We start from the raw sequence: 72,089 nt of genomic DNA, 5'->3' as shown, positions 1-72,089 counted from the left end.
CTCACACCTGTAATCCCAGCGCTTCAGGAGGCCAAGGTGGGTGGATCACCTGAGGTCAGGAGTTTGAGACTGGCCTGGCCAACATGGTGAAACTCTGTCTCTATTAAAAATACAAAAATTAGCCGGGTGTGGTGGTGGGTGCTTGTAATCCCAGCTACTTGGGAGGCTGAGGCAGGAGGATCTCTTGAACCCAGGAGGGGAAGGTTGCAGTGAGCTGAGACCATGCCATTGCACTCCAGCCTGGGCAACGAGAGCAAAACTCTGTCTCAAAAAAAAAAGAAAAGAAAAAAGAAAAGAAAAGTACAGAAATCGAGAATAGACATTGAGAAAATTGTATAGCACTTTGACATTACTGTGACATCCAAGCTCATAAGCAGTGACTGATCTTATTGAAGTCAGTAAAAAGTCTCCATTATACACCAGTTCGGGTGTGTTGAACTTGTATGGTGAACCACGTGCAGCACGTCCCACAAACTAGTCATCCATAATTTTTCAATGGCAGAAATGGAATCTAGATACAATTTTGGATCAAAGCTGACAAACTAACTTTAAAATATCACCCATTTTAAAGTTGCCTGTCAGCTTTGATCCAAAAGTGTATCAAATCCAGATCCTATTTCTGCCATTGAAAAAAATTGTTTAAATGCAATTATAGCTTTTCAGGATAAATGATGACTGATGAAGGATTAAAGACAAATTCTGAAATTACAGCATTACTTCCTTCATCTTAGTTAAAATGAGTATCCCAAGTTTGTATTCTGTGTCCTCTGCAATGTATACCCTGACTCTCAAGGTTTAGGTCAAGACTTCTTTCTTTTCAGATAATGAGGTGGCATGACTCTTATGTAAGAGAGTCATGGGGCTGGGCACAGTGGCTCATTCCTGTAATCCCAGGACTTTGGGAGGTCGAGATAGGCAGATCACCTGAGGTCAGGAGTTTGAGATCAGCCTGGCAAACATGGTGAAACCTCATCTCTACTAAAAATACAAAAATCAGTCAGTTGTGATGGCACGTGCCTGTAATCCCAGCTACTCTGGAGGCTGAGGCAGGCGAATCGCTTGAACCCAGGAGGCAGAGGTTGCAGTGAGCTGATGTCATGCCATTGCACTCTAGTCTGGGCGGCACAGTGAGACCCTGTCAAAAAAAAAAGAAAAGCCAGAGAGCCCAGAATTCAAAGCTCAAATTTCAGTATTGTGCCAGAATAAATCATGTGCCATCAAAAGAGATTTTGAGGTGTTCTCTGGACTATAGTATTTGGGTGCAAAATTGTATTTTCTCAAGCAGCTATCTAAAACGAGATCCCACTGGACGTATGTAATGTTTTAAACAGAAATTTAAGTATTTTTGAAGCTGCCAAAGAGTGCACTCTTTATACTGTAATTGTTCATTTTTATTGAATTTCTACCTTAGAAATTCCAGAAGTCATCATTAATGTGAAACGAGCTATTTATGGTGGCTCCTGCCTGAAGTTCACAAAGCAGTGAACGGATTGTTCGTTCACATTCTCCGCTGCTGCCTTTCTTTCCTTATGGGTGCTGAATGCTCTGCTTCTTGCTTCTCTATTCCTATTCAGAGCCTCAAATAACCTGAGCGCTGTCTCCGTTAGGGTCGTAGCCCAGATCAGATCCTGGAGTCCAGCTCAGATCCTGTAGTCCAGCTCAGATCCCGGAGTCCAGCTCAGATCTTGGAGTCCAGCTCAGATCCCGGAGTCCAGCTCAGATCCCGGAGTCCAGCTCAGATCCTGGGGTTCAGCTCAGATCCCGGAGGCCAGCTCAGATCCCGGAGTCCAGCTCAGATCCTGGGCTTTTAATTTCCGCAAGTTTTCACAGCAAATTTTCTAGCAAACAAAACCTCACTGAAGCTTTGAAGAAGAAAGTGAATTAGCTTGGAGAGTTCTGTTGAAGGAAGCTGGGATTGAGGAAGAGATGACAGTCCCTGTGTGCTTTTGAAGATGGAAACCATTTGGAGGGCAAGTGGTGGGGGGTACAAACCCATGTCTCTGAAGGAATTCTGTATACCCGATCAGGCACAGGGTTCAGATCACTCACACTACACATAAATTCTGGCTTCCCTCCAGTCACGACAAAGTGATCCTGGAAGTCTTAAAGGACCCGGGACTTTCTCTCCAGCAGATCTTTGCTTTCCATATCAAGGTGTCTGAAAGATGCATTCGATGTGATAAGATATTTTCATTTCAACAACCACAGGGGATTGGTGCTTTAAGCATATTACCTCTTTACTGAATGCCGAGAACCTTCTTGATTCAATTTAAAAAACACCAGCTCCTCTTCCCCCATGCTCATTCCCACTCCATGCCCAGGATGCTCCGTCCCCATGAGGGACAGCCTCCAGGCAGAAGTGATGGGAACGATTCCCTTGGACCTTGGAAACATACGCCAGCAAAGGTATGAAACAGAAATGCCCTCAAATGTGATTTGCACAGGGGTTTAACTCTCTCCTCAGCATCGAGATCTTAACAAGCAAAAGTTTGTTATCGAGAGGGGTCTGTAAGATTGGTTCCATGCCTAAATCCACAGATGCAAAGGGACACATAGCTGGTGTGATGCGAGGTTCATTTACTGAGTGGGCTCTGCTGCAGCTGGAGGGCAGCCCAAGGCTGTGATTTAGATCCTTGCTGCTACCAGCACCCGCTCTGATGGTTCCCCATCCCCCAGCTGCGTGTCCCCTCTTCATCTTGTTGCCGACCGTGGAAGTCCTTCATGAACCGCAGATGGATTCCCAAGGTGGGCTGGGATTAGCTGGAGCTGATTTCAGAGCTCGGATTACGGCGCATGGCCTGACCCCTGAGTGGGCTGCCTGGTGGCAAAGCTGTTCCCCCATGAACAGTCATGCTCTGGTGCAAAGCACTGGGGAACAGGAAGAGCAGGCTCCATCAGAGGCTTGAATGTGATGCTAAGACGGTTGCATTTGGAGGGTCTTCTGTGGGCTGGATTGGAGCTGTTCAAAGATAGAGCTCCTCTCTCCCCCACCCAGTTTTGCATTAATGGATGATCTTTGCAAGAGGATTGAAGGGCATCTGCCTACAGTACTAGTTTCCTGAGGTGCCATAACAAGGTACCACAAGTGCAGTGGCCTGACACAACAGAAATCTAATCTCTCATGGCTCTGGAGACCAGAAGTCTGAAATGAAGCTGTGCACTGCCTCTGGAGACTCTAGCAAATAATCCGTTCCTGCCTGTCCCAGCTTCTGGTGGCTGCTGGTCATTACTTGGCTTGTGGCAGCATCACTTTAGTCTCTGCCTCCATGGTCACACGGCCCCCTCCTCTTTCGCTTGTGTCTTGTCCTTAGAAGGACACTTGTCTTTAGATTTATGGCCTACCTAGGTAATCCAGGATGATCTCCCCACCTCAAGGTCCTTGACTTAATTACATCCACAAAGACCCTTTTTCCAAATAAAGTCAGTCACATTTAAGGGGTCTAGGGACTTGGAGGTGGACATAGCTTTTGGGGTGGCCACCGTGGAACCCATTATAGCCAGACACATTCTCTTCTATGCTCTGAGTCCAAGAATATTAGGGAGCAGAATGTGGGGAAAACAAATCTAATTGCTATCTATCCTGCCAGATAGGGTTTTCCAGAAAGGGGCTCTGTTCTGGCTGTGTTTATGTTGGTGAGTGGTTGGCTGGCCCTAAGGATATTGACACGCAATTGCCATCATCCCTCAGCCTACCACCCTTTCACGCTTCTGTGATTAGGTTCTGCTGTTTTCAGGAAGTCCCTCCACTGGACAAAGGCAATTCCATCCATTCTGAAGGCTCAGCTCAAATATCCCTCTTTCATGTCATAACGCCCATGGCACTCCTACATCTGCAGCGGTGGTCTCCAGCATGGAGGGCACACACCATGGTTCTTTGGAATACAAGAAGATATGAGAATTTTTTTTTTTTTTTTTTTTTGAGACAGGGTCTTGCTGTGTCACCCAGGCTGGAGTGCAGTTTCACAATCATAGCTCACTGCAGCCTTGGCTTCCCTGGCTCAAGCAATCCTCCCACCTCAGCTTCTCTAGTAGCTGGGACTACAGGTGTGTGCCAACATTCCTGGCTAACAGTTTTTAATTTTTTGTAGAGATGCGGTTTCACTATATTGTCCAGGTTGGTCTCAAACTCCTGGCCTCAAGTGATTCTCCCGCCTTGGTCCCCCAAAGTGTTGAGATTACAGGTGTGAGCCACCATGCACAGACAAGAATTCTTGATATTTAGTTTGTATCTTTAAGAAAGAAAGAAATTACGCCTTTCTAATATTCAACAGGAAAATTAGCAGTGGTCCATGTATTTACAATTTAGAAACATATATTGGATTGGACAATATGGAATTGACATTGTTGGACTTTTTTTTTCACCCCACAAAAATGGCAATTTCATATGGTTCAACCTAACAGCATATTAGGAGCGAGTGCTCACAGAGCTTTTACTCGTAGGGACATGTGGTCAAAAGTTTGTTTGTTTGTTTGTTTGTTTTATCAGAGCCTGGGCAACATGGAAAAACTCCATCCCTACAAAAAATAGAAATATTAGCTGGGCATGGTGGTGCATGCCTGCAGTCCCAGCTACTCAGGAGACTGAGGTTGCAGGATCATCTAAGCCTGGGATGCAGTGGTGGCATTGAGCTGAGATTGTGCCACTGCACTCCAGCCTGAGCCACAAAGTGAGACCCTGTCTCAATTTTTTAAAAAAGTTTTTGATTAGTATAATCAAATTTAAATTTTTTTTAGAGATGGGGTCTTGCTCTGTTGCCGAGGCTGGGGTGCAGTGGCACCATCATAGCTCACTGTAGCCCAGAACTCCTGGGCTCAAGTGATCTTCCCAGCTCTGCCTCCTGAGTAGCTGGGACTACAGGCTTGAGCCACCATGCTTGGCTAATCAAACTTGACACTCATACCTAGTTTAGCCCAGGGCACATGTCAAAGCTCAATAAGTTTGTGTTTTGCTTCTTGCAAGTCTCTTGGAGACTTGGAAAATATGGATTATCATGATTTTGGGCACTGAGCTGGGAATGGATGATTTGGGGAATAGAATCTGACCCCAAACCTAACAAAGTGAGCCCTCCTCCCCCAGAATTTCTCTTGTCCCCTCCTTACCACCTGCCATGCTCTTTGTCAGACCCTTCCCTGGAAGAACCATGCCACACCCACTAAATAAGAAAAATTGGAACATTCTAAAGGCACTCTAAAAGCTCCACCCGACTTTAAGAGACCAAGTGTGCATGGTATGCTACAGATATATGCTCTGGATAGCTGCTGTGTGCTGGGGTGTGAGTGATGAGCAGGGACACTCCTCTGTGTGTCCTGCTGTGGTACCCGCCTGAAGCTTTATGGCTGCACAATACACATTCACTATAGCAATGACTTAACTTTCATAAATGGGAGAGATGGCAGCGGTGGACTGGGCTGCAATAAAAAGTAAGACTGCATTAAACCGTATCCCAGCTCTGACATAGACATCAAGTGTATACAGAGGGCAGGTGGCCACTTCCATGCCATAAAATCGGTGACTCTGGCAAGGCCTCTTTTATTTTTTTTCTTTTCTTTCCTTTTTTTTTTTTTTTTTTGTGAGACAGAGTCTTGCTCTGTCACTAGGCTGGAGTGCAGTGAGCACATCTGGCCTCACTGCAACTTCTGCCTCCCGGGTTCAAGCAGTTCTCCTGTGTCAGCCTCCTGAGTAGCTGGGACTACAGGCATGCTACACCACACCTGGCTAATTTTTGCATTTTTAGTAGAGACAGGGTTTCACCACGTTGGTCAGGCTAATCTTGAACTCCTGACCTCGGCCTCCCAAATTGCTGGTATTACAGGCATGAGCCACCACATCCGGCAGGGCCTCTTTTTTTTTTTTTCTTTGAGACAGAGTCTCACTCTGTTGCCCAGGCTGGTGTGCAGTGGCACGATCTGGGCTCACTGCAAGCTCCGCCTCCCAGGTTCACGCCATTCTCCTGCCTCAGCCTCCTGAGTAGCTGGGACTACAGGCGTCCGCCACCATGCCCGGCTAATTTTTTGTATTTTTAGTAGAGACGGGGTTTCACCGTGTTAGCCAGGATGGTCTCGATCTCCTGACCTCGTGATCCACCTGCCTCGTCCTCCCAAAGCTGGGATTACAGCAGTGAGTCACCACGTCCAGCAAGACCTCTTTTAAAAAGATATTTTACTACCCGTCCCAGTGCCTGAAATTCCACCATTGGTGATATTCCTTTGATTCTTGGATTTTTAAAACAATTTATTTCTCTAGACTGGACGTAGTATTTCATCTGAGTGAGCCTCTGAGGATATAATACCTTATATTGGGGACACAGCGGCATAGTTGAAGGCCCAGCCCCTCTACCTGCTATTGGGTGGCCTTGGTAATTCAACCATTCCAACTCTTGGTTTCCTCACCTGAAGAAGGACAAAAATGATACCCACATTTCAGGATTGCTATAAGAATCAGAGGCAATGTGTGTAGAGAATGCATGGTGCCTGGACATGATGGTTGCCAAACAGTAGCTCGTGTTGCTGCTGTGTGTTGCTTTATAATACACAAAACATTTACAAGCACTATCTGTTTGCTCCAGATGCAGTCTTCTGAGCTAGACCCGACTGTGTTATTATGTCTGTTTTACAGATAAAGAAACAGGTAATATTCTGTACGTGAACTGCAAATCAGGTCTTCTCACACTTGACTGCTTCTACTGCATGGTTTTTTCTTCTTAGGAGATCAGTTGTCAGCCTGCTGAGGGTAGACCCCATGGGAATAGGGCAGAGACTAGGAGTCTGGGGAGAGGGGAAAAAAAACGGGAGGTGGGCAGGTGGCAAAGAAGCCCTTGATTTTGAAACTATGCTGCTGCGTGGTTGGCTGCCTAAGTGTAATCTGCAAACAGCATCAATAATGTACGTTAGTCCCACTAACGTGCTCCATAATGAACAATACTCCCAGACCAAACAATTTCTCCTTTAGCAACAGACCCAAAGGAATATTTTTACTGGCATGCTTTATGGATTATTATGGTCCTTTTTTTTTTTTTTTTTTTTTTTTTTTGAGATGCAGTCTCACCCTGTTGCCCAGGGCTAGAGTGCAGGGGCATGATCTCAGCTCACTACAACCTCTGCCTCCTGGGTTCAAGTGATTCTCCTGCCTCAGCCTCCCGAGCAGCTGGGATTACAGGTGCCCACCATCTTGCCTGCCTGATTTTTGTATTTCTGGTAGAGACAGGGTTTCACCATGTTAGCCAGGCTGATCTCGAACTCCTGACCTCAGGTGACCGCCCACCTCGGCCTCCCAAAGTGTTGGGATTACAGGCGTGAGCCACCGCGCCTGGCCTAGAGTACTTTCATCTCAATGTTAACATCTACGGCATAGCGCCTAACTTAGAGGAGACACTTAGTGAACATCTGTTGAATGCTCACTAAATGGATATTGGAATTTAATACATTAAAGCGTTTCTGGCCACTGAAGGTGAATGTTGGGTAAGGAAGTTATTCAGGATTAGTCATCATGGAGTGGAGGAATTAACGCAGCGAGGTCTGCCTGTGTGTTCCGCTCGTCATGCGAGGGTGGGCTCTGCCTATTGTTCTCGGCCACATTTCTTTCACCATGGATTCCTCCAGCATGAGTGACAAATTGGAATGACGGTATGGAAGGATCTGGTAACATCTGTCTGCCACAAAGGAAGCACGGTGGCTGCCAATCCATTGTTTGGAAGGATCAAGGGAATGGCGCCGGGTCAGAGTGCAAAGGTCAGTGCTGCTTTCCATCTGGGATGGGCTGGGCTGGATGGGTAGTGGGAAGCTGCCCTCACAGATGGTTGCTTGGAAGCCACATTCATTTCCTAGGGCAGCTGTGACAAATGACCACAAATTGGGTGGCTTAAAACAACAGGAACACATTTTTGCATTGATTTTGAAATCAAGGTGTCAGTAGAGCCATCTCCTTCTGAAGGTTCTAGCGGGGGCTTCTGACCTCCTCCAGCTTCTAGGGGTGCCAGGTGTTCCTTGGCTTGTGGCAGCATCACTCCAGTCTCTGCCTCTGTCTTAGTGTGGCCTTCTCCCTGTGTTTCTCCTCTCCTGTTTGTGTCTCTTCTTCTTATGAGAACACTTGTTATTGGACTTAGAGCCCACCCGGTTAAGCCAGGATGATCTCATCTCAAAATTCTTAACTTAATTGCATTTGTAAAGGCCCTTTTTTCAAATAAAGTCAACTTCCCAGGGACCAGGGGTACGGACTTGGACCTGTCTTTCTGGGCACCACCATTCAACCCATTACAAGTGGGGCTGGCTCCAGTTACTTTCTGAAAGTGATGGTGATCAAATGATACGTGTCAAGGGGATGGATATCCTAGTTACCTTGACTTGATCTTTACACATTATATGAATGTATTCAATGAGGTATTCAAAGATCGATGTATTCAATGTACTGCAAAAACTATGTACACCTACCATTCACCAATAAAAAGTAAGTAAAATAAAATGAATAAAATGTTATGTGGAGAAATTCCCAATCAACATCAAGAATATTCCTTTCCTATTTGAAAAAAGAAAAGGCCGGGCATGGTGACTCATGCCTGTAATCCCAGCACTTTGGGAGGCAGAGGCAGGCGGATCCCTTGAGGTCAGGAGTTTGAGACCAGCCTGGTCAACATGGCAAAACCCTGTCTCTACTAAAAATACAAAAATTAGCCAGGCATGGTGGTGCATGCCTGTAATCCCAGCTATTTGGGAGGCTAAGGCACAAGAATCGCTTGAACCTGGGAGGCAGAGGTTACAGTGAGCAGAGATCTCAACACTGCACTCCAGCCTGGGAAACAGAGCAAGACTGTCAAAAAAAAAAAAGAGAGAGAGAGAAAGAGAAAGACAGAAAGAGAAAGAAGAAAGAAAGAGAAAGAAAGAAAGAAAGAAAGAAAGAAAGAAAGAAAGAAAGAAAGAAAGAAAGAAAGAAAAAAGAAAGAAAGAAAGAAAGAAAGAAAGAAAGAAAGAAAGAAAGAAAGAAAGAAAGAAAGAAAGAAAGAAAGAAAGAAAAGAGAGAGGAAGGGGAAAGAAAGATATTGAATTAATTTTGTGTGCCTAGCAATTCTTTTTCATTTCAGAGAAGGTGCCTATTATGAAATCCCTCCATTTTTGACATATTTCTCATAAATCTTTTTGGACTCTGGTGACCAGAAGGATTTCTCTCAGGGCCAATTTCACATCTTCAAGTTCTTTTTCTTTTACATATTAAGCAAATCTCTTCCAACATCTGATAAATCACCTTGTATTTAACAACAACAAAAAAATCACCTTATACTATAAAAACTGCTGACTTTGCACTAAGTCATGTTCCCATTAGAAATAATTAACTAGCTCCACAAATGTTTTCATGGAATGTAGATGAGACATTTCTATCATTCTGAAAAGAAATAATAAACATTTTATTCACATGCTTTCACATAGAAAAAAGCCAGATCAGGTGGTCATCTGAGGGAAAATAGATGGATAGAGACAAGGATCATTGTGAAGTTATTGACCACTTAAATCCAATTAATTTAAAGCACCTTTCTCTATGAGCGTCACTTTTCTTTTTCTTTCTTTTTTTTCTTTTTTCTTTTTTGTTTTTTGAGACAGGGTTTTGCTTCGTTGCCCAGGCTGAAGTGCAGTGGCACAATCTTGGCTCACTGAAACCTCTGCTTCCTAGATTCAATAGATTCTCATGCCTCAGTCTTGCAAGCAGCTGGAATTACACGCACGAGCCACCACACCTGGCTAACTCTTTGTAGAGACAGGGTTTCGCTATGTTGCCCAGGCTGGTCTCAAACTTCTAGGCTCAAACAATTTGCCTGCCTCAGCCTGAGCATCACTTTTCTAAGAAAAATGCCAGGTAATTCATAGTCATGTCTGAATATTTACTATTCATTTATTTATTTATTTATTAGAGACAGGGCCTCACTCTGTCCCCCAGGCTGGAGTGCAGTGGTGCGATCACAGCTCACTGTAACCTCCATTTCTGAGCCTCAAGCGATTGATCGTCCTGCCTCAGCCTCCCAAAGTGCTGCGATTACAGGCATGAGTCATTTTACCTGAACTGGATATTTAAATATCCAAAAAATTAACTCATTTTTATTTTTATTTTTCCTAGGGGACAAAATCCTGCTCCCTAGGAAAATAAAACTTCTTTCATTATGACTCCCTTTGTCACAACATTGTTTGTAATTCAGAAATCTAGAAACTTTGTAAATATCCATTGACTGGAAAAAACATAAGTAAATGGTGACTTAAAAATGACACCAGCCAGGCAGATGCATCAGAATTCTTTGCATCCATAAGGATAAATCTAAAACAATACTGTGAATAGAGAAAGCAAGCTGCAGAGAATAATTTTGTGTATATAAAAGTTGAAAACATGCACATTCATGATTATCAATATATACATACAAAATAAGAATAGTAGAAAATGTGCATGTTCCATACGAAACGCATCCAGTTCAGGAGAATGGTCCCTCTGGGAAGGAGGGAAGAGAGGAACTGATGTCAGGAGGGTCCCTGAGGGACAACATGAATAAGTTTTTATCTCTAAAACAAAATTATATGGAAAATATATGAAAATGTTAAGATTTGCTAGTGCCAGGTGGTGGGGTATAGGAGGCTTTTTCATTAGTCTCTGTAATTTTCTCTATGTTTAAATTTTTTTTTTTTTTTTTTTGAGACGGAGTCTCGCTCTGTCGCCCAGGCTGGAGTGCAGTGGCCAGATCTCCGCTCACTGCAAGCTCCGCCTTCCGGGTTTACGCCATTCTCCTGCCTCAGCCTCCCGAGTAGCTGGGACTACAGGCGCCCGCCACCTCGCCCGGCTAGTTTTTTGTGTTTTTTAGTAGAGACGGGGTTTCACCGTGCTAGCCAGGATGGTCTCGATCTACTGACCTCGTGATCTGCCCGTCTTGGCCTCCCAAAGTGCTGGGATTACAGGCTTGAGCCACCGCGCCTGGCCTGTTTAAAATATTTTATAATTTAAAAAATAACTTCCCTGGCCGGGCCCAGTGGCTCACGCCTATAATCCCAGCACTTTGGGAGGCCGAGGCAGGCAGAGCACTAGGTCAGGAGATCGAGACCATCCTGGCCAACATGGTGAAACCCTGTCTCTACTAAAAATACAAAAAAATTAGCCGGGTGTGGTGGTGGGCGCCTGTAGTCCCAGCTACTCTGGAGGCTGAGGCAGGAGAATGGCATAAACCTTGGAGGCGGAGCTTGCAGTGAGCTGAGGTCACGCCACTGCACTACAGGCTGGCCACAGAGCGAGACTCCATCTCAAAAACGAACAAACAAACAAACAAAAACAATAAATTGGCCGGGCGTGGTGGCTCACACCTGTAATCCCAGCACTTTGGGAGGCTGAGGCGGGCGGATCACCTGAGGTCAGGAGTTCAAGACCAGCCTGGCCAGCATGATGAAACCCCATCTCTACTAAAAATACAAAATTAGCCGGGCCTGGTGGCATACACCTGTAATCCCAGCTACTCAGGAGACTGAGGCAGGAGAATCGCTTGAACCTGGGAGGCGGAGGTTGCAATAAGCCAAGATTGCGCCACTGCACTCCAGCCTGGGCAAAAAGAGTGAAACTCCGTCTCAAAAAAAAGAAAAGAAAAGAAAAGGAAAGAAAAGAAAAAGACAAGTGGACTAAACAAAAGAGGGATGGAGAACAAATCAAGACACCTGCATTCTGGTTGTACTTCGGGCATTGGGTAACTGTAGTTTTAGGCAACTATTTGAACCTCAATTTCTTCATCTGTAAATTGGAAATAATTTCTGCCCTGTCTGCTTCACAGGGATGATGTAAGAGTAACTGACTATAATAATGGAAGCAAGAAGTGGTTGTTGGAATAATTGTGTTAATTACAGAGTAGTCTCTGTGTTTTCATATAGGCATTAAACGTTCATTATTTACTTTAAAACTGATAAAAACTTTGTGATGTGAGTATTATTTTCCACACCTTTTTGGGCATTCTTCTTTCCATAACTACCACCTGTCAACAAGGAACGGACAATGACTTGCGGGGGCAGCGTGGGTATCTGCAGTAAGCAGTGACCTGAGGCCTGGCACAGGAAGCTCTGGCCAACAGAGGCTGTGGTGATTAGCCAGGCCAACCCGATTTCCTCAGACATCAGAAGTCCTGGAAATGTGGAGTGAATCAGTGTGCTGTTAGCCAGGGCTAATGCTGAGAGAATACACAAAGAGAGACCATGGGAGCAGGGTGGGACCTTACCAGACCACGTGCAGTTTAAGGGGTGAGTCAGTGGACTTTATCAAGAAGCAGAAACCAGGAAATAGAGAATAGATGCTCAGAGCAGGAAATAAATGCATTGGTTGGTAGTGGCAGGAATCACAAAGGGAAGAAAAACGAGGGGCTAGGTCACCCTAATATTGGCCACCAACACTTGCCCATGTGGTTTTATCAGTCAGGGTGCTGGCAGGAAACACATGCCACCCTCAAAAGAGTGATGGCAGAGAGTTGGATGAAGGAACTCTTTACCAGTGGCAACACAGGGTTAAGGAAATTAAAAAGGGATGATGAAGCACCTGAAGGTTAGCGACTGTGAGAAGCCCTTAGCATCCCTAGGTTTAAAGACGCAAAAGGAGGAATTGGTTCCTGGAACCTGGTGAGACGTATGGTAAGAGCAAAGGGCCACCCAACAGGAGCTGGGGTTTTTGGTAGAAAAGCACAATGACTGGACCGGGCGTGGTGGCTCAGGCCTGTAATCCCAGCCCTTCAGGAGGCCAAGGCGGGTGGATCACTTGCGGCCAGGAGTTCGAGTCCAACCTGGCCAACGTGGCGAAACCCCGTCTCTACTAAAATTACAAAAAATTAGCTGGGCATGGTGGCACATGCCTGTAGTCCCAGCTACTCGGGAGGCTGAGGCAGGAGAATTGCTTGAACCCGGAGGTGGACGTTGCAGTGAGCCGAGATCGTGCCACTGTTCTCCAGCCTGGGCGACAAAGCGAGACTCCGTCTCGAAAAAAGAAAAACACAATGACTTTTTTTTCTTTCTTGAAAAAAGAAAAAAGAAAAACACAGTGACTGGCAGCATGTGGCCTTGCAGAGAAGAAGCTGGAAGAATAAATACTTCAGCCTGTCTCTTCTAGTGCCCTTGATCCCCTCTCAGTGCCTTCCATTGGCCAAACCCAGCCAGAACCTTGAGAGCAAGAGAGCTTGGTTGATGTAGTGTATTCAAGTCAGCCTCTCAGGTCACAGAGTCAGGGCAGGAAAAGTGGAGAATAGACTCACAGGGGCACAGGAAAACTGTCCAGAACAGTGGTAGAGGGGTCAAGACAATCCAGAATCCAGTGCTGTGTAGAAAACTCTCAGTTCCTGAAGGCTGAGCTATGCAGCTGCTTTGGGGTTCCCATAGGATTGGTGTCCCATGTTTTCACGTGTATACGTGTAACACACAGCATTGCATAACGATGCTTTCCTTCTGAGTCTTGGTTCCTTTAAATCAAGAGTGTAATGACGTCAAAACGTTAAGCAATTTCCTCCACACTGGCAGTAGGACAGCCTGGAACCAAAGCTGCAACAGCCAGGGTCTAGAACCATGCTCTTTTCACTCTAATACACTGGATGTACAAATGTGGTATCATTCCCATGATAAAGTATAGAAGCTGCCAGTGTCTACGGCCGTACCACCCTGGACGCGCCTCGTGAAGCTAAGCAGGGTCAGACCTGGCTGGTACTTGGATGGGAGTGTATAAGCCACTGGGTGCTGTGGTGCAGGCTTGCGGTCACAGCTGCTCAGGACGCTGAGGTGGGAGGATTGCTTGAGCCCAGGAGTTTGATCAAATCCAGACTGGGGAACATAGCAAGACCCTGTATCTTAAGGAGAAAAAAAAAAAAAAAGCGTAGAAGTCCTTGACCGTTAAGTTATGTTGTAGGAAATCACTGGAGCATGTTAGAATGTGGCGGCATGTGCAAAAAAAAAAAAAAAAAAAAAAGTACATTTTAGAAAGATCCCATTGGTAGAATGCAGATCAGATTGGAGGAGGGGATGTGGGCATTTAAGTTTGCAATTGTGATGAGATTTTGCTTGAGGATCTGAATTAGGAGGCTGGTGGTGCGCATGTAAAGGGGGAGGCACTGTTATGTGCCAGTTACTGCTGCAGGGGCTAAGGATGTAGCCGAGAACCAAACAGATGCCTGCCCTTCTGGAGCTTATGCCATTTGAAGCTATGAGAGTAGATGAGCTTTCCAAGGGAGAGACCACAGAGAAGCGAAAAGTAAGCCTGAAGCATGCCTGTGAGCAAAGCGGGAGATGAAGACAAGAGCCAGTGGAGCAGCTTGCAGAGAACCAGGAAGGGCAACCACTATGGGAGTATGTCATGCAAACCAAGCGAGAGAAGATGACTTCAAGAAGGGAACCAAAAACAGGGCCGATGGCTGCAAAGGATGAATGAAGACAAGACCAAGAAGAGGGCCTGGAATTGACACACAGAAGGTCATTTGGAAGCTTGATCAGAGTAATTCAGGGCTGCAGATAGATGCTAAACTGAGAGGTCACGTAGGAACCATTATAGTTGGGACTTGACAATAAAAGTGTTGTCTAGGGAAGAGTTGGGCGCCCAACATGCAGGAGTATTTTGATGTGGTCATCATTCTGGCCTGCAGATTTATAGTTTTAAAATCCTAATTGCGTAACAGTATCCAGGGTTGAGCAAGTCCTAGGACCTAACTCATGCCAATCAACTCATAAGAAACTGATTATAACACCAAATGCCAAGTTAGTAATTTTCAACTAATAATATTCTTTTCCAATGGTGGGAATATTTGTGCCCATTGCCCAGGGCACCCTCGTTCCAGTATTAAGCTACTTGGGGAGCTGGATTATTAATCAGAAGACTGTTAGATGGTACAGAAGAGAACAGGAATGGCTAATCCTGAAACGTATTTCATCCAATCCATGGTGGAAGACTCCGGTGATCTCTCTGCATACCCCTGACTCTTAACCTTGAGATACACCAGAGCTCAGTTCTTGGACTTGCCTTTTTCTATTTATACTCATGCCCATGGTGAGCTCATCAGCATCATGGTTGTTAGGTTCTAGCAACTCCCAAATTATATCTCCAGTCATCCCTCATTTAAGCTCTAGACTCGTGTGCCCAACTGCCTGCTTCATACCCCTAGCTGGATATCTGTACACAGCTCAAATTCCGCATGTTCAACACAGAACTCCAGCTCTGCTCTCTCAAGCCTGCAGCATCCACAGCCTTGCCCTATTAACCAATAGCAACTCCATTATCCCAGTTGCCCAAGTCAAAATCCTTGGCGTCATCTTGACCCTCCCGTTTTTCTCATATCCCACATCCAATCTATCAGATAATTCTGTTGACTTCATTCAAATTATCACTAGAACCAGACCACTTTACACCACGTCCACTGCTATCATCCTGGTCTGAACCGCCATCATCTCTTGTTTGGATTCTCACACTGGCCAGTTCCCAAAAAAGAGATGAGGATTTTTTCTTTTTAATATAAGTCAGATCACGTCACTCCTCTGCTCAAAAGCTTCCCATGGCTCCCCGTTTCCAAGGGTGCTCCACCTCTGTGACATCATCTCCTACCACGGTCCCCTGTGCTGACTGCTCCAGCCTTCTGAGCTTCCCTGCATTCCCTAAAACATGCTAAGGGTACTCCTGCCTCAGGCCTTTGCTATGCCCTTTGCCAAAAATACTTTTCCCTCAGGTACCCATCAGGATCACTCCTCACTCCGCCACTTCAGGAACATGGCTTAACTCTCGGAGAGGCCTTCTGCCACCCCAGACTCCATGCTGCAGCTCCTCCAAACTTGAACTTCCTCTCCTTGCTGTGTTTTTCTCCATTGTCTCCCGTTTTCACACTCTATGATTTACTTATTTTTTTGTAGTCTCCAGCATTAGAATGTAAGCTCCATGTGGCCAGGAATTTTTGTTGGTTTCATTCACAGGATTCCCAGCACCTGGGACAGGCCCGAACATAAATGTTTGAATCAATAAATAAATGAATGAACACATTACTCCTGTCCCATGAGAGTCCTTCAGCAGTTATACCCAAGGGAGTGTCGTTTGTTTCTGGATCTTGCTGGACAAGCACCCACATTATGTACCCCCTGCCCAGTTAGCCCTGCGCCATCAACAGATCCAGCCTCACCTACAGATGCTCCGTGGCAGGGTGGGAAAGGGAGCAAGAGGAAGGGGTCCACTTCCTGCTATGGTCAGGACACTTGCACACCTTCCTGAGGTTACATGCGGGGAGGACTGTAAGTGCTTTTATTCAAGCACGTATTTCAGACGATTTCTTTGACTACTTCAGCAGCACCCAGAGAGAAGCCATCACTTCAGAAACATTTGCTGATTGCCCTGGTATGTGACCGGCACGTGATTATTTTCTCAAAGATCTGCATCAGTGGAAAGGCAGAGGCAGCAGTAGAGAAGGAGGTAGGAAAGAAAAAATGGGAGGAGGAACAAGGTCTCAGAACCACGCATAGGACTGTCTGTACTATGGCCCGGAGCCCTTGGATGCAGAAATAGAACACGCCGTGCTTTGAGTCAGCGTCTGATAAAATAACCTCAGAGTAAGAAAAACTGCTGAGGAATAGCGTTCAGTGCTTTCAAGCTGGTTTTGCCTGTACCAGGTACGTACCTGTATGCTGGGCCTCTGGGCCAAAAAAAAAAACAACTCCCATTCACGCCAGTGGGTGTGGTCTGAGACTCATTCTGCATTGTTGACCAATAACCACACTTACATCATTTATATTTACTGAGTTGAAAAATCCAGGATCTACTATATGTTCTAACCCAATTTTAAGCTTCAGGAAGAGCAAAGGGAAAGGCAAAGTTTCAGATAACGAGTCCTCCAGTGCACACAAGGGGATGACTCTATTTTTAGTGTTTGTGTTAATATGCAGCTAGTTTGGGGAGAATTTTTTCCACTTTCAATGGACTTTTAATTGGCGCAAGTTTTAAAATCAAAACATGCATCATTCCTCAATCGAAGCATGTCACAAACTGCCCCATGCCCTGAATATTAAATAAATCTGAATTAACATAAAAATAGAGGCCGGGCGCAATGACTCATGTCTGTAATCCCAGCACTTTGGGAGGCCGAGGCGGGCGCATCACGAGGTCAGGAGATCGAGACCATCCTGGCTAACACGGTGAAACCCCGTCTCTACGGAAAATACAAAAAATTAGCCGGGCATGGTGGTGGGCGCCTGTAATCCCAGCTACTTGGGAGGCTGAGGCAGGAGAATGGTGTGAGCCCGGGAGACGGAGCTTGCAGTGAGCTGAGATTGCGCCACTGCACTCCAGCCTGGGAGACAGAGCGAGACTCCATCTCAAAAAATAAAAAACATAAAAAAATAAAAATAGAGACAGCAAGGGATGAACAGTTCCTTGCTCTTTTCTGTTCATGAATGCTGAGCCTTGAAGGTGGCACATGAAGCAGAACTAAGCTCTGCTTTTTCAACTGGTTTTACCAGGTTGAGAGGAAAAAATAAGGGTTAAAAACAAGGCCTTTATACCATGCAAAGAGTTAGCTTCAGCACCCCCTGCTCCCAGATACCTCTGATAAGAGTTGTTTCCCTAAACATCCAGGGCCTTGGCACCTCCACCAGTTTCTAGTCGTCTCCTGGGGGTGGCATGTAATGGAATGTAAATTTACATGTAACATAGTTGAGGGTCCATTCTCTTTCAATCTGTTGAACTAGGTAGACATGGTTAGTTTTCTGCTAGAAAAGGGATGCTTTCTGACAATCTCATGAAAGTTCTTATTAGAAACTGCAGCCCAAAGAAGTTAAATGACTTCCCTGAAGGGTTACAGGTGTAGAGGAGCAGAACGGGACTAGAACTCTGGTCCGTTTTTTAAGAGATGGGGCTCTCACTTTGTTGTCCAGGCTGGCCTTGTACTCCTGGGCTCAAACGATCTCCCACCTCAGCCTACTGAATAGCTGGGACTACAGACATACAATATGGTTCCTCGTTTGGAACTCAAATGGGCACCCAGGATTGCTGACAACGGACAAATTCAACAATCCTGATTTAACAAAAGTGAATATTTATTTTGAGGAAGTCATGGGGCTAACTGCTCTCCTGCTCCTAGCACCTGACCCTTACAAGTGGGGATGGAGTTGGCAGGGAGGGGACACACATCAGAAGGATGAAATCCAAATGGAGTGGTGAGGTGGGGTCAGGAGGAGCAGATCTGCAGCATCCACGCAGGAGCTGGCCAGAGCGATCTCCAGCCAGGGTCAGGGTGAGCAAGGAACTGTGGAGTGTCCCACAGCAACAGGGATTCACCTCTCCTGAGGTCAGGTGTCTAGGGAGGACTAGCAGCGGCAAAATGAAATTGCTCCCTCACCTGCTTTTACTCTCCAGTGCTGAGAAATTAAGAATCAGGCGGCCAGGCTCAGTGGCTCACACCTCTAGTCCCAGCACTTTGGGAGGGCCGAGGCAGGGAGATCAAGACCATCCTGGCCAATGTGGTGAGACCCCATCTCTATTAAAAATACAAAAATTAGGTGGGCATGGTGGATAGTCCCAGCTACTCAGGAGGCAGAGGTTGCAGTAAGCCGAGATCACGCCACTGCACTCCAGCCTGGGAAACAGAGAGACTCCGTCTCAAAAAAAAAAAAAAAAAAAAAAAAAATCAGGCAAAACCTCATTAACCCTTTGGGACCAGAGAGGGCGAAAGCCCCCAGGTGCCATGTGTCTCCCCTGCCCATGCTTCTGCTTGACCTACTTTGGCAGACCTAGCTGAAAGGTGTAGGTGTGTTTTCTTCCTGTGGAATTCTTTCCTCTGGCCATCCATAATCCACTCTCAAGCAAGGCAACAGGCAGGCGTTTACCTAAGTTGTAATCTTATCTGGAGATGTTCCCAAGTGTGGCCCAGACTTGTCTGTTTTCCAACAAAGGTCTGACTCATTGTTGTACACAATCATCTGTTTTATTTGAAAACATGTCTACACTGCATTGAGCACCAACACAGGTGTGACCAAGAAACCCACAGTCCTGTCCCCGCAGGCACTGGGTCCAGTGTATGACTTGGGGTGGACTGTTATTTTTCACAGTGAGGGGGGAAGAAAGGATAGGAAAGAGAAGATGGCCATTATCCCAACTCCTGTTCAGGAATCTGAACAATGAAAGTGAAAGTTATTTAAACTCATCCAGCTCTTCTCATCCCCCTTCTCTCAAACAGCTGATGTTCAAATACGGGATCTGAGGAAGGGCACAGTGGCTCACCCCTGTAATCCCAACACTTCGGGAGGCCGAGGCGGGCAGATCACGAGGTCAAGAGATCGAGACCATCCTCGCCAACATGGTGAAACCCCGACTCTACTAAAAATACAAAAATTAGCCGCGTGTGGTGGCGGGCAACTCTAGTCCCAGCTACTTGGGAGGCTGAGGCAGGAGAATTGCTTTTTGATGCCCTGACACACGTACAATTGCCGGGAGGCGGAGGTTGCAGACTACGTTTCAAAAAATAGATATATATATATGTGGAATCTGAGCCGGTGGGGCCAGCTGGATTTGGGAACACATAGACACACTGTTTAAAATAACATCGACACGTTATTGCAAAAAATGGGAGGAATGGGCTGTGCTTCTGACTGATAGTTTACTTTTTCCTGTTTTACGAATGCTTACAAATTTAGAGGATACCAGAATTGCACAACCGCAATCACGGCAGAACATCTGCTCAGTATAAAAACTTTGTTTAGAAAAAACAAAAAAAATCCAACGGATATATGGGAAGAGAAGTGCCGGGCTGGATGGTGCTGAGACAGAATGACCCCTTGGGCTCCTTTATTTCGTTTTTTTCAATAGGACCCCACAGATATTTGTGGTATGTCATGAGGACCGGGGATATCTTCTATTTTTAAACCAGGTATTTAAGTCCAGCTGCTTTGAAAATTAAGATTGTACAAAATGATTTTTGTTCCCTGTGTCTCTCCTCAGAGGCAGAAAGTGAATGTTGTTATAAAACTGGCAGATTTTGTTTCTCATACGAGAGGCTCACATAGGATTTCTTTCTGCACGGGGGCCAACGTGGCTCTTAGTTTCAAAAACACTTGAGCCACTAGCACCATGAGGCATCCGGCAGCTTCATCGGCATCCAGGCTGAGATATCCATATTCCAGAACAAAGCAGCCAATCCGAAGGATATGCATCATTGGGAAGAGAGAAGGCTGCCCCCTTAGCCCTGGCTCCCCATCATCTGAGGGAAGTGGAGGGGGCAGGTGGGAGCAAGCTTGGAGTCACCAAGTCATGGCTGGAGAAGGATTTGGGTAAAGCAACTCTAGGGGCTGCCTGGTGGCCTACTCGGGAGATACAAAGTGCCTTTGAGACTATAGACTTCCTGCTTGTGATCTAAAATGGACGTCTTTGAAATGATTAATCTGGACCAGCTAAAGGCAGTTGCTCATCACGTGTTATCCAAGTTTAGATTTTCTACTTGATTATTCACACCAGATCAGGCTTTAAAAGATAGAACAAACTAGACCAGAATGTGTGGTACATGTCAGCAGATCAGCAATTGCAAAACGCTGGTGCTATTTACTGACGTGGCACTGGATCCAAGGACTCCGTGGATATAAATATTTCCAGATTCCTCTGCATTTTAACAATAACAAGAACGGTCAGACGGAGACACATGGTTACAGCATCTAACATCGATCCAACGGTCTAGTCTTAGTTACAAATCAGCTTATACAGTTTTGCTCCATTTTCTACGAATTTTGTCTTTCAAATCATCTTTTAGAGAATGTATATTCAAAAACATGTTTGAAAGGCAAATGTTTAGAGGAGCCAAGTCTGGTGAACGGTCTTTCCTTCAGTTACTTTGGCAAGCGGAGAGGTCACCGTGGATTCCGAGTGGGCCGGGCAAGTGTTCCACGGGTCATCTTCTCCCACGAGCTCAGGGACAGGGCGCAGAGTCAGAAACGGTCTCTTTTAAGCATGTTGGCAGCAGGGCGTAACCCTTCAGCTCTTTAGGGCCTGTGAGAATAGAGAAAGGTGACAGTTGTGTCTCTTACTGGCATTGTGACTAGTAACCCCGCGAGCCCTTGTTCCTACTGTCCTTTGCTCTAAATCCTCCCAGTTCTGACACCTGGTGATCTCTTGTTCCTGACATTGCTCCTCCATCCCTTCATCCTCACACAGCAGGGTCAGACTCCCTGGCTTTTCCAAACATGCTGAGTCCACAGCTGTGTTGTCACCGGTATCCCTCAACCCTCCAGGTGTGTTAGCACTTGTCCTCTCCCCTCCCCTCCATCATATATCATCCCCCCAACACATATAAGAAAAACGTTTCTGGCCAGGTGCGGTGGCTCACACCTGTCATCCCAGCACTTTGGGAGGCTGAGGCGGGTGGCTCACGAGGTCAGGAGATCGAGACCATCCTGGCCAACATGGTGAAATCCTGTCTCTTACTAAAAAATACAAAAACTTAGCCAGGTGTGGTGGTGCATGCCTGTAGTCCCAGCTACTTGAGAGGCTGAGGCAGGGGAATCGCTTGAGCCCAGGAGGCAGAGGTTGCAGTGAGCCATCCAGCCTGGTGACAGAGCAAGATTGTCTCCAAAAAACAAAAAAGAAAAGAAAGAAAAAGAAAAAGGTTTCCTCTGGCCATGAATGTAGATATTCTGAATTCTTAAGGAAGTTTAATAAGGAGAAAAAACTCCTTCCCTTCATCAATAGTCAAAGCTAGGAGTCCATGACCACGTGTGTGGGTGCGTGCAGGGCAAGAGTAGGAGATCTCAATGAAAAAGACCCCCTCCTTCAGTGGAACTCCTCATCAGAATGGGCTGCTAACTCTGTGACAGGTGGTTTTCTAGAAGCCACCTATCTCTGATGGCTGCAGGCAGGCTGATTAGGCATCAGGTTAAAACTTGGTTTGGGTTTTCTTCCAAGTTCAGTTAGTTGGAAAATTAAGACAAGAGATCAAACGTGGTCAGATCTCAGCAGAAGTGAGCTTACGAGCCCTCTCTGGCCCTCACTCTCTTCTTTTGGAAATTTATAAGGCTTAAGTAGACATTTGTTCTTCTGAGGAAACTTCAGATGTAGCCTTTCTCAAGATTAAGGGGCCTTTTCTCATTTTTAAGAGACAGAGTCTTGCTCTGTCACCCAGGCTGGAGTGCACTGGCATAATAACTCACTGCAGCCTCCAACTCCTGGGCACAACTGAACCTCCTGCCTCAGCCTCTCAAAGCCCCGGGATTCCAGGTGTAAGCCACTGCACTCAAAGCCCCAAGTAAGGAACTTTGGAACATGACCATTATGCCAGAGATTATTTTTTTGAGACAGGGTTTTTACTGTGTTGCCCAGGCTGATCTACAAGTGCCCAGCAGCTGAGACTACAGGCATGAGCCACCACACCCAGCTTATATTAGAGATTTCTATCAGTTCAAAGATTTGAGTTCTAGACATGATAGCCTTCATTTACCTATCACATGGGTATAAGTTATTTACTTACGAGTACCTTCCCGACATTTTCCGCATAACCACAACGATGATCCCACCAATGAAGCCAATGGCTAGTAAGACCCCAACGATGATTCCAACCAGGGTCACTGTCGCCAAACCATCTGAATGAGAGAGAGAAAAAAAGCATGAGCCCCAGATAAAAAACACATCGGTGATCAAATACGTCATATACAAACAAAGCCACTGCCCTACTGTACATAGCAAATAATGATCTACGTTGTTTAAGCACAGAGCATTTCTTCCAAAAGCAGAAAATCTGGGCTAGCCGAATCCTATTTTACGAATGGGAAGATTTCTGGGTCTGAGGATCTATCAACGTAACACTCACATTGGCTTAAGTGTTCATTTTTGGGTAGTGTTTACGTATGGCTATTAAGTTAGCCCCTATTTTCATCCTTAGTAACGACAAACTGTGATATGATACCATTCCCCATCTCTGACATTAAGGGAATAGACTCATCTGGGGTTTGCTTATTTTCAAATACAAGGAAGTCCCTTTTCTCTCTTAAAAAAAAAAGCTTGGAATCTGTTCTGGAAGGTTTTCTATTCTGCTCGCATTGACTGCAATCCAGAAAAGAATGCAATTCGTCTCAACAATTAGCTTCAAAGAAAGTTTTTAAAAGCTCCAGTAGGAGTATTTTGATGCCAAAATCTAGCCTACCTTTCTCAATTGTTGTCTGTGTGTCTCCATCCACTTTGTCTGGAAAGAGAAAGATATAATAATGTAGAATTATTAGGGCTTAATAACTATAATTTAACGATTGGCAAAAGGTGAACTTACCCAAGTGGAAAGTAGCAAAACATAAACCAACAGGATGGTTTCTTAAATAAATTGGATCAGGGGATTTTTAAGCAAGCCCCGATGTGACACGTTGTAACTATTATTATCTAATTTATGAACCCTTATTCACACCAATGGGCTCATAGCACTTTTCCATGTATTAATTTTGTCTCATCTAATTTAGAAAGCAGAGTAAAGGTAACTGAGCCACACAGATCTTAAATAAATGATCAAGAAGTATCAGAGGTTAAGGTAGCAGAAGAATTCAGAGCTGTGGATTCTTAGTCCAATGTCAAGATCCCAGAGAAGGGACAGACTGTGAAGAGGTATTACTCATTGTGAGATAATACTCTAGTTTGGGAAGATGTGACAAGACTGATTAGTCTCAATATCTATTTCCTGCTGCTGTTTTGGTAGCAAAATCCAGATTTTTACAAGGCAACAACAGGCCCAGCTAAGTTTCATGAGCGAATACACCCTTTGTGTTTGTGCCACTGTTATTTTAGGGTTTCTATCTGCAGTCAAACCTAGTCTAATAGTTACAATGTGAATAATTGTCATTGTGAGTTTATTTTGAATAATTTTATGCAATAACTTATTTAAAAATAAAAACGTTTCATTTTTCTTCTTGACCCCTTTATATAACGAGTCCTTTACTCCTCTGGGAGGTGGCTATTGACTAGTTTGCAGATGGAGAAAAAGTCAAGATACCTTGATTTAATAAGAAATTGGAGAAGTTAATCATCAATCAGGCCCTGCCCTAAAATCTTAGTTCACAGCTTGCAAAATACCCCAGATATCCAGAAGCTTCCCTAATCAGTGGTAAAACTAGCCAACTATCATGTAAAAGATGCCTACTTTTTCTAATGGTTGGGTTTGAAAACCATCCCTTTTGTACCAAGGCTCTCCTCAGCACAAGGTGCCTCCTTCAAGATGCCCCCAGGGTACAGGTCCCAGAAGCCGGCACTCCCTGCACAAGCTGAGCCCATGGGTGTAGAGTATGTAAGAGCTTGTGCTGACTGTGCTACCCCCACTATATAGAACACGGCTGGGTTTGAGCTTTCCCAGAACAAAGACGGCATCAAATCAACGCCCCAAATGTCACTGCTAGAAGTCAACTGCCTGGAGAGATAAGTCAATCATCTGCTTGTCATTTGCCTACCATGTGGCTGCTGATTCCCAGCTCTTAATGTACCATTATCAAAGACACCACTGGTTAAAAGATATATTACTAAAGTTTGTGGACGATTTGTTATTATTAAATTAGAGCTTATTAGTGCCATCTTTCCCATCTCCCTCCCAATGGCACTGACTGTGATCATGAGCATGCATCACACGTGTGCACATCATCCTATGCGGGTGTTTCGCAGCAAAACTGAACATCTGCTGCCCTAATAAAATTACCCCTTCAAAACTGCATGCTTATAATGACATTTTGGCTCGCTTGTGAAAATGCCTTGGGATAATGATGTATTAAGTAGGAATGTGCCCTAAGCCACAATTTTTTGTGACAGGGAGGGGCAATTTTGTGACAGGGTGGGGCAGGGGAGAGGAAGAAACAGTAACATGAGTTCTTTCCCAGGCAACTGAGAATTTTTTTTTAAAGGAATAGAAGAGGGGTATGAAGTATGATAGAATATTCAACATGGATGGCACAATTTTCTGCTGCTAATACATAGCTATCAACCCATATTACAGATGTTTTCCAATGACCGTTTATATTGATTATCCTTTCTTTGCTTAGCTCTACTTGGCTTTCTCTAGTGTTTAAATGTTAATCATTTCTTTAACAGCTTGGAGTGAGTTTCAGGTTTTATCTCAAAGCCCTTTATAAGGCTTTTCCCCCCTTCCCCACACACTGTGGTATAACACATATAGCATAAAATGTACTAAATTAACCATTTTTAAATGTACAGTTCAGTGGTATTAAGTATATTCATACTGTTGTGCGATCATCGCCACCATCTACCTCCTGAACCCCTTTCATCTGGCAAAACTGGAACTCTACCCACTAAACAGTAGCTCCTCATTCTCCTCTTCCCCCAGCCCCTGGCAACCACCACTCTACTTTACGTCTCCATGAATTTGACTATTCAAGGGGTCTCATATAAGTAGAGACATACAGTATTTTTTTTGTACTGGTTTATTTCACTTGGCATAATGTCCTTAAGGTTCCTCCACGTTGTATTATGTGTCTGCATTTTCCTTTTCAAGGCTGAACAATACCCCATCATATACACCACATTTTGCTTATCTATCCAACTACCCACGGCCACTTGAGTTGTTTCTGTATTTTAGCTATTGTGAATAATGCCGCCGTAAACATGGGGGTACAAAAATTAAGCATTTTTTTAAATCCTAAAAAGAACCATAGTTTTTAAAACCAGATTGGTGATTGATCCTGGAAATGTAAAAGGGACAGTAAAGAAGAGCTTTCTAGGTGTTCTGAATTGCGACTAGTTTGGGAAACCACTGGTTTAGACGTGATCTTTCTATGTAAGACCTATCTAGATTAAATGATTCACATAAAATTTCTCAAGTTAGCCAGCACTCACTGAGGTTTTCACAGGATTCATTCATTTTCTCTCCCACCCTTATCCACTATAAAATAAGGCATTTTTTAAAAACCCCAAACCACTGAATTTCTCAAGAAATCTCTAGAAATAGGAAGTGATCTCTTTCTATTTCTTAAATGGACAATCATTTTTCCTCCTTCTCATCAGTGACGGTCTAGATAGAATAATAGCAAAGACTCAGAAAACTCCTCCATTTTTCTCCAAGGTGTTCCAGTCACGGGGCTGCAGGTGCCAACTGTGAGCCACAAGTACAACCCAAATCCTGGCAAGACGGGTTGAGAACAGATTCTTGCACCACGCATACAGACATGAACTCAATGTCAGGTGGTAAGTCTTCCTAGAGAATCTATGAAGATTTACCGAGGGTGGCTGAGTGTCGTGCCCTTGGGCGTCAACACAAAGTTCTTCGCGTCACATTCTATCAGCTTGGGGTCCGCCGTGCAACCTCAGTAGTTACTTAACTCACCCTGTGCAGGTGTTATCACTAGTTATTCCAGGTAAAGAGATATGTTCAGCAATGCACTAAACCCAATGTATCGACTCAAATCGAATTCTGAACCTACCATACAAAACTTGGTTCAGAAGTCATTCTCGCAGACCAGTATGTCCCCTGTTGATTATTATATTTGCTGGTGGACTTTGGAATGCACCGATTATGGAAAAGTAGATCAGCCCCTGTGGAGGTGGCTGGTTTTCTCACCTGTGGAGTGACTGGTTGCCACATTTGAGGCTGTGGTGCTCGGACTTTGTTCTTGGGCGTGGACTGTGCTTTCTGGGGTTGGCAGATCCTCGATGTGAATGTCTGTTACACTGTTGACACTTGTTGCTACCTATTGTAGGTGTAAATGAGAAAAAACAGGAAATAAAGCCTGCTGTCTTAAAATATACAGCCTGCCTTATAAGATAAAAGGAGTTAAGGTGGCATAAAAATATAGAACGTATGATGGCATGAATTGCAAGTAGAAACAAGAACATGAACAGAAACAATTAGGTCTTGAAGAGACAGTTGTACACACATGTTCATAGCAGCATTACTCACAATAGCCAGAAAGTGGTAGCAACCCAAGTGTCTACAATATGGTCTATATATGCAACAGAACATGATTCAGCTTTATTTTTTTATTTTTAATTTTTATTTTTTTTAAGATGTAGTTTCGCTCATTGCCCAGGCTGGAGAGCAATGGTGCAATCTTGGCTCACTGCAAACTCCACCTCCCAGGTTCATGCAATTCTCCTGCCTCAGCCTCCTGAGTAGCTGGGATTACAGGCATGCGCCACCACACCCGGCTAATTTTGTATATTTAGTAGAGACGGGGTTTCTCCATGTTGGTCAGGCTGGTCTCGAACTCCTGACCTCACGTGATCTGCCCACCTCGGCCTCCCAAAGTGCTGGGATTACAGGCGTGAGCCACCATGCCTGGTCTATTCAACTTTAAAAAGGACAAACATTCTGACACATGCCATAGCATGGATGAACCTTGAGGACATTATGCTAAGTGAAATAAACCACTCACAAAAGACAAGTACTGAATGATTCCACTTACATGAGGTGCCTACAGGAGTCAAATTCGTAAGATAGAAAGTAGAATAGTGGCTGCCAAGGGCTGGGGGAAGGGAAGAATGAGGAGTTATTCTTTCATGGGTAGAGTTTCCGTTTTACAGGATGAAAGTTCTGGAGATCGGTTTAATGACGTCAATATACTTAACACTACTGAACTGTACACTTAAAAATGGTTGAGATGATAAATTTCATGCTATTTTTTAAACCACAATATAAAACATACGTTAATGAGCACCTCCTATGGGCCCAGCATGGTTCCAAGCCCCAGGATTATAATGGGAATAATATAAATTCTCTGCTCTCTTGAAGCTGGCATTCTGGGGCCGGGAGGCAGAATATGAACACTTAGTAGGTAAACAAGTACAAAGGGTGGTTTGATATGATTTTGAGTGCTTTGAAAGAAATATAAGCTAGCCTTGTCTAGACTAGACTTAGACTAGCCTTTGGAAAACTTATTCTGTAAAGGGCCGGATGGGTAAATATTTCAGCTGTACAGGCCACACAGTCTCTGTCCTAACGAATCAACTCCACTCTTACAGTAGGAAAGCAGCCAGACAATTCTCAACTGAATGGGCATTGCTGTGTTCCAATAAAACTTCATTTACAAACACAGTGGGTGGGCCAAATCTGGCGGGTAGTTTGCTGACCTAAGGGCTAGAGGGTGACTTCTGATGGGGGGTGGTGAGACTACTTTAGGCTGTTGGAGATGGCATCAACCTTAAGAATTGTAAGAAGGCCGGGCGCAGTGGCTCACGCCTGTAATCCCAGCACTTTGGGAGGTCGAGGCAGGCGGATCACGAGGTCAGGAGATCGAGACCATCCTGGCTAACACAGTGAAACCCTGTCCCTACTAAAAATACAAAAAATTAGCCGGACGTGGTGGCGGCGCCTGTAGTCCCAGCACTTTGGGAGGCCGAGATGGGCAGATCACGAGGTCAAGAGATGGAGACCATCCTGGCTAACACGGTGAAACCCCGTCTGTACTAAAAATACAAAAAATTAGCCGGGCGAGGTGGCAGGCGCCTGTAGTCCCAGCTACTCGGGAGGCTGAGGCAGGAGAATGGCGTGAACCCGGGAGGCGGAGCTTGCAGTGACCGGGACTGCCCCACCGCCCCCCCACCCGGGGCAAAAGGGGAAATTTCCTCCCAAAAAAAAAAAAAAAAAAAAAGAATTGTAAGAAAAAGTCAGCCATTCTGTAATTTACCCTTCCTCCCGCTGTAACGACTCTTCCCGCCAAAACTGTCTTTCAAGTTAGCCAGTTGGGTTCAGTTTAAATTGTGCTGTCCCCAACTCCAGCCAATGAACATAGTAGTAGGGACAAACTGCATTAAGAATAAAAAAACCCTTTCCCTCCTTTGTTCGGTGTGCTCTTGTGACAACCAGTCCTGCGAGAAACACCCTTCTACAGAAATAAATTTGCCTTGGTGAAAAATCTTTTAAGTGTTCGTTTTCTCTATGACTCTGAGCTTTACTTCCAACAGATGTGGGGGTGAGATTACTTTAGGCTGTTTGAGATGGCATCAAACTTGAGAATTATAAGAAAAAGTCACTCATGGAAAGATCTGGGCAGTGTTCTGGGCGGAGAAAAGAAAAGCCTAAGTTGGAACAAGCTTGGTGTGTTCAAAGGTCAGAAAGGCCAAGATGGCAGAAATGGAGAAAATAAAGGAGATGCTGGTGTACAGGTCAGACAGGCAGGCAGGAACCTCTGTTCTGTTACCAAAGAAATCACAGAGTCCCTCAAAGGTCGAGGATGTGGCTCATTGACCTCCTCAATCCCTCCCAGTGCCTGGCACCTTGTCTTGTCTATGGCAGGTATGCAACACATATGAGTTAATTAAAGTTCATCAGGTTAAGAATGTGTTGGTTGAGAGGCTCAATAGTCTGTAATCATGTGGTCTGTGGACTGGTTCTAGTCCTGTTTATTACAAGTCTTAGTGAGAAAAGAAATCGAGACTGACTTACTTTCTAGTCCTGTTTATTACAAGTCTATAGTGAGAAAAGAAATGGAGACTTACTTACTTATTTATTTATGTATTTATTTATTTTTTGAGGAGGAGTTTCACTCCTGTTGCCCAGGCTGGAGTGCAGTGGCGCAATCTCAGCTCACTGCAACCTCCACCTCCTGGGTTCAAGCTATTCTCCAGTCTCAGCCTCCCGAGCAGCTGGGATCACAGATACACGCCACCATGCCTGGCTACTTTTTGTATTTTTAGTAGAGATGGGGTTTCATCATCTTGGTCAGGCTGGTCTCGAACTGCTGACCTCAGGTGATCCACCTGCCTCAGCCTCCCAAAGTGCTGGGATTACAGGTGTGAGCCACCACGCCCGGCCGAGAAGACATATTTAGAACCCTTAATAGCAATGACATTGCCACAACAGCCAAGAAAACTTTCACTGTATTGAAAATTGGGCTGTAACGGATTGAAAATGTAAAATCCTGACTCCTTACCAATTTGAGAAGCTTCGGCTTCTACTTTCAAACCACCGGTGATCAGCACACCAGCTACGTGGATGAAATTAGGAAGGACAGTAAGTCCTCACTTAACGTTGTTGATAGATTCTTGGAAACTGCGACTTTAGGGAAAACGACATGTAGCATGTCCTCAAATAATGTTGTTTCTTTATAAGTCATTTTGCTTCAAGTCACAGTTTCCAAGAACCTATCAATAACATTAAGTGAGGACTTTTTCTTCTTTGATGAGCCACATCACTATTCCTTGGAATGGTGGCTCATGCTGATTTTACAGATAGATATATTTATATATAAAGTAAAATATACATCATAACCCTGCATGTGATCACATGCCTACAGAAAAAATTCCTCTCTTCCCAGGACACTGACCGGAGTTGTCAAGCCAGACTCATAGCGGTCTTCGCTGGTTCCTGGAGTCACCACATCATCTTCGGCACCTGGCATCGCAACGCCGCCTTCCATACCTGTAGTCTCAATGTCATCTTCTGGCTGGCCCGTGCTGGCTGAAGAAGAAAGATTGAGTCAGAGCTTAAGGTGGAAACCGCATAAGCAGACCGAACTTGCCGGCTACATTCGGATTATTTTCTTTTCCATTTCTTTTGGAAATTTTTGTTTTATTTTTGGGGTCCTTTTTCTGGCTTACTGTGGTGCCAGAAACCAAACCATTCTCCTTGTAGCACTTCTGGTCCATCAGCACCCTGGTTATCTCCGTTGCAAAGCAAAGGAAAATGAAAACATTAAAAGGTAGAGCAGCCAGCCCCTCCCTGGGGCCCCACCAAGGTGGCCTGGACAGGGGACGTACATCTTTCCTTTTCAATAAGGAACCTGATTCTTCCTGGTGTCATTTCATATGATGAATTAACATATTCATCTAGACCTAAAAACTCTAAATTAGAGTCAACAGGAAAGATTTCTAAACATACCCCTTTGCAGATTCCATGCAAAACTGGGGTCTCCATCTTTTTATTGATTTTGTTCTTCTTTTCCCTTTCTTTCCAAATTAATTTTTTTTTAAGAGCCTCCGTTGCTGAGGCTAGAGTGCAGTGGCACAATCCTAGCTCACTATAACCTAAAACTCCTGGGCTCAAGCGATCCTCCCGCCTCAGTCTCCAAAGCAGCGGGGACTACAGGTGCTCACCACCACATCCAACTTCCATCTTTTTAAAATCAAACTCTCTCCATTTAATTTTGAGACTGCTGTTCACTTAGACGATTAGAACCACAGGCTCTGACCACAGACCTCATAGATTACATGGAGTTTTACCTCTTACTTCACAGTTGAGATTACTGTCTACAGGGGAGGGTCAGTAATCTGCTTAGGGATGCCAAGATGCCAATAGAACACTTAGTAACACCAAGAGCCAAACTAGCTGGGTGCAGTGGCTCACACCTACAATCACAACACTTTGAGAGGCCAAGGTGGGTGGATCATTTGAGGTCAGTAATTTGAGACCAGCCTGGCCAACATGGTGAAACCCTGTCTCTACTAAAAATACAAAAATCAGCCCTTTGTGGTGGTGAACACCTGTAATCGTAGCTACTCGGGAGGCTAAGGCAGGAAAATTGCTTGAACCCAGGAAGCAGAGGTTTCAGTGAGCTGAGATTGCATCACTGCACTCCAGCCTGAACTCAATCTCAAAAAAAAAAACCACAGCCAAACTAATGAAGTGCCCCTGGCCCTGGCTTTTCTGCATTAACATTTGGACAAATGATGTGTCATGCCAACGAGAAAGGTTTCTGGGCCAGGCGTGGTGGCTCACGCCTATAATCTCAGCACTCTGGGAGGCCAAGGCGGGCGGATCACAAGGTCAAGAGATCGAGACCATCCTGGCTAACATGGTGAAACCCCGTCTCTACTAAAAGTACAAAAATTAGCTGAGCATGGGGGTGCACACCTATAGTCACAGCTACTCGGGAGGCTGAGGCAGGAGAATCGCTTGAATCTGGGAGGCAGGGGTTGCAGTGAGCCCAGATCACACCACTGCACTCCAGCCTGGCGACGGAGCGGGACTCCATCTCAAAGGAAAAAAAAAAAAGGTTTCTGGTGGAGCAGGGGATTGGAGTGGACTACCAGGTTGAATTCTACAATGAGAGACAGAGCAGATAACAACAGTATCCTCTTTTTCAACTTCTGTTGCAGTGATCCAAACCACTCATGACTATGCTCAACCATCATCTCTAAAAATCACCAAACCACCTTCTTCATGCATTAAAAATGTGACTCATTGGCCATGGGCTTCTTCCCTAGACTCCAGTGGTTCTGGAAATTCCATGACTAAACACTGTTGCAAAATACACACGCATACACATCCCGGGAGCGAGGGGAGGGAGGTGCTCGGAGACTCCTTTGTGTAATTAAAGAGCAGATGTTTGTTTGTCTCTAGGCAGCACTTATATTAGCAATCCATTCCTTGCCTTAAGATACCTTATTCTCCCCACTGCTTAGACGGCCCAGCCAGAGGCACAGCTAATAAATATTTGATTATAGCTTCTTTGATGCCTAGAGGGAGGAAGCCTCTGAAGTAAGTTCACTTGTTCTATGAGCCTGCTCTTTGATTCTAGAGTCCTAATCCAGTACAGATAGCTTTGGATGAGCTATCTAAAGATTTTAAACATTTTTTTTTAATCTGGGGTATACGGCAGGGGGTTTACTAGTTAGCAATAACTGAATATTTCCATGCATGCAAATGGTTTGCCTCTCTTTGTGGCCTTTTGCGGGAGTAGGTGTAGAGGTAAGGCTTGGTGATTGGTTCCTACAAAAATGCATGACTTGAGGTATAAGCAAACATTTAGTGTATTTATATTGAGCTCAATGGCAAATATCCCTTTGCCAGACAAGTAGTCCTTATTACAAAACGTATAGAGCTTCCCATTTTATTTTCTCCCTCCCCTGGTTTGAACTTAGTTAACAAATCATCAATTTTAAACATGTTTTCTGGAGCTGTTCAGTATAATCACTTACTTATTTGGTGTATCTAACTTAAAACAATCCTTGCTTTAAAAAAAATCAAGTGCTCAATGAAGTTAGTTTGAATTCTTTCATAGAAAGCTCAGTTCATTGAAAGCGTAACTTGATAAAAATTCCTTCTTGCTCTTTTCTACTCGTGGCCCCCAGAGCGGAGTACTAAAATCACTCTGAATGGACAAAAGGTGTTTTATGAATGACAGTCAGGATTAAGATGCATGTCTTTTGTCTTACCGCCCTGGCATTCTTTTTGCTCCATGGGAAAGTTGAACTTTAACAAGAGATCCCCAGTTGTCCCTCTTATTATCTTGGCTGAAGGCTTCCCTGGGTGAAGAGTTCCTACTAGGTCAGCTGGATGTTTCCAGCCAGCATCTGATGTTCTTTTCCCCGTCCTTGTGAAATTCAGATCATGTGCTGATGCCTTCACTTTCCAATCCTCTTTTCCCCAAGACACATGTGTGCATAGGCATACATACGCGCACACACATACAAGGATGCACATATGTGCACACACACAATTGTTTCTACAAGCGTAGAGTGACGAATTTGCCATCATAAACCAGCACCCACAGCCTGGCTTACAAGTTCAGTTCTGGAGTGGTGTACCCGCATGCTCATATAAACATCCTTTCCTGCCACACCCAGCCTCAGCTGAACACGGCTCAGTGGAAGTTTCCAAATGCAGCAGCAACCAACCGATCCACTTATTTTGAAATTTGTTGTTGTTGTGATTCTTTTAAAAAGCTAGGCTGGGCTGGGTGCGGTGGCTCACGCCTATAATCCCAGCACTTTGGGAGGTGGAGATAGGTGGATCATGAGGTCAGGAGTTCAAGACCAGCCTGGCCAAGATGGTGAAACCCATCTCTATTAAAAATACAAAAAGTAGCCGGGCACAGTGGCAGGTGCCTGTAACCCCAACTACTTGGGAGGCTGAGGCAGGAGAATCACTTGAACCCGGGGGGGCGGAGGTTGCAGTGAGCTGAGATCATGCCACTGCACTCCAGCCTGGGCGGCAAAGTGAGACTCTGTCTCAAAAAAAAAAAAAGCTAGGCTGAAGTTTCTATTTCCCAGGAGAAGATAATTTGATAAATCATCTGTCTCTTGGGGTTCTTAATTTTGAGAAAAAATAAACTTAAGCAATGCTTATTTATATGAAATCACTGACCATGAATACGTTTTATCTTTGCATTCATGTCTAATAACTCTTTAGATTGCACATATTACAGGATGGCATTTCTTTTTTTGAGATGGAGTTTCACTCTTGTCACCCAGGCTGGAGTGCAATGGTACAATTTCGGCTCATGACAGCCTCTACCTCCTGGGTTCAAGGGATTCTCCTGCCTCAGCCTCCCAAGTAGCTGGGATTACAGGTGTACACCACCATGCCCAGCTAATTTTTATATTTTTAGTAGAGATGGCATTTCATCATGTTGGCCAGGCTAGTCTCGAACTCCTGACCTCAGGTGATCCGCCTGCCTCGGCCTCCCAAAGTGGGCATTTCTTTTTCAAACAGAATTTCTTTTCTTTCTTTCTTCTTTCTCTTTCTTTCTTCCTTTCTCCTTCCTTCCTTCCCTTTTCCCCCTTCCCTTCCTTTCCTTCCTTCCTTTTCTTCTCTTTCTTTCCTTTGTATTTATAGAGATGAGGTCTCATTTTATTTATATATATTTTTATATATATATATATTTGTAAAGAAGAAGTCTCACTACCTTGCCCAGGCTGCTCCTGAACTCCTGGTTCAAGCAGTCCTCCCACCTCAGCCTCACAAAGTGCTGGGATCACAGGCATGAGCCACTGTGCCCGGCCTGCCATTTCTTTAAAAATACTTCAGAGTTGGCTGGGTGTGGTGGCTCACGCTTATAATCCCAGCACTTTGGGAGGCTGAGGCGGGTGGATCACCTGAGTCAGGAGTTCAAGACCAGCCTGGCCAACATGATGAAGCTCCATCTCTACTAAAAATACAAAAATTAGCCGGGCATGGTGGTGCACACCTGTAATCCTAGCTACATGGGAGGCTGAGGCGGGAGAATCACTTGAACCCGGGAGGCAGAGGTTGCAGTGAGCCGAAATCGAGCCATTGCACTCCCGCCTGGGAGACAAAAAAAAAAAAAGTACTTTAGAGTTTAGATGGAACATTCAATCAGGCTGTTATTGTAATTGTATTGTAATAGTCCAAATTCTTAATAAAAATCTTTTAAATAAGTGTTTTCAGTCTTCTGTTTTTATTTACACTTCTTTGATTTGTGGAGCGAGACGTTTCATCCATTTGTCTTCTTTTGTGACAGTTTTTTCTCTGCACGGCATTCCCTCTTGTAAGCACTCTTCGTACCTTAAGAATTTACTCTTTGGCCTAAATGCTGCTGGCATTTTTTTTCCCTAGTTGGCATCTACATCTTTCTTTTGCAAATGACCAAGCTATATCAGTAGTCAAACTTCTTAAACTTGTCTTCTCTTTGACGTCACACTCACAAACCCTTCCTCAAGACCACATAAATATTCACCTATATTTTCCTTACGGTACTGTTCTTATGTTTAATATTTCTATTTGTCTTACATTTATTTTGAAGTATAATAAAAGAGAAATATAATTTCCCCCCCAAAAGATTGGCCAATCACCCTGATAAATTCTCTTTTCCCCATTGCTTCAAAACCAGCTCTCATTGAGACAAATCTTTTCTTTCTAATACTATGTCATGGCTGGGTGCAGTGGCTCAGGCCTGTAATCCCAGCACTTTCGTAGGCCAAGGCGGGCAGATCACTTGAGGCCAGGAGTTTGAGACCATCCTAAAAAACATGGCAAAATGCTGTGCCTATTAAAAATACAAAAATTAGCCAGGCATGGTAGCACATGCCTGTAGTCCCAGTTACTCAGGAGGCTGAGGCAGGAGAATCCTTTGAACCCAGGAGGCGGAGGTTGCAATGAGCCAAGATCGTGCCACTGCACTCCAGCCTGGGCGACAGAGCGAGACATGGTCTCAAAACAAAGAAACAAACAAATAGTATGTCATAGTTACAGGAGAAACTTCTCAGCACAAGGCCCAGCTTAAGTGGTTAAGTGGCCTGGACACTGCCAACTGTCCCCTCTCCACGTGGCCCTCTGTCTGCAGACTCTCCAGAACCTGTTTCTAAATCCGTGCTCTCTTCACTGTAAGCTCCCAATTCCTCCTCACATCAGCTGACAGCTGCTGAGTTAAATCAGTGACCAGGGAGTAGCTAGAATAAAACTCAGTGTCTAGGGCAAGGAGGAAAAGTAAGTATTCAAACAGGTGCATTTGGGGTTGTTCAAGATCTGGCACTGACACAGCATTGGAAATTCCACTTAACGTGGAAGATACCTCATTGTCCTAACACCCTCTCACCCACATTTACTACTCACAATGTAGGGTTTACATGGTGTCTCCCAACTGACTTGATTTCACAGCAGTGCTGTGGTGGCTAGGCCCTTGGCCTGCCTTCAGAAAGAATCTTGTTAGGCCAGTTTAGCAAGAATCCCCCCCGGACATCTCTTAGGAATTTTCCACCCACTGACCCCCTCATTCTGCTTATGGGCTACAAAACCCCCACTTTTCCTTTTACCCAGAAGTGAACCTGAGCTCTCTTCCCTACTGCAATGGCCCTTATTAGAGTGGTCTTGACTAAAGTCTTCCTTACAGTTTTAACAAGTGTCAGAATTATTGTTTCTTTAACAAGGTTGGAAGTTAAGTGATGTGGCCAAACGCGGTGGCTTATGCCTATAATCCCAGCACTTTGGGAGGCCAAGGCAGGTGGATGACCTAAAGTTAGGAGTTGGAGACCAGCCTGGCCAACATAGTGAAACATTGTATTCTACTAAAATTACAAAAATTAGCTGGGTGTCGTGGCACAGGCCTGTAGTCCCAGCTACTCGGGAGGCTAAGGCAGGAGAACTGCTTGAACTGAGGCAGAGGCTGTAGTGAGCTGAGATCGTGCCATTGCACTCCAGCCTGGTTGACAAGAGCGAAACTCTGTCTCAAAAAAAAAAAAAAGTTCAGTGATGTGCCAAGTTCATGGGATTCATTAGCGGACACAAAGCCCAATGTTCTGACCGCATCCCTGGACTCACACATACAACGAAAAAGCAGCTGTGCATTTTCGTGATGTGCTCCTCTGGCAGCTTTGGGCTAAAATGCCTGCTCCCTCCCTCCCTGGGTTTTGAGATCCTTCCCCTTCTGCCCACGTGCCATCCTCATCTTCCCAGAAATCAAATTCCTGGTAGTCAGGAACCATCGCTTCCCCTGGCACCTCACTGCCTCTTATGAAATCCCATCTTGTTAGAATCTTCCAGTCTTATTTAATGAGCACAGTCTTGACTTCCTCCAGCGTGTCCCCTTCCCAGGAGAAATCTGGATGAATCTAAACTTTCAGCAACAGCAGGTTAGAAGGAAGGTGTGACTTGCTCTAAAAGGAGGTGTTTCTTTGAGCAGCAGCAGCCCTCTCTCCTCTGAACTGTGCAAGTCAAGGCAGCAGCAAAAATCAAGACTGAAGCCTTCGTGAGTTCACCTCTACAGCCTCAGCTCCCAGCACTTGTATTCCTTCCACAAATGTTTACCAAGCACCTGCTATGCATTGGGCCACATTCTCAGCACTAGAGACAGAAGTGAACAGCTAAGGTCTCCACTCTCAAGGACTTGAGTACTCCTGGAGTGGAGTGGGGTCACCATAAACAAATAAGCAACACATCAAATAAGCTATTAATCCTAGCACTTTAGGAGGCTCAGGTGGACAGATCACTTGAGGTCAGGAGTTTGAACCCAGCCTGGCCAACATGGTGAAACCCCGTCTCTACTAAAAATACAAAAATTAGCCAGGTGTGCTGCTGCATGCCTGTAATCCCAGCTACTCAGGAGGCTGAGGCACAAGAATCGCTTGAACCCAGGAGGTGGAGGTTGCAGTGAGCTGAGACTGTGCCACTGCACTTCAGCCTGGGTGACAGAGCAAGACTCTGCCTGAAAAAAAGAAAAAAAAAAAAAAAGATAGCTTCTTGAACACATAAGATAGCTTCCCTCATGCCTTCAGATCTCTGTTCAAAGGGCACTTTCTGGCCAGGCACGGCGGCTTATGCCTGTAATCCTACTAGCACTTTGGGAGGCTGAGACCGGCAATCACGAGGTCAGGAGATCGAGACCATCCTGGCTAACATGGTGAAACCTCGTCTCTACTAAAATACAAAAAATTAGCCAGGTGTGGTGGTGCGCACCCATAGTCCCGCACACCCGTAGTCCCAGCTACTCAGGAGGCTGAGGCAGGGGAATCCCTGGAGGCTAAGGCACAAGAATCACCTGAACCCTGGAGGCGGAGGTTGCAGTGAGCCTGAGACTGCGGTATTGCAATCCAGGCTAGTGACAGACGGAGACTCCATCTCAAAAAAAAAAAAAGGAGCAGGGGCACTTTCTTGGACTGTCCATTTAAGCGAGTACCCCTCCCCTCTTCCACAGCACATATACCTGAGTGCTTATCCGCACCCTGCTACCTACTCACTACTTGTCTGTCCTACTGGAATATAAGCTCGATAAAGGCTGCTTCATCTCAATGTCCACAATGCCTGAAATCCCTGGCACATACCAGGCACTCAGTAAGCAGCTGCTGAGTGAATGGGTGAGTTCCAGACAGGGGAACAGCCGGTGCTAACTAACCCCGAAGCCCAGAACGAGCATGGGGCGCTGCACGGGAGGGTGGGTGGTCAGTGTGGCCAGGTAGAGGGGCTGAGGAGGACAGAGATGGGGCTGAGAGGTGTGGAGCGGTGATTCTGTAGAAGTGTGTAAGGACGGGGTTTCAGTTGCGTTTGGAGTGTGAAGAGAAGCCTGGAGATATTGAGGCGGGGGTGACCTCAGTTGAGTCCCAGAGGCCACTCTAACTCAAGTAAGTGAGTGGACTGTGTGTATCAGGGAAGGTGCCAGGATCAGGCTGAAGCAGACAGAAGCTTAGATTCTTTCTGTTGTCAAGACAAGGGAGAGGGGTTGGTGCTTACACAGGACAGTGGCAGTGAGGAGGGAAAGAACTGGGCAGGTGATGGCTGGGAAGTATTTGAAGTCATCACCCACTGACAATCAGAAATAAATGCGGGACAGGCGCGGTGGCTCATACCCATAATCCCAGTTTTTAGGGAGGCCCAGGAGGGCAGATCACCTGAGGTCAGGGGTTCGAGACCAGTCTGGCCAACATGGCAAAACGCTTTCTCTACTAAAAATACAAAAAATTAGCTGGGCGTGGTGGCTTGTGCCTGTAATCCCAGCTACTTGGGAGGCTGAGACACGAGAATCACCTGAACCTGGGAGGCAGAGATTGCAGTGAGCGGAGATAGTGCCTGCCACACACTCCAGCCTGGGTAACAGAGTAAGACTGTCTCAAAAACCAAACAAAAAAAAAAAAAAAAGAAAAGAAATAAACAAATGCGAATCCAGTAGAATTTTTTTTTGAGGCAGGGTCTCCCTCTGTCACCCAGGCTACAGTGCAGTGGCACAATCTTGGCTCACTGCAGCCTCGATTTTTCCAGGCTCAAGTGATCCTCCCACCTTAGCCTCCCAAGTAGCTGAGACTATAAGTATGTACCACCATGCCTGGCTAATTTGGTTTATTTTTTGTAGACCATGGGGTCTCACTATGTTGTCCAGGCTGGTCTCAAACTGCTGGGCTCAAGCAATCCTTCTGCCTTGGCCTCCCAAAGTGGGAATTCATTTTACCACCTGTCACAGCTCTACTGACAAACAACATTTAGGGTAGAAACAGATCTACTGAACAAAGTAAGGCTCTCCTTTTGCGATGCTGAGTCTTTAGATGGGGACTTCATCTTGTTAAGTCCTCTACATAAAATTTAGCTAAGGAGCTCCTGTGCCGTTTCCATCTTGATGTGAGGGAAAAGTTTCTTCCACTCCTATTTCTGCGGACCTGCAGCTCCCTAATCTGACTGCTGGAGCAGTTTCTACAGCATTTTATCCTGAACTGGTGACGCTGATTTTTAAAGTAAACAATTTACAAGCTGAGTTACCCTTGGGATTTTCAAAGGAAACCTAGGGTATTAGTCAACAGATTAAAGGAGTCTTTCATGTTGCTCAGTGTTTTCTAGCATCTTGGGCTGCCCTAGTGTCTAAATGCACAAAGGGCCGGGCGCGGTGGCTCACGCCTGTAATCCCAGCACTTGGGAGGCTGAGGCGGGCGGATCACCAGGTCAGGAGATCGAGACCATCCTGGCCAACACGGTGAAACCTCATCTCTACTAAATATACAAAAAATTAGCTGGGCGTGGTGGCAGGTGTCTGTAGTCCCAGCTACTCGGGAGGCTGAGGCAGGAGAATGGCGTGAACCCTGGAGGTGGAGCTTGCAGGGAGCTGAGATCGCACCACTGTACTCTGGCCTGGGCCACAGAGCAAGACTCCATCTCAAAATAAATTTTTAAATAAATAAATAAATAAATGCACAAATAAATATGTCTTTGTAGATAGATGATGAAATGGTATTGGAATGACTTGTGGCTGCTGAGAAGCAGAATTTTTTTTAATTCATATTCTAGGAAGTTCTGATTTTCCCCTATAAAACAAACTCTAGGATAACTAATAATTAATTCTAGCACCTCCCCAATTACATTTGAGATAAAGTTATGCTTTTGAAGAGATGTTAAAATGTCTATTTGGAAGACAAAAACACCTACTTCTGTTCCTTTGCCCAGACACAGGCTTTTGTATATTATTTTTCTATCACATCGCAAAACTGAGCCCAAAAGCCTGAAAATAAACACACCCCAAACCGTAGAAAGGTGCCAACCTCCAACATTTTCCAGCCTCTGCCAACCACCCGCTGCAGTCACTGAGGTGCTCACATCTCTCTACAGTCCTTCCGCTCAGTTCAAAAACGTCCCAAACTTCGCTGCTTGCCGTTGCTTCCCTCAGTCATCATTGAAGAGGGTTCCCGCAATCAGGAGAAAGGCATCAGAATTTTCCCTCTCTCAATCACACCTTTTTTTTTTTTTTTTAATGAGACAGAGTCTCGCTCCGTCGCCCAGGCTGGGTGCAGTGGCGCGATCTCGGCTCACTGCAAGCTCCTCCTCCCGGGTTCACGCCATTCTCCTGCTTCAGCCTCCTGAGCAGCTGGGACTACAGGCGCCCGCCACCACACCGGGCTAATTTTTTTTGTATTTTTAGTAGAGACGGGGTTTCACCATGTTAGCCAGGATGTTCTCCATCTCCTGACCTCGTGATCAGCCCGTTTCGGCCTCCTAAAGTGCTGGGATTACAGGCGTGAGCCACCGCGCCCGGCCTCAACCACACCTTTTGAGTTGCCCCTTGTGTCCCATAGCCTGGCCCATCTCCTGACCTAGTGTTGAAGCCTTCTTTTGGAATATTGATGTTTTGCTTACAGCCACACCACCCTGAACACGCCTGACCTCGTCTGGACTACTGATGCAACCACTAACTTTTGAAGTCCCAAAGCTTCTTTACACAAAGAAAGCCACTCCCTAACCCAGAGCTATGGGCCCTCAACTTCCAGCGGCCACTGGGTGTGATCGGCATAATCACTGATGTGGCCAGTGAACATTCTTCCCCCTTCACCCCTTCCATGGAGCCTGGTAAATTGCTTACTGGACCAAAAGTTTGGCCCTGGAAAATCTAGAGAACTGTGAATTAATCTAGGCTTTGGCCTGCCTGCCACTCCGTACCCACAGACATGTCCCCTCACTGAATTTTCCTCCAGGCATACATAGCGCTAACTAAAGTCCACAGTGCCCCATAGATTGCTAGTCTGGCACCATGGTAGGTATTTAGTAGATGCCTGTTGAGTGACAGCATAAGTACATTTATACATTCAGGTAGAACATTTTTTTCTGAGACAGGGTCTCGCTCTGTCACCCAGGCTGGGATGCAGTGGCACAATCTTGGCTCACTGCAGCCTCCACCTCCTGGGTTCAAGCGATTCTCCTGCCTCAGCCTCTCAAGTAGCTGGGATTACAGGCACCTGCCACCACACCAGGCTATTTTTTTTTTATTTTTAGTAGAGATGGGATTACATCATGACGACCAGGCTGCTCTCGAACTCCTGACCTCAGGTTATCTGCCCGCCTCAGCCTCCCAAAGTCCTGGGATTACAGGTCTGAGCCACTGCACCTGGCCGGAACACTTCTTTAAAATTATCTTCTGTATTTATGTCCCTGCCACTGTCCACCAGGCACCAGGCTTCACCCTCGAGTTGTTAAACACCTTCCCCCATAATGAAAGAGATGGCGTAGCTGAAGATAGCACAGCACCTGCGAAGGGCAACTTGGCTGCGCTGCCGTTTGATTTCACACGAGCAGCACCATGCCCACTCACTGTGGCAGGTCCTGTCGGCCCCTGCAGGCTGAGGCCAATGATGAGATGAGAACTGACTGTGTGCTATCAGCACTGGGGGCATGTGACTCTTCCGTAAAATGTAAGAGAAGCATGTCAAAGCTGAGGAGATCAGATGCGTGTCACTAGTTCCTCTGGAGAAATCAGGAGAAACCCAGCACGTGAAGATGTGAAACCACGTTCCCTGAGTTCAAGCTGGGAGGCAGTCTGCACAGTACCCTATGCCCTAGAGTTTGCTTTGGGCTCTTGGTGGGCTGGGGGGTGTCCCCTCTGGGTCACCTCCCAAAGTTGAGGGCAGCATTTTCAGGGTTTCTGCAGCTGAACTGGGCAATGAAGAAGAGGGGCCAGTGAGAGGGACTCCATTTTCCTTTCAATAGCAAGGAGTCACATAAAATCACTAGGCAAATTCAATATTGATGTTTTGCTCACAGCCACACCATCAAGAACGGACAGGATATAAGATCCTTACGACATAATACAGGTATGACATTATCTCTCAGTCAGATCTATCCTCTCTCCCCTTTCAAGAGGGAAAGGAATTTAAATCTCATGTGTATCTTTCACAGATCTTTGCATTTAACCTCTAAGGCAATCCACAAGGTGTTTTAATAACGAGTGCTATTTGTTGGATGTACAGGAGACTGTGCAAACTGTGGTGTCAGATGCATGCTCTCTTGAACTTTTTTTTTTTTTTTTTGAGACGGAGTCTCGCTCCGTCGCCCAGGCTGGAGTGCAGTGGCGTGATCTCGGCTCACTGCAAGCTCTGCCTCCTGGGTTCACACCATTCTCCAGCCTCAGCCTCCTGAGTAGCTGGGACTACAGGCGCCCGCCACCACGCCTGGCTAATTTTTTTTATTATTATTTTTAGTAGAGACGGGGGTTTCACTGTGTTAGCCAGGGTGGTCTCGACACCCACCTCGGCCTCCCAAAGTGCTGGGATTACAGGCGTGAGCCACCGTGCCCGGCCACTCTCTTGTTCTTTACAGAAGCCTCGCAAACTAGTATCATCTCATTTTTTAGCTGACAATGGTGAGGCTGAGAGGTTAAGTCAACTGCCCATGAAATGAGCAAGTGTCAATGCATGGATTAGACATTACCGTCTATTCAGACTCTCAAACCCATGCTCCCAACCACTGTGTCTTCACAGGCACCAATTACTCTTGACAAGCTCCCGGTTATATTCCTCTCTACTCCTAAAGAAAGGTCTGGAGTAGACTGAGCTGCCCTAGATGGTGGCTTCTGTAGATTATTGAGGAGGGGCTGCCAAGGGCACCTGCAGGTTCATCTTTTAGCTCTATCAGTGCCCTTCCAAACCCCACCTCTCGTTCACTGCCCAGGTAAAACCCCCTTCCCTTCAGAGCTCTTCCACGTTGCCAGGAGGAAGTAATTTCCTCTAAACTAGCGTAGAAGTTGATAACATTTTGGCATTTACTACCTTCTCCCTAACAGCATCTGCAAGTTCCTTGAGGGCCAGGCCCCACCCTGCTGTAAGTTTATGGCCCAGCCACTAGCACAGTCTCCGCTGCCCGAATGAATGGATGAATGACATTCATCGTTTTCAGAGTTCATGGGAGTGAAATCAACACACTCATCAAGCACAAACATGGCTCAGAACTGCTCCGTGTTCACATCAGAGGCTGCTGATTACAGCTTCAACCAAGATTACTCAACCTGGGGATACGTTTCTCTCTTGACCAAAGCAGAACATTCTCAGTCCAAGAGGAAATGAGTTCACAGTTTCGTAGACTGAAATCACAGCTCTGTAATAGACTTTTCTGGAACTCAGCTAAGGCTGGTGTCATGAACATTCCCCTTCTAGGCAGGGCCACTTAGTACCAAATGACAAAAACCTGCTTTAGAAGCGCTGTCCTGGAGCAGAGCTTCTCAGTGGGGTGTGTTTGGGAAGCACTTGCCTGTCTGCTCGGAAACTGAATGGAAATCTGAGCTGATTCACTCAGGGCTGTCAGCTGAGCAGGCCCTGATTTTGCAAGAGTGACACAAGAAGCCCCTTTGCATCTGACCTCACCGTCCACCCCACGCAGCTCAGACAGCCCAGCTGTGAGCCCAGGAGGACGAGGCCTGCAGGAATGTAGAGAATGTGGCCGTTTCCACTAGCATCCCTTGGCCTCCATCCCAAGCCTGGTTTAGGACCTTGAAGTGTGCTTTGGTAGATTTTTAGAAAGTAGTTGTTTTTGGCTAAGAGGATCTCTTCTGTTCTTCCCTTGCCATTTTTCTCGCTTTGTTCTCATGTAGCGGGAAATTCAGGCAGCAAACTTCATCTCCAGGGCTTAGCTCTGACACTCTTTAGATGACTATCTTCCCAGGTATTCATCAGATACATCAATTTGGATGTCTTACTATTTACCTCAAACTCACCATATCTAGAGTCAGGCATATAAATGCCTTTTCCTTCCCAAGTTGGTTCCTAATCTCTCATCTCTCCTGATTTTTTATGCTTCTATTATCTGCTTTCTGTCATTCCTATGCGTCTATCCTGTTTCCTCCCTCTTCTTCCTGCCAAATGTTTACTATGTACCTACCATGTGCTCTTTTAAGCACTCTCTTCTCTAAGGGACAAGATATGTACACAAATAATTAAAATAGAGAGGAGACTCACCAAAGCAATCTTAGTAAAGACAAAGTAGACTCATACTTCCATTTCAAAACTCACTATAAAGCTGCAGTAATCAAGACGGTGCTACTGGTAGAAGCATAGACATATAGATCAATTTAATCCAGAATTAAACCTATACATTTGTGGGTAATTGATTTTTGACAGAGGTGCCAAGATTCTTCAGTGAAGAAAGAATCATCTTTTTGGCCAGGCACGGTGGCTCATGCCTATAATCCCAGCACTTTGGGAGGCAGAGGCGGGCAGATCACCTGAGGTCGGGAGTTTGAGACTTGCCTGACCAACATGGAGAAACCCCAACTCTACTAAAAAATACAAAAATTAGCCAGGTGTGGTAGTGCATGCCTGTAATCCCAGCTACTTGGAGGCTGAGGCAGGAGAATCGCTTGAACCCGGGAAGTGGAGGTTGCGGTGAGCCGAGACCGTGCCATTGCACTCCAGCCTAGGCAACAGAAGCGAAACTCTGTCTCAAAAAAAAAAAAAAAAGAAAAAAAATACCATCTTTTCAACAAATGGTACCTTGACAACTCAATACCCACATGCAAAAGAATGGAGTTGGGCCTCTACTTCATGGCCCACACAAAAATGAACTCTAAATGAATCAAAGACCCAAATATCAGAGCTAAAACTATAAAAGCAAACCCCTGGTAAGCTTGGACTAGGCAATACCTTCCTAGATGACGCACCGCCAACAGGACAAGCAAAAAAACAGACACGTTTAACTTCACCAAAATTTTAAATGTTACTCAATGGTCGCTATCAAGAAATTGAAAAGAGAACCCAGTCCATAGGATGGGAGAAAGGTCTGCAATTCATATATTTAAGGGTTTAATATCTAGAATATATAAAGGAGGCTTTCAATCGACAACATAAAGGCAACCCAACTTTAGTGAGCAAAGGATTTAAACAAACATATCTCCAAAGATATACAATTGGCTAAGAAGTGCATACAAAGATGCTCAGCATCACTAATCATTAGGAAAATGCAAATTGAAACTACGAGATGTCATTTCATATGCAGTAGAATGGCTACAACATAAACACACACACAGAGAAAGAAAACAGTGTTGGTGAGGATATGGAGAAACCAGAACACCATGCATTGTTGGTGGAACTGTAAATAGCGCAGCCACTTTGGAAAACAGAATGTCAGTTCCTCAAAAAGTTGAACAAACTTGGTGTGGTGGCATGAGCCTGTAGTCCCAGCTACTTGGGAGACGGAGGCAGGAGGATGGCTTCAGCCCAGGAATCTGAGGCTGTAGTGAGCTATGATTGTGCCACCACTATTCAGCCAGGGTGACAGAGCCAGACCTCATCTCTAAAAAATATTTTTAAAAAGAACGAAATTCTAGTGCATGCTATATAACATGGATGAACCTTGTAAGCATCATGCTAAGTAAACGAAGCCAGGCACAAAAGGTCACATATTGCATGATTCCAGTGATAAGAAATATCTAGAATAAGCAAATCTATAGAGACAGAAAGTAGATCGATGGTGGTCAGGGTCTAGGGTGAGAAGGAAATGGGAATGACTGCTGATGGTTTGGCGCTTTCGGGAAAGGGGAGTGATGAAAATGTTCTAAAATTGGTCCGGCGCGGTGGCTCACGCCTGTAATCCCAGCACTTTGGGAGGCCGAGGCTGGCGGATCACGAGGTCAGGAGATCAAGACGATCCTGGCCAACACGATGAAACCCCATCTCTACTAAAAGTACAGAAAAATTAGCTGGGCGTGGTGGCAGGCGCCTGTAGTCCCAGCTACTCTGGAGGCTGAGGCAGGAGAATGGCGTGAACCTGGGAGGCGGAGCTTGCAGTGAGCCAAGATTACGCCACAGCACTCCAGCCTGGGCAACAGAGCAAGACTCTCTCAAAAAAAAAAAAAAAAAGAAAGAAAGAAAAAGAAAAAGAAAATGTTCTAAAATTGATAGTGGTGATGGTTGAGTAACTCTGTGACTATACTGAAGACTACTGAATTGTTTGCTTTAAATGGATTAATTTTATGGTATATGAATTAATATCAATTTAAACGTGTGAATATAATCATGAGTGCTCGAAGAGGTGACTAGTAACAAGTCAGGAAATGCTGAACTGTAAGTCTTGCTGGCTCTTATTCCTAGAAATTTGGTCTCACTGGGAGCGGTGGCTTATGCCTGTAATCCCAGCACTTTGGGAGGCTGAGGTGGGCAGATCACGAGGTCAGGAGTTCGAGACCAGCCTGACCAATATGATGAAACCCCGTCTCTACTAAAAATACAAAAATTAGCCAGGTGTGGTGGCGGGTGCCTGTAATCCCAGCTACTTAGGAGGCTGAGGCAGGAGAATCGCTTGAACCTGGGAGGCAGAGGTTGCAGTGAGCCAAGATCGTGCCATTGCATTCCAGCCTGGGCAACAGAGTGAGCCTCCATCTCGGGGAGGGGAGGGGAAGGGAGGGAAAAGAAAAAGAAAAGAAAAGAAATTTGGTCTTATCCCCACTTTCTGTTGTCGCCACATTTTGCCTCTTTACCTCCTGACCCCCACCCCCGCCATCGCACCTGCCCCTAGACTGGTCTCACAAACTAGATTCAGTCTCCTATGGCTCCTTCCTCACTAATTATCTTCTGACAACCAGCATTCATGAGCCACTCCCATTCTCTATTTCTGCCTACAGAAAAAGATCCGCCCTTCCACTCAGCATGGACTCATCTGTCTCCCCAATTTCCTGCCGTTGCCCAACTCAACTCTCCTAACTCCCAGCCTTCACCACTCTTGCCAGCCCTCAATGCCCACGACTCTTCCCACAAAAAACCCGGACCGATCTAATTTCCACGCATTTGCTCAAGCTGTTTCTTCTGCCTAGACCAACTGTCCCTGCCACCTGGTCCAACCAACCCCACCATTTTTCACAGCCAAAGTCAAGTCGCATCTTCCCCACAAGGCTTTTTGCAGCTCCTCCCAACTCCAAGATTCTCTCTTATCTCTAAATCCCTAGCAACAGACAACAGCATGTGCCATGCAGGACACGACTTTATCTGTTGCCTTGTATGTTCTTTCTACATGTGTAGAAAGCACACACCTGTCTTGCCTCTCTCTGCAAGCTGCAATCACAGTGTATGCTTCCTCTCTAACTTAATGTGTGTGCTCTGTAAATGCTTAAGGGGAGAGGGACAGCATCTTTGATTCGGTACTCCCAGCATTGAGTATACTCATCATCAGCATTATGTATGCAACAAACAAAGTTAATACAAGCCGGAAAAAAAATCATGTTTGTAAAAATAACAAGTGGTGGTCGGGCGCAGTAGCTCATGCCTGTAATTCCAGCACTTTGGGAGGCTGAGGCGGGTAGATCACTTGAGGTCAGGAGTTCAAGGACAGCCTGGCCAACATGATGAAACCCCATCTCTACTAAACATACAAAAATTAGCCAGATGTGGTGGCACATGCCTATAATCCCAGCTACTAGGGAGGCTGAGGCAAGAGAATTGCTGGAACCTGGGGGGCAGAGGTTGTAGTGAGTTGGGATCACAACTCCAGCCTAGGCGACAGAATAAGACTCCATCTCAATCAATCAATCAATCATTCAATCAATTCAAGTGGTTTGCTGCTGTAAGGTAGTAAGTACTGGAAAGAATCAACCTCTCACTTTTCTGGGTGTCCTCAGTGGCACGGATTCAAGCTATTCCAAGCATAGCTGATTGTGCAACTAAATGGTTAGGGGTGTGGGCTCTAGGGTTGAGCAGCCTGGGTTTACATCTCACTGCTGCCATTTACAAGCTCCGTGTCTGTGTGTGGGCTACTGAACTTCACTGAGTCTCTTAATTCCTCTATAAAATACAAGAAGCTCCAGCCGAGTAGTCTGTTGTGAGGACTGAATGAAACAGGGCTTAGAAAGGGGTTCACACACACTAAGCGCTAGCTGTTATTATATTGTTAGTGCTATTAACATCAGCCATTCAGAATCTAGATCCCTTAGCTTTACAGATTCACATTTAATCTTATGGGGAGATTTGGCTCAGAACAAACTGTTTCCCATTAGCCAAGCTCATAAGAGGCCAGAAAACCAAATAGTTTATTTAGAACAGGAAATTGTTTTCAAACGCTTTGTATGCATATTTGTTGTCCAAGGCATGCCCTTCTCAGGAATCAGATACCTCCAAGATGCTATTTTTTGTATTTACAACAAAAGCAAAGGATGGAGCTATCAGGTGGAATAAATTTCCAGACTGTGACAAAGCAGAGATCTCTGATTCATCATAGAACCACCTTGACTGAGATCAGAATACCCCCAGACACCACACATGACACCATCCCTACTATAAGCAGGGTTAGGGTTTGCCTTGTTCCCCACTGCCTGACTTACACTGTAGCTATTCAATAAATATTTGCTGGCTGGGTGTGGCGGCTCACAACTGTAATCCTGGCACTCTTTGAGGCCAAGGCAGGTTCAGGAGTTTGAGACCAGCCTGGGCAACATGGTGAAACTCCATCTCTACTAAAAATACAAAAACAGTCGGGTGTGGTGGTGCACACCTGTGGTCCCAGCTACTCAGGAGGCTGAGGTGGGAAGATCGCTTGAGCCCGGGAGGTCAATGCTGCAGTGAGCCAAGATAGTGCTACTGGACTCCAGCCTGGGTGACAGAGTGAGACCCTGTCTCAAAAATATACATATACATATATATTTATATATATGAATTTATATATATTTATATGTGAATTTATATATAATTATACATGTATTTACATATGAATTTTTATATAATTATATACATTTACGTATATGAATTTATATATAATTGTATATTTATATATTATATATTTACATGTGAATGTATATATAATTATAGATATAATAATAAATATTTGTTAAATCAGTTAATTCTTTGGGCAGGGAAGGTTTAAACATCAGCAAATTCTCTTTCTTCTCTTCTAAGGCAAATGGATTCCCTTCTCTTTTGGGCAGGACAATATTTGCTGTATCGCAGCTTTTTAAATACAAGTTGTGTTGTGTTCTCCTTGATGGAGACACCCTGATGAACTGTGGGAAGTGCCCTGTTCTCATTAACATGTTAAAAATATTCTCGCATGCCCCTTTCCTGCTCCCCATTTACACTCTGCATGACTGGCATTTGTACATGTGCAAATATTAACAATGGTGATTATTACCCCAGTGGCTCAGGGTTGGTCTCCCTCTACTGCCTGGGACACTTTGTGGCCCGGCCCCTCTGGACAGGGGTCAAGAGCACATCTTTCTCCGGATGTGTGTGTGTGTTTGGTGGGGAGGGGGGGAACTGGTTCATTAAATTTAGCATTGCCTCACAATGTCAGCTTTCAGCTCCTCAAAAAACTACATGAACGAGTTGGCCATACCTGCGTACTTCCCCCTGGACTTAGCTTGATTCCCCTCAAAGGACAAATCCATCTTTGAGCAATTCTCAAGGCAAAGACACTCAGCCAGATGAAAAGGAGGGTGAGCCCTCCTACCTCTTTCGGCCGACACTCAGGGGAGCCTGCCATCAACTGGCTGGCTGCCAACAGGCTGGTGGACGGGCGCTGGGGTTAGACATGTGGGAAGGAAACGGTCACCTTGTTTTCCTGCCTTGGATGGAACTGGCAGAATTCCAGTTATTCCCTACCGGGGCTCTAGCTCACAGCCCCTGTATAAAATGCCTAATCACGGAGCTTTATCTCTTGCCCAGCAAATGAGAATCCTAAGACTCATCACAATAACTGTCCACTTGGAAGTGTCCAGCACCCTCCATCAGTTGATTCTCTTCAATAAAACGTGTACACCGGGTATTTCCCTGAGAGGTTTTGGGGCATCAAGAGTGGCAAGGCCTCCTGGAAGAGCCCTACAGGATCCGATTCAGATTCGTCAAATGAATTTCACCAGGGTAATCCTGAGTAGTTCAGTTCTTGCTCCCTCCTCCTCCCCGCGTCGTATTTCCACAAGTTATAACCTGGCATGCCTGCTCTCCAAAGCCAGAAATATGACAAATATTCAGATAAGTCGATGGAATTTAAAAGTGCACATTCATTGCCTTGCTGGTGAGGACTGCAGGGCACACTTTAGAATGTGAGGTGTGCCTCTCTCAAAAGTGCATGTAGTTCAAATTCTGCATCTAGTAACACACCAAGAACTCAGGAAACGCTTAATAACTATTTGCAGAATGAATAAATCAATCCTATTTTAATGTATTGTGACAATTTCATTCTTAAAAGGATATTATGGAGAACATTTAATGGGAAAGAATTTTCATATCTTTAGAAAATTTTGTTTTTATGTTTAAGGGGCTTAAAGTGAGGTTAACCTTTAATTTCAAGCTCAACCTCTTTATTTTTTGTTTATTTATTTATTTTTTTGAGACCGAAGTCTTGCTCTGTTGCCAGGCTGGAGTGCAGTGGCTCACTGCAACCTCTGCTCACTGCAACCTCTGCCTCCTGGGTTCAAGCAATTCTTCTGCCTCAGCCTGTAGCTGGGACTACAGGCGCACACCACCATGCCCAGCTAATTTTTGTATTTTTAGTAAAGATGGGGTTTCACCATATTGGCCAGGCTGGTCTCAAACTCCTTACTTCATGATCTGCCCGCCTCGGCCTCCTAAAGTGCTAGGATTACAGGCGTGAGCCACTGTGCCCAGCTCTTCTTTTCTCTCTCTCTCTCTCTCTTTTTTTTGATGGTAGAGTAGTGTAGTAAAAAGAGCTTGAGGTTTGAAGTTAGACCTATTTTTCAAACCCAGTTCTGGTATATTCCAAGATAAGAGCATGTAATTTACAGGTGTTACAAGGATCCAAAGAGGTAGCTAGAAACATTCCTAGCATGTGGCGGGCGATGGGAATGGAAGGATGGTCTTGTCCTTTTTTCTTGGTCTGACCCTCCACTGTCACGCCAAGGCTTGGGGTCCTTATAATTCTACAGTGTAGAGTCACTCGGGTGCTGCTCATTTTACAGAAGCCAAAGAAAGTCAGGGGTTTAGTTCCTTCGGCCACGTCCAGACTCAGTCTTCTCATGCCTGGACACACTTTTTAAATTGTGCTTTTCTATATTCAATGCTATTTTGGATCTTATACACCAGTGCAATGCAGAGACCGCCCTCACAAAGCCTCTAACAGACCTGATCTTTATTAAGTGCCTTCAGTGCAACAAAAACTCTTAACAACTCATGAGGATTTCAGGGCCTCCAAACTGGCAAGCGTTTCGGGGAAATCACAGGGAAATTTGTTGGCCGCATGATTAATCCTGGGTGGATTGGTCCCGGAAAAGCACATGTGGGTTAGCAGCGAGCAGCAGCTTGCAGAATCTCACAAAATAAACTGTCCAACGAAGAGGCCCCGAAAACGTGCCTTCCCGATGAAAGTTCAGCATGAGGGTGGGGCCTGACAAAGGAAGAAAACACCAGATGTGTGGACAACAGATCTCCTTTGAATCCACTAACACCCAAAGAGATGACACATGGGACCAGATTATAAAACTGAACCAGATTATAACGCTGGAGGAGGGAAAGCCAGTAGGGCGTAGGATCTTATGAAAAGGATCATAAAATTCATCACCGTAATTACCCCCCCAGCCCAGCTCCCCAACAAAAGCCAACCATAGCCTCGCTCAGTAATGTTATTCATCCATATTCAAGTCGCCTCGCTCATTATTCTCAGACAAAAACCCTGCTGGGCCTCTGCTCCTCTGGCAGCCAGGCAACTCAGCACCCACCCTCACTCAGCCAGCCCCCCATACCACTTCTTTCTTTAGTAGTGGAGTTTCCAGCACCAACGATGGTTTTTCGGTTTTAATGCCATCTTTTAGGAGTACCTTTGACATTCAGGAGCTGGCTGAAGAGAATCACAGCTAAAGCTTCCCTGGGCAAAAACAAAGGATGTTACCCAGCGGCTTTTTCTTTAGCAGGGCTGAGATGCTGAAGTGAGGGCACTCCCTCACTTTGCCCTGGTGAGCACAAAACGGTGTCATTTGCACATTGTCTCGCCAGAAAGGAAATGTAACTGAAAATACAGAACTGTATATATTCCAGTGGAAAGAGAAGTTCCAAAGATAGGACTGCCACGAATAACCCATGGCCCCTATAAAAAGAGTTGCTCTGTCCCTTTGAAGCAGACAGCCCAGCACAGAGCAGTACACTCTATCATTTCCCTGAGATTGGGTATTTTTGTCTGTGTGGACAACTGTAGGAGCCCAGGTTAGGAGCACTCCTCCTGCAAACCACTCCCTCTCCAAGAAGTATTCCTCTGGGCCTAGGCCTACGTTGATCCTCAATTTTTGGAAAATGTTTACTTTTCACAGCACAGCTCAGCAACCTCCAGCCCCAAAGATCACGAATTAGCTTACAATTCCTTCAACCAACATTTAGTGAGCAACTACTATGTGCCAGGCATTGTTTTGGCTGTGGGGAATCAAAGCTGGATGTAAGCTGCGTCCTTCGGAACATGTGTTCTATTGAGGAAACATAAAAATAAAAACCCAAGAAAAGAAACAAAATGTTGACAGATGTCAACGGAGACCACCAACACAGCAACCCAGCAGGAAGAGGTAAGGCTCCAGGAGCGGACAAAGGAGAATAGAAGCTGTGGACGCCCCCACCCCAACATGGGATCCAATACATTTAAAGCCTAAGGAGTCAGCAACAGGCATTCAGCCACTGTCGTTGTTGCCCAAGATGAACACGTGGCTCAAACCCACTTAAACCTCAACGTTCATAACGTGTAACAATCTTCATGCACTCATACCGCTCGGAAGCCTCCACTTGGATCCTTTCCACACACACCATCCTCTCTAAAGAGGATAAAGGAGGCCTCTTCCAGTCCAGTGATGGGGTGCTGAGGGCGTCCAACAGGCAGGGCACCAGACTAGGTAGTCTCAAGGGGGACCAGGGCCACCGCAGAGGGGGGAACCCTCCTCTTGGCCCCAGCCCTCCTGAACGTCCCTCCCGATTCTATGGGGCCAGCTTCTCCCGAGGCGTGCGTATTCCTCCAACACACCGCCCTATGGTAAGGAAACCCCAGGCACTGCTGCCAGCAAGCGGGGCTGCCTACTGTGAACCTTCCACCCAATCTCTCTGGCGCTGCCGACTCGGAGGGAGGCCCCCTCTGCTGCCCACCTCGCAGCCTGTGGATTCCGGGGCTCCTCCCTGCACACCCGCGCAGCTGCGTCTTTGGGACCTGGCACCGGCTAAGCCGCTGCCTCTCCTCCTCCGGCGCTGAGCCGCCTGGCACGCACACACCCTCAGCTCCCCCGCGCTCCCCTGGACAACCTCGAATAATACCAGGCCCGGGCATTCCAGCAAGTCTCTGCTCGCTCGTCCCCATCAGCGACCGCAGGAAGCCACTTGCGCTGGGTCTTACCTCCTTCTGCCAGGACCCAGAGCGATGCGCTTCCCAAAACGAAGAGCAGAGCTGACACCTTCCACATCGTTCCCGTTGAGTTGCTCTCCTGGGGGCCGAGCAGCAAGTTTCTGCGCTGGGGGAAGATTAAAAAGCGCCGCGGCCACAGGCCCAGCCTGGAGGAGCGCGACGGTGGGGGCCGGAGCGGTGGAAGCAGGAGCCCCGGCGCGGGAGGGTGCCCGAGCTTCCCAGACCCCAGGCAGCCGGACAGCAAACTTTGCAGTTGAGAACTTTTCCGAGCGGAGTCAGCATTTATCTCTCCCGAGGAGGCGGGGGAGCGGGGTCGGCCGCAAGGTGGTCTCCGTCCGGGCGCGCTAGGCCCGCCCTCGGGCTCTGTTTGGCCGGCGCCAAAACGATGATCTCAGGCCAGGTTTAAAGTTACAGGGCCGCAGCTGCGGGGGCCGCCAGGACTGTGGGCCCTGGCAAAATAGGCTTTTCTTCGGTTCAGCAACAGGAGGGAAAGGGACCACATGCAACAAACGGGGTTTTAAAAATTATATATAAATTTTTTAAAACCTATATTTATTATTCTTTTTTTTTTTTCTTTTAAGAGCAAGGCACAAGTCTGTTTTTCTTATTATGGGCAGAAGTGAGAAGTAAACTGTTCCTTGAGTGGCCAGTAGTTTTAGAACCAAGCATGGGGTTGTGCCTGTAAATATTGAATTTGATGGCTTAAAAAAAAAAAAAAAAAGTTGGCCGTCATCTGGGTGGGCCGGAGGCTGCCCGCGCTGGTCAATTGCGCCCTTGTCCCGGGGACGGGAGCGGGCGGGCTCCGGGGGGCTGCCCAAGAGCTGGCTGGTGGGGGAGTTTGGCAGAGCGGGTGGCTTTGGCAGTTTTGAAGCAGAGGCTGAATTCCATCCGCCTCTCCCGACCCGGAGATCCAGCCCTGCGATGCTGTGGCCCACCGGCGTGCGCAGTTGGATTAGGCCGGGCCAATTGGTGACCCATCTGGTCGCCAAACCTGTGTCCCCTTCCAGGCCGAGCTCACCCTCTTTATTCCTGAGTTTGCCCCCATAATCCTCACTTTACTGGTTTAAGCAATCTTGCCTTGATCTCAGGTACCAGATATCAGCAACCGGAGAACTTACGTCTTTTACTTTAATTCCTTCTGAATTGTTGGAATTTAAAAAAAAAGAAGAAGAAGAACAGGAGTTTGGGAAGTGGTCTCTGCTCCACTCCCAGATGCCACAAATTCCTTTCAACAAAAGAACGTAACGCTGTCTCGAAGCGCCACACTGGGTGAAAATTGTTTTCAGATGCTTATCTTTGACTCCTCCCCATTATAAATTTACTTTCTAAGAATCGCAGGAGAGATTGTTTTAAATACCCAGTTTCCTGGGTTCCACTCCAAACTCATTAATCAGACCTTTTGGGAATTCCTAGTTTAAACCAGTGTCGCAGGAGAACTTGTCCCCAGGAACATTTGGTAAACCTTACCCTTCATCATAGCTTCTCAGCCGGATCTACCTGGGGCGCTGGTTATGCAGGTGCAATTCCGTTGTGGGGTAGTGAGAGATTCTGCATTTCTAAAGATCTCCCTGGTAACATCTTGTCCTGAGGCTACAAACAGGAGCTGAGCCCCTGAACCAAGAAGATGAGGGGTGGGGGCAACACCCCTAGAGCCAAGGGGTTGGAAATGGAAAGAGAAAACTAGTGATACAGATAATCTTTCTTGAACTGACTTCCCCATCTTGGAGATGCATTTTATGACTCTAGTGTCAATAATGTCTGTTGACAGGAGGAACTGTGCATTGTCTGTTGAGCCTGTTAGATGGAGAATAGATGCAAATCTATTTTGCGTATGTGTAACTCCAAGGTCACACTCAGAAAGAAAGATGGCCTGCTTTATTTAAAAGATTGAAACACGGCCAGGCGCGGTGGCTCAGGCCTGTAATCCCAGCACTTTGGGAGGCCGAGATGGGCGGATCACGATATCAGGAGATCGAGACCATCCTGGCTAACATGGTGAAACCCCGTCTCTACTAAAAAAATACAAAAAAACTAGCCGGGCGAGGTGGCGGGCGCCTGTAGTCCCAGCTACTCGGGAGGCTGAGGCAGGAGAATGGCGTGAACCCGGGAGGCGGAGCTTGCAGTGAGCTGAGATCGGGCCACTGCACTCCACCCTGGGCAACAGAGCGACACTCCGTCTCAAAAAAAAAAAAAAGATTGAAACACAATGAAACCTAGGTGGGGGAGATTGGGTTACATGCAACTAATTTAGAGGGATGCTGAGGCTAGGTCACGATTCAAGGGCACCTGCCTTCTATCCCGCACCCCTGGATGTGTCTAGAATCTAGAAGGTTGGTCACATGACCTTTTGATCAGGGTGGAGGAGTGGGCGGTAATAAGGAATTGCATTCAGCTGGGGGTCCTAGGGTGGGGAGAGGGGACAGGATGAAGGAGTTTGTGGATCGGTCTGCGTGCTGTTGGTCTGAAAATCCAGGGAGAGAGGCTGGGTCTTGGGAGGGGGAACCTGAAGACCAGAGGTAAGAAAGAAGTTGCCCTCCTGGATACCAGATAGAGCGAGCAGGTCACGACAGAAGGAAGATGAGCAGTGAGACTTGGTTAGCTAAAGGAGCTCAAGTGAAACACAGGGGATCTGGAAGCATGAGACCCCGCCCAGCTGAGGGGAAGAGGGAAAGGATAGTATATGCCTCCATTCTTGGCAAACAGCTTGAGCTCGGAAAGCCGTGGCAGTGAACCATGATGCATTACTGGTGAGATAACAGCAACTGCTACAAACTGGCCTTTACCTTCCTGCCAGGAAACACGCATTACCTCCGTTCAGCCCCAAAACGACCCTTGGCTTTGGAACATGATACCCATTTCCTACACAAGTGAGGTTGAGAGTGGATTCACCTGGAGGGCTTGTTTGCCTGGAAGGCAAGACTGCTGGGCTCCACTGCCAAAGTGCTGATTCAATAGGTAAGGGGTGGGGTCCAAGAATTTGCATTTCCAACAAGTTCCCAGGTGATGCTGAAACTACTGGTCCTGGGTCCGCGCTTTGAGGACTGTGGGTTTAGAGGCCACCGTGCAAATTGTCTGGGATCCTACAAGGTGGGAGCTGTGCGGTCATGCGTTTCTATTGCAGAGCAGGAGTTGAGCCTTTTATTAGTACTGTGCCTGTGCCTTACAGGACTGGGTGGGAAACGTCTGTAAATTGCTTTTAGGAAGCAAGAGAACCCCCAAAAGTGGGGGGATCCACAGTGGAATGAGGAGCTGAACCAGAGCTGCCAGTTTGGGACCTTCCACCCTGGTGGATGCTGGAGATGATACGTCAGGGTCTCCTCAAGCTATCTGTGTCTCCCGAGGCCTCTGCATCGTCCAGCGAACACCTGGCTGAGCTGCTCCAAGATGCCTGGGCTGATCTGGCCGGGAAGATGCTTCTCAACACACAATGGGACACCAGCCCCCCAACCCGTGGTAGTTCACTCCTGTGATCCCAGTGCTTTGAGAGTCAGAGGCAAGAGAATCACTTGAGGCAAGGAGTTTGAGACCAGCCTGGGCAACACAGCAAGACCCTGCTTCTATAAAAAATAAAACTAACATTAGCCAGGTGTGGTGACACGTACTTGTGATCCCAGTTATTCAGGATGCTGAGCTGGGAGGATCACTTGAGCCCAGGAGGTCAAGGCTGCAGTAAGCTATGATCATGCCACTGCATTCCTGCTGGGGTAACAGAGCAAGACCCTTACTCTATAAACTCTAATAATAATAATAATAATAATAACTTTAAAAGTCAATATGCAATGTTCCAGAGCTGAGATATCCCCAACTGAATCTCTGATAGCAAAGGCAGCTCTATGGCCCAGGAGAAAGGAACACACTTAAGGGTTTGAGTGGGAACAAAATTCTGATTTATAACCCAGACCACTACAACTCTGACTGGACGGAGGACCAGCTTTACAAACATTCTCTCCTGATAAGCTACTGCACACCTCAAGCCAGTTTCAGCAGTTAAGAGAGGCTGCGTACCAACTGTCTTTGTGTCCTATAGTTCACATTCTGATGTAAAGAACCAAATGCCACCTCATTTTAACTAAAACCCCGTTCCAAAGTGAACATGGGATGTAAGTTACAAGTATGTTTACCCATTGTGCATGCACTTGGCTCCCTGATGTGAACGGACAGCCTTCCCTGCAAACCTGCTAAATGTGAACACAGGCCTTGGAAGGCGGAAAACTCAACCTGCTGTGTTTGAAGAGGGCACCTTTGGTCCAGCTAGAGACAGTCTCTTCCTCGTTTGTAAACTGACATCGCCACTAATATTAGCCTTTCTAATATGAGCCATCCTGGTGGTTTTCTGGATGACACAAGGAAAAACACAGTTTCACGCTGCCAACCTGGGACGAAAGAGATTTTTTTCACCCCAGGAAATGCTCCATAATAAGATACGGGATGGATAAGAATCTGCTTTTTTGTTTGTTTGTTTGTTTGTTTGTAAATGGGGGATGGGTCATTGGGAAGGTGCTGCATTCTCCCAGAAGTTTCAGTAGAAAACTTAGGAGCCAGGGCCGGGCACGGTGGCTCATGCCTGTAATCCCAGCACTTTGGGAGGCCGAGGCAGGCAATCACCTGAGATTGGGAGTTCGAGACCAGCCTGACCAACATGGAGAAACCCCGTCTCTACTAAAAATACAAAATTAGCCAGGCGTGGTGGCACATGCCTGTAATCCCAGCTACTAGGGAGGCTGAGGCAGGAGAATCACTTGAACCTGGGAGGCAGACGTTGCGGTGAGCCGAGCGCACCGTTGCACTCCAGCCCAGGCAACAAGAGCGAAACTCCGTCTCAAAAAAAAAAAAAAAGAAGAAAAGAAAACTTAGGAGCCAGGGCAGTGGTTCATGCCTGTAATCCCAGCATTTTGGGAGGCCAAGGCAAGAGTATTGCTTGAGGCCAGGAGTTCAAGACCAGCTTGGGCAACATAGCAAGACCCTGTCTCTACAAAAAAAAAAAAAAAATTATAAAATAGAAGAAAACTTAAGAACATTGAGGCATTGGAAATTGATCCCCTCGGACCCACCCTTCCTGGCATTCTTCTGGGGAAATCTGTGTGTATCTGACATTTGAAGGCCCCTGCCCTGTAACCCTGTGGAACTGGATCTCTTCCCAACAATAGGGCTGTCTCACCCCACCCCACTGTAGTTAAAGGATTAAGCCCAAAGGTTCCCAGCTGTGCTGTCTGTCTGCCCCCTTTGATGATATCCTAAGCTCCCAAAGCCAGGAGCTTTGCTTTGGGAGTTATCTCTCTCTCTGTCTCTGGCCTCTGCCTCTACCACTGCTCCATAAATACTTGTGAAAGTCAAGTTTGTAGTTTTCCTTAGCCTGCCGGAAGACCTTCACCATGAAAGAACCTCAGCCCAGCCTGAGGCTGGAGATGGAGTCAATGATATGTAATGTACAATCAGCCAAAGACGAAACAAGTAAGTGACTTCTGTGTTTTGGGGGGCTGCTGAGAGAGCCCTGCCAGCACCTCCCCAAATCTCAGTACACTTCCCCTCCTCCTTGCAAACTCACTGATAGCTAAGGATCCCTTTTAGGCTGCCAGTACAACTGGGAAGGACACACAGTTAGCACAGTCAGTCTCACAGACCTTGACGTGTATGGGGTTCTCTCCCTTTCCCAGGAGGATGTTTCGATGAGGTACCATGGGTATTCGTTTCTTGGATACTGCCAAGGAGTAAGTGCACAAAAATAGAAAGCCTGGGGCTGCTGAAGACACATTTTACCCATTTCATACTTTATTTTTATTTATTTATTTATTGAGACGGAGTCTCGCTCTGTCGCCAGGCTGGAGTGCAGTGGTGCGATCTCGGCTCACTGCAACCTCCACCTTCTGGGTTCAAGAGATTCTCCTGCCTCAGCCTCCCAAGTAGCTGGGACTACAGGCACATACCACCACATCCAGCTAATTTTTGTATTTTTAGTAGGGACAGGGTTTCACCATGTTGGCCAGGATGGTCTCGATCTCTTGACCTCATGATCTGCCTACCTCAGCCTCCCAGAGTGCTGGGAATACAGGCTTGGGCCACTGCGCCCGTCCCATCCATTTCATACTTCAGTTTGATCAAACAGGATTTGCTGGCTGTGATGTCTCCTGAGTCTGGCTTGAGCCAGTCACCCTCTCTCTGTCCTCTTATCTGACAGATGTCACATGTGGTTTACCCCTAAGTGGGCAGCTCTACCCACTCACTTGGTAGGGAAAGGTTGAGTCTTCACCAGTTGCATCTTCTGTGGCTGTGGCGGGGCCCTGCGGCATCTCAGGACAAGGAACAAGGTGCGACGTTTAGTTTTCCACTGGTCTATTAAAAGCATGGGGCTTTTGCATGAAGCAGAAAGGAAAACATTCAACTCTGCGGATCAACAGGCTCCTGTGTTGTATGTCATCCTGGGGAAGCCTTGGGCCCGGCTGCTGGACATGGCCGTGTGTACAAAGTGAGCACCACATGCTCTAGGAGAACCAAGAGCACCGACCTGGTCAAGGGGGTGAACGTGACCCTTGTAGGGAAGGCGAGACACCCCATTTTATTTACTCCACATCTGATGCTGGGCTCCACGCTGCACCAAAGAAATGCAAAAAAGGAACTTGCTCAGACCATTGGTAATTTTTCTTCACAACAACACATTGCTTATTTACAAAGTACCCACCCCTCAATCCAAAACAAAAAATTGACTGGACTCATGCATCAGATTTGAGTCAGGTATCTCTGATGGTCATCAAGGTCTTTAATGGTCTGGGAGCATACAGTCGGAATGGGTTTTTTTTTTTTTTTTAAGATAAATACTGAGTTTTAATGGACAGACAAGCATTGGGGAGGTTGTTTTTTACAATTCAGACCAATACACACAGAAAGCTCCTTTCATTGGTGTGTTCAGAGAGCCCTTGATTATGAAGACTCAGTACTCTGCTTGGAAAACAGTCTGAATGAATGTGTTTCAGTGTGGGAGACGGGGAAGTCACTCAGGGACAGTCTGGGAGGGCAGGAGGGAGGCTGGTATTTACCTTCCTGCCCTCTGGAAGGGTGGTGGACTCGCAGATCCCAGTCCCAGCCTTTCTTTCGCTCAGTTTCCCTGGGTGGAAACTGGGCTTGTGAAAATGATGGTGGTAAGGTCTCCACGCGTCCCTGGTAACAGCTACCCAGGAGCCTCGCTCTGCTGGAGGCTTGATGAGAGCAGCTTCTCCCTTCATCCTGCCAGCTGAGGTGATACAGCAAACCACTATCGCCACAAGCCTCATGCCATCCCAGCCTGGAATTCTCTCCCTGGCACAGACGGTGCCCTCCCCAGAGATGAGGCCATGAGGCCCTCAGGTGAGCCCCTACTCTGCCTCCCTCCAGTGGGTGCAATCCCTTTGGAATAGTTGGGATCTTGTTGGTATTTTGGAATCTCTTGTTGAGGTCCCGAATCTGTTTTAATCACTGTTCAGGAATCTAATTCAAATATGCAGACTTCAGTGGCTGCCAAGAGGTGGGTTTGGCCATGACAGGAAAACAGGAAAAGGCTTAAAAGTTAATAAAGTTGGAAGAAAACAACTTTTGTGTTAGCATCCGATTTCCAGAGCCCTTGCCTCGAAGCTGCCTTTAGCGAGGGGGAATTGGGCATTGGAGAGGGCGGAACTCTCCTTACATGGGAGCAGTCTGTTTAGGGTTTCTGGAGATGGGCGAGAGACACGAGGGAGTTTCTGGAAGATGTTACTGGAGATATTTAACTGTTTCCTTTAGCAGAGCCAAGGAGCCTGATCACATATTTATTACTGGCACCAACAGCAGGGAGCTACCACACCGATTACTTATTCTTTTATTTGACAACTATCTATTGAATATCAGCTGTGTGCCAGGCAGTGTCCTAGACTCCATGGACGTGGCAGGGAACAAGACATCCAGGTCCTGGTTTCTGAGCCTCTTGCATTCTGTGTGGGAGACAGATGATAGGAGCAGAAATAAAAAAAGGTAAGGAGAGGTTGTGCTGAATGTTCTGAGAAAAAATAAAAGTCAACGGAGTAGAGCAGCAGTCTTCCAAGCGGGAAGGCAGCACGACCCTCCCAGGCGACACATACGCACACAGGAAAGTTCAAAGGGCATCAGTTTCCAAATTCTAACATGTGTGTTCTTTTCAACACAGATCTGCTTCCCTATCCCGTTGTTTCTTCTTCCACTTTGCTATGCAAAGACAAACTTCTGAATATTTGAATTAGATTCCTGAACAGTGATTAAAACAGATTCGGGACCTCAACAAGAGATTCCAGATGCGGTGGCTCACGCCTATAATCCCAGCACTTTGGGAGGCCGAGGTGGGTGGATCACCTGAGGTTAAGAGTTCGAGACCAGCCTGAACAACATGTTGAAACCCCCATCTCTACTAAAAATACAAAATTAGCCGGGTGTGGTGGCGCATGCCTGTAATTCCAGCTGCTGGGGAAGCTGAGGCAGGAGAATCGCTTGAACCTGGGAGGTGGAGGTTGTAGTAAGCCGAGATAGTGCTACCATACTCCAGCCTGGGCAACAGAGTGAGACTCCGTCTCAAAAAAAAAGACAAACTTCTCAGTCCTCCTTAAGCCTAGAATAGTGCATTGCCTAAGGGATGTCAAAAACCTTCTAAGGGCATTTAAGGGACAATTTGAAATACCGGTGTATGCGCAGCCTCCCTTAACCAGAGTTCCCTACGGCGGGCAGCAGGAGAGCGTTGTTCTCTCTTTTCCACACGCGTGGATATTCTGTTAAGTGTGAAACACTTGGGATATTTTGACCCACACTGGGTTATTCTGAATTCAGACGGTGAGAGTGGTGACAATTTTAATTTTATGACTTGACCTCTTCCAAAGCCTGGCTCTTGACTCAGATGTGTTGCTGCCGAGAGAGCCCTGAAAGACCAAAGCAAAGGCAGAATGACAAGAAACTGTGGAGGCTGCAGCAACCACTTCAAACAGGAGACAAGCTCGTGGCCAAGGCTCCCAGCCTTATCCATGTATCCATGTTAGAATTAGAATTCAGATGCTGTTAGAATTCTCAAGAAGGTGTATAATAAGTTATTGTGGGCTGGACGCCGTGGTTCATGCCTGTAATTCCAACACTTTGGGAGGCTGAGGCAGGAGGATCACTTGAGCCCAGGAGTTTGGGACCAGCCTGGGCAGCATAGTGAGATCCTGTCTCTACAAAAAATGCAAAATTAGTCGAGCATGGTAGTGCACACCTGTAGTCCCAGCTACTCAGGAGGCTGAGGTGGGAGAATTGCTTCAGCCTAGGAGAGGGAGGTTGCAGTGAGCTGAGATCATGCCACTGCACTCAACCTGGGTGACAGAGGAGACCTTGCTTCAAATAATAATAAAGTTATTTTGAATTGAAAATAAAGTTAGACTTTTTTTTTTTTTTTTGAGACGGAGTATTGCTGTGTCGCCCAGGCTGGAGTGCAGTGGCGCAATCTCAGCTCACTGCAAGCTCTGCCTCCCGGGTTCACGCCATTCTCCTGCCTCAGCCTCCCAAGTAGCTGGGACTACAGGCGCCCGCCACCTCGCCCGGCTAGTTTTTTGTGTTTTGACGGGGTTTCACTGGGTTAGCCAGGATGGTCTCGATCTCCTGACCTCGTGATCCGCCCGTCTCGGCCTCCCAAAGTGCTGGGATTACAGGCTTGAGCCACCGTGCCCGGCCAAAGTTAGACTTTTGACAGAAAAAAATATGATTTGATAAAGACTGGCTTTGACAATTATGTGTCATGGGAGAGGTTTGCCGTTACTTCAATAAGTAAAATTTGCAACTTTATGGGTTTTTAAAAAATAAATGTAAATTAGGTGTCATGACTCAAACCTGTAATCCCAGCTATTTGGGAGGCTGAAAGGGTCGGTTGAGGCCAAGAGTTTGAGACCAGCCTGGGCAACATACTGAGAGGCCATCTCTAAAACACATATAAAGAAAGAAAGAAGCTGGGGAGGGGAGGTTCACACCTGTAATCCCAGCACTTTGGGAGGCCAAGGCGGGTGGATCACCTGAGGTCAGGAGTTCAAGACCAGCCTGACTAACATGGAGAAACCCCATCTCTACTAAAAATACAAAATTAGTCAGGTGTGGTGGTCCATGCCTATAATCCCAGCTGCTCAGGAGGCTGAGGCAGGAGAATCGCTTGAACCCGGGAGGCAGAGATTGCAGTGAGCCAGGATCGCGCCACTCCAGCCTGGGCAACAAAAGCAAAACTCCATCTGAAATAAAAAAAAGAAAGAAAGAAAATAAATGTAAAGCATGTGATAAGATAAAATCAGTTTATTTAAATGCATTGGCAAAGTTCTCTTGAGATTAGAAATGTCTTTATTTTCTCAACCATTTTTTGAGTATATCCAATTAACCTAAGGACCTCTAAGTGAAAGAATAATAGGTAAATGTGTAGTCATCTAGTAAGTCCTGGTGATTTAGTGGTCCCCACTTATCTACGCTTGTGCTTTCCAAGGTTTCAGTTACCTGTAGTCAATTGCGGTTTGAAAATATCAAATGTAGGGCTGGGCGCAGTGGCTCAAGCCTGTAATCTCAGCACTTTGGGAGGCCGAGGTGGGCACATAGCTTGAGCTCAGGCATTCCAGACCAGCCTGAGAAACATGGCAAAACCCTGTCTCCACCAAAAATACAAAAAAAAAAAAAAAAATTAGCCAGGTGTGGTAGTGCATGCTTGTAGTCCCAACTACTTCGGAGGCTGAGGTGAGAGGATACCTTGAGTCCAGAAGGCAGAGGCTACACTATTACCCCTGCACTACAGCCTGGGTGACAGAGCGAGACTCTGTCTTAATTAAAAAATATATATATATATAAAATAGAAAATTTCAGAAATAAACAACTCATACGTTTTAAGTTTTGCACCTGAGAAGCATGATGAAATCTTGTGCTGTTGTGCTCCCTTTCTCTCAGCACACCAAAGTCTTTGAGTCTCAGGACTCAAAGGTCACCCCTTTGTCCAGCATATTCACGTTGTCAACGCTACCTGCCTGTTAATCACTTTGTAGCCATCTTGGGTGATCAGATTGACAGTCGTGGTATTGCAGTGCTTGCATTCCAGCCTTATTTTACTTAATAATTGCCCCCAAAGCGCAAGAGTAGTGATACTGGTATGTTAATTGTTCTATTTTATTATTATTGTTAATCTTGTTATATATAAAGTTTTGGTGCCGCAAAAGAAATGCCACTCGAATATAAAATTTTCTTTTTAATTCTCAGCAAGGCAAGTTACCTCTCTATAGAAGGGTGCACCTTTATAGATGAAACAATGGTGACAGCACACTGGGACAAGGGAGGGGAAGAGGTTCTTATTCCTGACGCACGTGGCCCCTGCTGCTGTGTCATTCCCCTATTGGCTAGGGTTAGACTGCACAGACTAAACTAATTCCGACTGGCTAATTTTTTATTTTTATTTTTTGAGACGGAGTCTCGCTCTGGCAACCAGGCTGGAGTGCAGTGGCGCGATCTCAGCTCCCTACAAGCTCTGCCTTCTGGGTTCCGGTCACTCTCCTGCCTCAGCCTCCAAACTGGGACTACAGGCGCCCACCACCACGCCCGGCTAATTTTTTTGTATTTTTAGTAGAGACGGGGTTTCACCATACTAGCCAGGATGGTCTTGATCTCCTGACCTCATGATCCACCCACCTCAGCCTCCCAAAGTGCTGGAATTACAGGTGTGAGCCACCGCGCCCAGCCCCATTGGCTAATTTAAAGAGAATGGTGGACCGAATGCTTTGGTGGGAGTCAGGGCAGAGCAGGTAGCAGGCAATTGGAATGAGTTAGGGTGGGGCAGGTTATTGGAATGTAGGGTGGAGCAGGTGATCAGAATGATTCAGGGTGGAGCAGGTAATGGAAAAAAGTTGCCTTACAAGAAAGTTTATTTATTTATTTATGTTTTATTATCCTAAATGTCAAAGCCCCCAAAATATTTTTTTTTATTATTATACTTTAAGTTCTAGGGTACATGTGCATAACGTGCAGGTTTGTTACTTATGTATACTTGTGTCATGTTGGTGTGCTACACCCATCAACCCGTCCGCACCCATCAACTTGTCATTTACATCAGGTATAACTCCCAATGCAATCCCTCCCCCCTCCCCCCTCCCCATAATAGGCCCCGGTGTGTGATGTTCCCCTTCTCGAGTCCAAGTGATCTCATTGTTCAGTTCCCACCTATGAGTGAGAACATGGGGTGTTTGATTTTCTGTTCTTGCGATAATTTGCTGAGAATGATGGTTTCCAGCTGCACCCATGTCCCTACAAAGGGCACAAACTCATCCTTTTTTATGGCTGCATAGTATTCCATGGTGTATATGTGCCACATTTTCTTAATCCAGTCTGTCACGAGAAAGTGTAAAAGTAGAAGGCAAAGAATTGAACACACTGACATATTAATTCTTTGAAAAGAAATTTAGAACTCACATCTAACAATCCCTCCCCTTGTATTTCCTTACAGCTTTCTTTTCAAACTTTTTTTTTTTTTTAACACATCTTGGCTTAGTTGTTTCACTTGCTTTTCTAAAAGGAGCAGCTTCTCTGCATAAGGTGGAGGACAGTTAAGGGAGGTTTTAGTGAGTGCCGTTTTTATGAGCCTCTGCATTTATTTACTGATGCATGGTATGACACAGCACCTGACAAGAATAAGTACACCTATTACGGCTGCGAGGGAAGTAAGAATTGAGGCTATGGCCGGGTGCGGTGGTTCACGCCTGTAATCCCAGCACTTTGGGAGGCCGAGGTGGGCAGATCATGAGGTCAGGAGATCGAGACCATCTTGGCTAACACGGTGAAACCCCGTCTCTACTAAAAATACAAAAAATTAGCTGGGCGTGATGGCAGGCGCCTGTAGTCCCAGCTACTCAGGAGGCTGAGGCAGGAGAATGGCATGAACCCGGGAGGCGGAGCTTGCAGTGAGCCGAGATCGCGCCACTGCACTCCAGCCTGGGCGACAGAGGGAGACTCCGTCTCAAAAAAAACAAACAAACAAAAAAAAGAATTGAGGCTATTATTCCTTTCCATTTACTAGCTACCTTTTTTTTAGCCATCCTGTAAAGAGGTCATTTACCCCAGAGTCGCTAACTCACTCATTGGATAGAATAGTCAGACCTTGCAATGCTTTTGTTATACTTTTATTAGGGGTGGCGTTGTTTTGGATGAAGGTGTAACATTGAGTTTTAATTATGATGCAAACTCCTCCTCTTTCTGCTAATATCATGTCTAAGTCTATCCTATTTTCCCAAGCCATCTGGCTAGTGGCCCCCAATTGCTCAGCTATTCCTTTAACAGCATCTCTAGTGTAGTTAATAAATCGCTGTTGGTTGTAATAGATGTAGTCTATCCAATTTACATTTTTATTAATTGTTACCCACCAAAATACTGACTCAAATCCTGCAGTTATTTGATTTTGGGCTTTAAATTAATCTGATTCCCTGTGGGACTTTAATGGTGACTAAACAGACGTAAGAGTTGAAAGACCTACAAGGGGCTTCTCTTGCTTTACGATGCTTATTTTTCGTTCCTCTGGTGGATGAAATGCCAGGGTGAAAGGGAAAGCCAATTGGACTAAAGCCCAAGTGCCACTCCAGTTATTTGGCAGTGTTCGGTAAAGGTCCGCCACAATATCACCACACATCCGCTGGGGGATGAACAAGGGCTGACTGATTGATAAGCTTTTGAAGATTCTTCAGCTCCCTGCATCCTTTCAGGTCCCCAAGGAACGCTAAGCTTCCTCCCTGTCGTAAGAGACATGAACGAAGTGAACTTAGTGATGGGTGATGGAGGCTGGATGGCTCTCAGGGGCTGACCCGCAGGGTGCCGGATTTCAGGATATAGCAGAGAGAGAGCTTGGCATGACTTATTACTCCAGGCTGTAGAATCCTGGAAAAGAGCTATCATGCAGCCTATGCCTGGTCGACTGGAGGACCACCTTAGTGGAAAGGGGACAATCTGGGCCTCTGGCCTGCCATGCGCACAGGCATAACAATTGCTTTTGTTTCATGTGTGGACGGAATATTTGATCCATTCCAACCAGGCATTTACATCTTGGTATCCTGTCTCAACTGCCAAAGTGTGTTTTAAGTCTTTAACTTTTACCATTGCTATCTTGGCCTTGTCATTAGATGGAGGAGGAACAATGGTTCTGTTGTGAGAGATTTTGGGAGAAGGCTTAGAGGCAGGTGCAGGCGGTGGGGGAATCAATGAAACGCATTTTAAAGAATCCAGCAGGGTCTATTCTTGAAAACTCAGCCCTCATGCCATAAAACTGGCTGAAAGAAGGGAACTGGCTTAGAAAAGGGGAGAACTTTGGGGGCTTGAAATAGCCTGTATAGGGTTGCACTGGTTTAGCTGACAGGGGGAGCTGTCCCTTTAGTAAAATGAATGTATGGTTTTAGGAAATTACAAAAACTGATTGGGGCAGTCTATCCTTGCTCTTTAGTGGTCCACAAAATGTTGGACCAACTACGGCATAAAAGCTTTACATCGGGGGCAAGACTCCTGGTTGACAATGGGGTCTTTATTAAAATCTCCTTGGATTAAATGGTTCCAATTTACTAATGCCCAGTCTGACCAGAGTCAGCAGGGCCAGAGGTACTTTTCTGAAGTAGAGAGCTGTTTTTGACCTGGCAAGTCCCAACAGAATATAACAAGGCAAGCGTTAAATGCAATAGTTTGGGTCGGGCGCGGTGGCTCACACCTGTAATCCCAGCACTTTGGGAGGCCGAGGCAGGCGGATCACGAGGTCAGGAGATCGAGACCATCTTGGCTAACACGGTGAAACCCCGTCTCTACTGAAAATACAAAAAATTAGCCGGGCATGATGGCGGGCGCCTGTAGTCCCAGCAACTCGGGAGGCTGAGGCAGGAGAATGGCGTGAACCCGGGAGGCGGAGCTTGCAGTGAGCCGAGATCGCGCCACTGCACTCCAGCTTGGGCGACAGAGCGCGACTCCATCTCAAAAAAAAAAAAAAAAAGCAATAGTTTGAGGCGAAATTGACTTGGTTATGTTAATAATTAGATGGTCAGCAATAGAGCGAGGAAAGAAGAAAGAATAATAGAATAGGCGAAAGAGTTAAATTTTTTTTAATCTTCAGTTTGGTAGGGTTTTCCCCTGGGACTATGGTCCACGACTTTGGAGAGGGGTGGCGCTTTGACTCGGGTGTGATGAGTCCATCCCTTTTTCGCTGTACCAACAGCAGTCTCGGGGGTTAGCAGCACAAGGTAGGGTCCTTCTCAGGCTGTCTGGAGTTTTTTTCTTTCCACCCTTTGATGAGAAGGTGATCTTCAGGCTGGTGCTGGTTTACCAGAAATTCTAGGGGTGGTACCTGTGCTAAAAGACTTAGTTTGTAGGGAAAGGAAAGTGGAAGATAAATCAAGTATATAATTTTTAAGAAATTGACCATAAGCTAAATTTCACCTTTATATTAGTGTTATTCATGTTAAACTTAATTTTAATAAAACCTTGTAGACATATTTATCCAATTTTTAATGTCTGACCATAAGTTAAGATTTTTATAGACTCTTTTAACCTTTTTATAATTTTTGTTAAAGAGCAGTTACTGCTTTAAGAAAAACCTGTTGTGCTTTTATTTTAACGTCCAGTTCACAGAAAAACTGGATACCACTTTAACTTTAGCTAATATGTTTACACACAGAATTTCCTTTACAATTAACGTTTTAAAACTCGCTTAAACTTTTAAAACAAAATATATATATTTTAACCTTATAATGTAGGTAGAAATTCATATTCTTATGCCTCCTTATCATCTGTTTACCAAAAGCATATTTTACTTTCCTTACACACCTTGCACATAAACTGTTTCTTCAATAGTTTTACATTTAGGAGGCCTAATTACTTTTAAATTATACAACATTTCTTGCATAAATTTCCTTTGATAACCTTTTTTCCCCCATGACTTTAACAGATAATTTTTCGACATGCCTCAACTGTCTGACTTGTCGCAAGCACCTTTATTTTTTCTTTTAACAACCAGTTATTTTAGGACAAGAATTTACCATATAACACTCTTTTTACATAAATTCTCCTCCCCCACTTTTTTTCTTTTTTCTTTTCCTAAAGATAACCATTCTTTTCTAAAGCAGACTTCCTTCACCTCTGTGGACTAGACTGCCTAAGGCCATAAGTTTAGAAGTTAGGATAATACATGTTACACTGTTAACTTTTAGCAAACTTTACTTTTGTTGAAAACCTTCTAAGTTTGGGATTTCAATTATCCTTTGCTCTTAATAAGACCTTGTTTAGTCTAAATTAACTTAGAATTGATATAGATGGTTCTTTCCTGGTTCTGTAAGTACTTTAAGGCTTGGCTGAAGGCAAACAGCTCCCAGATTTGAGCCGACCAGTTATTAGGCAATTTTCCTAACTCAGCTTCTACAAGAGTTTCCCTATCAATTACTGAATACCCATTTTTTTTTCCCCCTCAATCACCCGGGAGGAACCATCTATCTTCCTGACCTGAAGGGGGTTCCTCCTAGGTCTGGTTGGACCTTTGTATGATAATTAAGGTTTAAATCCCCTGTTAGGAAACCTGCTGGGTTAAGGGAATTTTCAGTGGTTAATGATAAATCATCTTTTTCTAACAGAATAGCCCTACATTTTAAGATTTTTGAGTTAGTAAGCTACCTTTTTGCTTTTTGACTTAGGATAGTTCTTAACTGCTGAGCTGCTCACAATGAGGTTTCCTCTAAAAGTTAATTTTCTACTTTCTTCTGTTAGCGAAGCAATTGCCACTACAGATTGAATGCATTTGGGCCATCCACAGGTTACTGGGTTAAGGATTTTTTTGAGACGGAGTCTCGCTCTGTCGCCTAGGCTGGAGTGCAGCGGTGTAATCTTGGCTCACTGCAACCTCTACCTCCCGGGTTCATGCCATTCTCCTGCCTCAGCCTCCTGAGTAGCTGGGACTACAGGCGCACGCCAACATGCCCAGCTAATTTTTTTGTATTTTTAGTAAAGATGGGGTTTCACCGTGTTAGCCAGGATGGTCTTGATCTCCTGACCTCATGATCCGCCCGCCTCGGCCTCCCAAAGTGCTGGGATTACAGGTGTGAGCCACCGCACCTGGCCTCCTGTCTTCTTATGTTAATAAAAAAACAAAACAAAATGAAGTGTTGGGCGGTGAAAATGTTTGGCCGTGGTATGGAGAGATAATGGGCGATGTTTCTCAGGGCTGCTTCAAGTGGGATTAGGGGTGGTATGGAAACCTAGAGTGGGAGAGATTAAACTGAAGAAAGATTTTGGGGTAAGGGGTGATATTGTGGGGTTGTTAGAAGGAACATTTGTCATCTAGAATGATGGGTGATGGCCTGGATGCGGTTTTGTATGAATTGAGAAACTAAACGGAAGACACAAGGTCTGAATAAAAGAAGAAGAAAAATAGATATTAAAGGACTGAGAATTGGGAGGACTCAGGACATCCAATTAGAGAGTATCCAAGGGGGTTCAGCATAATTATTTGCTTGGCTGGTGAGTTTTTGGGCTCTATCCTTGAGTTTTTTTATGTTGTCTTATACCAGGCCAGATTGATTTAGATAAAAACAACACTCTTCATTTAAAAATATACAGAGTCCCCCCACCCCCCGCCTTTTTTTTTTTTAGCAGTAAGTTGGGGCCTTGGTGATTTTGGAGGAAAGAGAAATGCAAAGCCAGCAATTGTTTGTTAAAGAAGGACTAGAAACGGCTAGGAGAGAGTGAGTGAGATTGATAGTGTGGTGGAGATGGCTGGGGAGAGGTAGAGGGTAGCTTAAGAACGGGAACAAGAATAAGAGTGAGTATAAAAACCGCCAGGCGCGGTGGCTCACGCCTGTAATCCCAGCACTTTGGGAGGCCGAGGCGGGTGGATCATGAGGTCAGGAGATCGAGACCATCCTACCTAACACAGTGAAACCCCGTCTCTACTAAAAATGCAAAAAATTAGCCAGGCGTGGTGGCGGGCGCCTGTAGTCCCAGCTACTTGGGAGG

The 72,089-nt window shown here is 45.8% G+C and overlaps 1 protein-coding gene and 1 long non-coding RNA gene across 2 annotated transcripts; both read right to left on the bottom strand.

Moving 5' to 3' along the window:
- Positions 1 to 18,904: 18,904 nt before the first annotated feature.
- PDPN (podoplanin) lies at positions 18,905 to 54,392 on the bottom strand. The gene is given in 8 exon segments (XM_003891148.5): positions 18,905 to 20,974; positions 22,449 to 22,560; positions 23,121 to 23,159; positions 26,517 to 26,646; positions 30,220 to 30,353; positions 54,102 to 54,280; positions 54,282 to 54,373; positions 54,375 to 54,392. Coding segments are annotated over 8 exon segments (711 nt in total). The 3' UTR covers positions 18,905 to 20,967.
- Positions 51,846 to 54,089, bottom strand: LOC116274195. Its single transcript, XR_004182790.1, has 2 exons — positions 53,858 to 54,089; positions 51,846 to 52,689 (listed from the first exon to the last, which is right to left on the bottom strand). It is a non-coding gene; the product is annotated as an uncharacterized LOC116274195 (long non-coding RNA).
- Positions 54,393 to 72,089: the final 17,697 nt, after the last annotated feature.

The sequence above is a fragment of the Papio anubis genome, chromosome 1 (genome assembly GCF_008728515.1).
Source record: "Papio anubis isolate 15944 chromosome 1, Panubis1.0, whole genome shotgun sequence".
Lineage (NCBI taxonomy): Eukaryota > Metazoa > Chordata > Mammalia > Primates > Cercopithecidae > Papio > Papio anubis.
The sequence above is the reverse complement of the archived record's forward strand: the minus strand, read 5'-3'. Positions and strand labels throughout refer to the sequence as shown.